Consider the following 70,487-nt stretch of genomic DNA (forward strand, 5'->3'; position numbering starts at 1 on the left):
TCCCAGAGGGGTGTCATAGTGTGGGCACAGTGGAGCTTGTGGTGACCCCTTGTCCCAGCAGCTCTCCTGGGAGGAGAAACGAGGGTGGGGGGGGAAAGACTTCCCCAGGAGACACAAAAGCTGGAGGAGCCAGGGTTAAGTCGGGATGTGCAAGGACATGGGGAGAAGATGCTCAGCATCCAACCCAAGTGTCTCTGGCCCAGTGGGCTGCGCTGGGGGCTGGCAGTGCTGGGATGCAGGCAGAGGGTACCGCTGCAGAGATGTTACACCCTGAAGCTGGCGTGGCATGAAAGGGGAATGAAAACTGGGGGGGGGGGGGGAGAGGGCTGGCTTTGTTCTTCTCACCTCTCCCAGCTCTGGGTAGGATGTTTCGGGTGTGCGGCAGCTTTGCCCGCAGTGATGTTCAGGGAGCCCGTGATCTCAGGCACGCGGGTGGATGTGTTGCCTTTTAAGGCTCAGTGAGGCCTGACGCTGCTCACACCCTCACATCTTGACAGCACAGCAGATTTCAGGCCCTGATTTAATTTTAGGCGATAAACGGACTGATTTAGAGCAGAAGGAGAGATGCTGGGGGGGCAAGGGGGTGGGCAGCTGGAGGAAAGCAGAGCGTGCCAGGCTTTAAAAGGCACTGAGCCCTTAGGGGTGAGCATGGAGAGCCAGGGGGAAGCTTCCCATGTTGGAGGGCAGCTTGTGTGGCCCTGCTGCAGCCTCAGCAGGAATCCCAGTGATGGGAATGACAGGCAAGGCAGACACAGAGCGGGGGTTTGCAGTAATGAGGATGCATTTCCACGGGGTCCTACCTTGAACTGGGGAGGAGACCTTTGTTGGGGCACCACGCCGTGCTTGCCACTGCCACTGGACACCTGGGGCACAGACAACCTGCAAGTCCTTGGGTACCTTGCTATGGGCAATTCAGTCTGGCAACCATTGGCTCACTTGGAAGCCATAGCTCATCTACAAACTTCCTTGGCAGATCAACCTTGAAATGCCAGAGCACCTAGCAGCAGCTCCCTGCAGCAGCCTGCAGATCCACCTTGGGAAAGTCCAACATGACACAGAGGCCAGTGTGGGTGGGTTTTGTCCATAGCTTGTGCACATGCTGGAGACCCCCCAAAAACTCCTCCTTGCTGGTAGAGGCTGTAAGACTTGCTTAGGCTAGAACAGACCATGTGAATTTGGCCTGGGCAATGCTTGTAGAGGTTCTCTGTAAGACCTGGCTACAGTCTTTATAGACATGACCCCAGCTGAGAGCATCCCATTGTGCTGGTGGGACCCCATGTCACCAGCCATGCCTACAGCACTGCTCAGTGGCTGCAGCTGGGCTGACAGGGCTTCCCATGAGCACATCTAGAAGCCATTGGAGAGGAGGGTTGTGGAGAGCATCGTCTTCTGGCTGCCCTTCAAAAGCTGCACAGAGTGAGCTGTGCATATCCTTGGTCTGCAGGAGCGTTGGGCGTGAAGATATTTTCGATTATATTGGTTCATTAAAAATCCTTGGCTTCAGCCTGGTTGGAGTCAGGATGCCTGCCTGATCCTCCTGAAGGAAAACTGGGACCCTGGCCAGCTCAGCAAAGAGGCTGAGCCTCTCCTTTGAGAGCCTTCTGGGAGCAGCACATCACTCTAGGTCTTGCTCACTGCCACCCAGATGTGGGGTGCAAAGAGGAGGCTCTGCCTAAAGGCTGCTCCTCTGCAGACCCCAGGTAGCTCGAGGCACAGGGACACCTTGAGATGTGCATTTTGGAGGCCCTGAGCTGCCTTTGCACACCCCACTGCGTGGGCAAAGGGAGTATCCTGCAGAGTAAAATGCAGACTCCACCCGCAGCTCTGCCGGTTCCTCATCTCTTGCAGCTTTGGCATCACTTTCCCAGGTCTCCACAACAAGCCTGTGCTGAGTCTGAGCGGCTTTGGCTCTGTTTCACCTCCCTTCTCTCTGGGCATTGAAGCCAGTGGCGCTGCCCCAGGACCTGCACTTCACCTCCTGTGATGCAGCAGCTGCCATTTGGCCAACCTCAAGGCATTTGGCAGTTCTGGGTATTATGGGAAGGTATTTCTAGCAGGGATGCTCAAGGACAGGGAGAAGGAATAAGCTTAGGGCAGGAATTAATTTCTCACGGCACTGAGCATCAGCTGGGAGTGCTGGAGAAAGTCCTGATGCCACAGCAGTGCCCTTACCCTGGCAAAGTCCCACCTATGGCTAAGGCTCTGAGATTCCACCTTAAATGCCCTTTAGTCCTCCTGTAAAAGAGGATTTAGTGGAGGTGACAAGCAGCCAGGATATTGCCAGGGACCGGGATGCTTGTCATTTGTCACAGGACAAATGAAATCCTGGTGGTGCTGCTGGCTGGAAGGAGGTGGAGATAAGACAGAAAGCCAGCAGCAGAGCTCGAATGCTTGGTGCTGGGAATAACTGGCTCCTCAGGGGATCAGTACAGCCATTAGCAAGCTGGCCAGGGCATGAGAGATGCATGGTGCTAGGTGCTTCCCAGCTGGGAAAAAAAAAGGGGTGACACCATGAATGTATTACTTATGGGTGTGTATAATGTGGAGGCTGGCTATGAGCTGTGGGACATAGGACCCACTGGGTGCTGTTTGGATCACCAGTCATCAGGGCATATTACTGCTGGAGTGGTGTGAGCAAAGGACCCTGCCTGGTGATGCACATCTTGAATCAGGCTGGGAAGAAGACATGGGGTCCTGCTTGGTGAGGGGGCAGAATTAGGGCCACAAAGATGATTAAAGGCCTGGAGCATCTCCCCTATGAGGAAAGACTGAGTGAGCTGGGGCTGCTCAGCCTGGAGAAAAGAAGCCTGAGAGGGGATCTGATTGATGTTTATAAATATCTCAAGTGTGGGACGCAGGGGGAAATGGGCAGCCTCTTCTCAGTGGTCTGTGGGGACAGGACAAGGGGCAATGGCTGCAAGTTGGAGCACAGAAAGTTCAGTATGATGCAGAAGAACTTTTTCCCAGTGAGGGTGACAGAGCCCTGGGACAGGCTGCCCACGGGGGTGTGGAGTCTTCTTCTCTGGAGTTATTCCAGACCCATTTGGACGCCTCCCTGTGTGACCTGTCCTAGGGAGCTGCTTTGGCAGGAGGGTTGGACCTGATGATCTCTGGAGGTCCCTCCCAACCCCTACAATTCTGTGATTCTGGAGTGGGTGGTCATGATTGTGTCTCTTGATGATCTTCTGTGGGACCTTCAAGGAGGATCATGCTGGTGGCAGAGATGGGCCTGCATGGACGTGGGCTGTTTGGAGAGGTGATGGTGGATGCTGTGTCCCTGCAAAGGGGCTCTGCTGACATGGATGTCATCCGCGATTGTGCAACACTGGGGCAACCCTAAGCAGAGGCAAGAGCTTGGGCAGCTGCAGCCAACTGTGCTGAGCATGCTGTCTTTGCAGGAGAAATAAGAAGGGCTCATAGATTAGAAGGGCCACAGGCATGATCCTGGGCAGCAGCTGGAGGAGACAAGAGGAGGGAGGGACACTGGAAAGGACTGAAGGAGTTGTGGTTGTTCAGCCTGGAGAAGAGAAGGCTCTGGGGTGACCTTAGAAAACCTTCCAGTACCTAAAGGGGCTACAGGAAAGGTGGAGAGGGGCTGGTTGCAAGGGCATGGAGGGACAGGAAGTGGACTTAAACTGAAGAAGGGGAAATTTAGATTGGAGATTAGGAGGGTGAGGGTGGAGAGGCCCTGGCACAGGGTGCTCATAGAAGCTGTGGCTGCCCCTGGATCCCTGGCAGGGTTCAAGGTCTGGATGGATAGGGCTTTGGGCACTCTGGGATAGTGGAGGATGCCCCTGTCCATGTCAGGGTGTTGGAACTAGATGGGCTTTGAGGTCCCTTCCAACCCAAACTGGTCTGGGATTCTGTGATTCTATAAAACATACAAGCACGAGTTAAGAAGGTCCAGAAGGTTCTGTGGCTGAAACCTGAGCTCTGTCTTTTATCTGCTGGGCTGACAGCAGGACAGCAAGCAGAGCCTCATGGCCACTCCATATATGAGTTAGATTAAAAATCAGTTCCCAGGCTCCCTGGCATATGTCACCTGGGGTGAGATGGCTCTCACCTTCCTTAGGCCTCTGGAGTGAGGTGTACAGCTAAACCAGACCTCCAGGTCCCAGCCCAGAGGCAGCCTCTCCATCACCATTGGCCACAAGGAGAGACAGACACTTGGCTCCAAGCTGGCACCACAAATCTGAGATGAATCCAATCTCAGGGCTAGCAAGGAGCTGGAGGAGCTGAGACCTAACACGCAAGGTGGGAGTAGCATGTTTGAAAACAATGCCTTAATCTACCCAAGGTCCTTTGTCCTTGCATCACACCTACCTCCACAAGGAGCTGTTCACTCACCTTCACCCCAACTGTTTGGACATCTTGGAGACTCTCTAACAACAACCCCCAAATCCAGCCCTCAGGATTGCTTGCAGGGCACCGAGCTGCTTAGCAGAGACCTCACTGTCGGTCGCTTCTACCGACCCCACTGCAGATCGTTGTGTTGGAAGTCCCTCAAGCATCATGTCCCAGCCACCGTGGGGTGTTTGTCTGCATGGAGGTATGCAGCATCCCACTATGCTGGCTGGAGAAGACTACCTGGCATCCCAGCACAAAGCCCTTCTGCTGTTCACCCTCACAGAATCACAGAATCACACAGTTGGAAAAGACCTTTAAGATCATTGAGTCCAACCATTCCTGTCCTATGCTAAACCATATCCCTGAGCACCTCATCTACCAGTCTGTTAAACACATGCAGGGATGGTGACTCAACCCCCTCCCTGGGCAGCCTGTTCCACATCCCCACATCTCTTTCATTGAAGAACTTTTTCCTGACATCTAATCTGACCCTGCCCTGGTGCAGCTTGAGGCCATTTCCCCTTGTCCCATCTCCTGTCACTTGGAATCCTATTGTCCTATCACCCCTCCCTTGGCTCCTCTCTGCTGGTGGCCATCAGAGTAATGTCCTGCAAGCAGCTCCCACCAAAGGTGGCAGAAGTCATTATACAGCAGGGACTGTGACTATAGGATTCATTTTGGCAGGAGGAATGCCAGGGTAGGGCTGAGTGGAGGTGATCATTGCTGGTCATGCAGCGGGGGAAGCAGCCCTGCCGCTGTAACAATGCTGCTCTTTATAAAGCCTTTTCCCTCTCTAGGAGAAGAAGTTGTGCCATCTTCTGGCCTCTCCTCAGCTTGCTGAGACCAAGGAGTCTCTCCTTAGCAGGAACAGAGGTGCCTTTTGCACATGAGCATGGAGGGAAAGGGCAGGACAGCGTCACATCCCTGCATGACTGTTCCTGCAGCATGTCACCTTCTCCATCGCACACTTCCTTGATACCACTGCAGCTGCAGGCAGTCAGGTGGGAAGCTATCTGCTTGTGCAGAGTGACTACAGTCAGGAAGGGGGGTGGATTTGCTTTTCTGCAGGTTTTTTGGTGTTAAAAGGGGTATTTTTGGTCCTGGCGGTCTGCGCGCTGGCTCGCTGGTGACACTCTGCTCTGAATTCTCCGCGCTGCTGGGTATTCTGGGTTGTGTCACCGTCGCTCCTCGATGCCGTGATTTCCTGGCAGCCCTGGAAAACTTTGTACCCAGCGAGCTTCCCGTCATGATGCTGAGCTGGGGGGGGGGGGATTGATGAGCACCCGATGAGCAACACATCCCATGGAGAGAGGCTGAGCGGGAGTCGGGAGATGCTTAGGGGTGGGGGTGGGGGTGATCCTGCTGGCTGCAGCTCCCTGTGGGGGCTGTCCCAGTGACGCAGCCATCAGCTCAAAGGGCATGGAGGAAACATGCAGCAGAGCTGGCCCCGGCTCTCCTGACTCACCTGCTCGTGCTCCAGTCAAACTATCGCCCTGTTTGCAGTGAGCAACTTTCCTGGAAGGCTGGAAACCCCCTCGTGTCCTGCTTTGCCTTCCTGGGACATTGTTTCTTGCCAGGAGATTTTCCTTCTGGCTCTTGTCTCGTTTTATCCCCTTTTCACTTTGCTGGCCTCTTGAGGAAAACATGAGTAAATGGCCCAAAAGTGTAGGTGTCTGTCCCCTCATCACACCCATCCCTGCAGCTCCAAGGAGGCATTTGGAGAGCACTATCTGTCCACTGCCTCTTGGACATCATGCTTTCCTTAGTGCCAGCAAACACTCATGGGGAGTTTTGAATGAGTTTAAGGAGATGCTGTGCCCAGGGGTCCTGTTCCTGCTGGTGCTTGTAGGGTTGTGCACAACCAAGAAGCAAAGCCCACCACATCTTGTGGCGTTGGTGCAGGGGGGGGCGGACATGCCAGGCTGTGGTGGGGAGGTGGGGGCATCCTTTGCTGCCATAGCCAGAGGTGGGACCACCACCCAAACTGAAATGGGGGTAGGAGGCTTGTAAAGGGATATATGCTGCTATAGGTGGGGGGCTGTAAGGTCCAGTGGGGGTTTTGGGAACCCACTCTGCACCCCAATCCATCCACAGAAACAAGCCAGTGGGAAGAGTGGGGTGTTACAGCCTCTCAGACTTCCTGAGTCTGGGAGTTGAAACCACCACATGCAGATGCAATCACTCATAGCATCTCATCTCCTAACCAGGGAGTGGGCAGATAGGGCTATAACTGCCTTCTGGGACCAGCAACCCACCCAGCAACCCAGCATGGTGCAAAAACCTGCTTTTTACTGTCCTGCCTCCCTCCTGCATGGATGGAGGACTCTCTCTTGCACTGGCATCACCCTGGTGCTTTCTATGCCTGCCACCAGCTGAAGAACATCTTGGTGACCATGTTATACAGGAAAATCCCATCTGGCTGGGCTTTGCTGAGCCTGGCCAAAGAAGAAGGGTCCAACCCCTCTATATGAAACTCAGTGTGGGCTTGGGCTTCACCTCAGTGCTCAGATCACACCACCCACATACCTCCCAGGCCACTTCTCCACCTGGCATCCCACCACCTCTGCCATTCCCTTTGCCCCCAGGAGCCCGTGCCGGCAGGGTGGCTGGCATGCTGCAAAACCCTTCCCTAACACACCCTCAGCGATGGAGAAATTCATCTCAGCAGAAAACGACTCTGAAGGCTTTAAATCAGATGACCACAGGGTTTTTTTTTTTTTCATGGAGGGATGTGGGAGGATTTCAAAACCAGCAGTCGCGAGGCGTGATCCCGGTTTGCCTGCTGCGTGTGTGCACACGCGCACGTCTCTGCAGGGCATCCTCCTTCCCCCCCCTGTATAACCATACTTCAAGGGTGGAAAAAAAAAGGGGGGAGGATGTGGAACAGTCCCCAGTTGGGAGTCAAGATCAAACCTAGACAAGCAGTTTTAAATTTCCCTCCTTTTTTTCATGGTCCTCTGATCCCTGTCCCCTAATACCTGGGCAACTTTTGCTGTATCTACCTTAAACCTTCCTTCCTTACTATCATTTTCTTTATGACATCCTTTTTTTTTCCAGGCTGAAAGCTCTTCCCATGTCTTTTCCCACCATGTTTCTCCTTCCTGGAACACAAAACCACTCTCACTTTAATGCTCTTCCATATAGCCTGGTCTGGAAATATCTGCTTGGTGGTTTTTCATCCCCAAGTAAACCTTCTCCAAAATGTTTGTGGCCTGGAGTGAGACATGTCCTTCCTGAGCCAGAAAACCCAACCTCCTGCATTTTCTATATCACCCACCATGGGGCTGGGCTTTCCCTTTCGTTTTTGGTTTCGTTTTGGGGTTGTTTTAATCTCCAGAGGCATCACGCTTTTGGTTCATAGTTGGCTGCCGAGATTTTTTTATCCCACTCTCTCCAGTCCTTAATTACTCAGATGATTTGCAGCTTTACTGCTTGAGGCAGGGGAAACTGAGGCACGTGAAGGTACAGAGCTAGGCTGGAGGCTGCTGTGATTGTGGCTTTAGCTGCTCTTATCTGCAGAGCCAGCGCTGTCTGCATCAAACCTGGATGTGTCTGAGCATCCTGCAGCCTGTGCCCTACGTTTTTGTGTGCACCTCTGGTCCCAACCTTCAAAATCAACCCATGTGTTTGGCACAGGGTGCTAAAACCTCACCTGGAGAGATCTGGGTTAGAAACTAGGGAAAACCTAGCTCAGCCCTGGAACAGGTTATTTGAGGACAGGTCAGGGAGGCTGAGATGGAAATGTATCTCCCCATGAAACAGCTTGGGGAGAAACAGTGCTGCTTTGGGGCTGGGGAAGGGATGATAAATGATGATAAATCCTACATGGAGAAGGAGGTGCTGCCACATTCCTGCACAGCCCCAGCCCTGCTCTGGGCTCTCTTGGTGCAGCAGCCAGTGTTTTGGGCAGGGGACACGGTGTTAAACAGCCACAACCCTTCAGCCAACCTGATTTATTCCCCTTCCTGACGCCTTGGCAGTCAGCTCTGGCGCTTGTTTGCTCCGGCCTGACGCGGGGAGAACCTTTCTCAGGGCAGAAAGAACTTGTTTACAGTTTTACATACTATTTCCTGGCTGTACACAGCCTGCTGGCATGCAGCTGCTGAGAGGAACCCAACGCTTGGCCATCTGAAAGGATCGTGGGGTTGCTGGAGCACGTGCTGGCCCCGGGAAGCCACACAGGCTGTGCATGCTCCCTTCACATGCACACAGGGAGGAAACACTGCCCCAGCTCTCCTTTCCTGACCTCACCCAATGCTGCCATCCTCCCTCCCAACAGCTGCAGCCTCCTCCAGAGACATGCGAAAGGAGCATGAGCAGCTACCGGACGGGTGCTGAGGGGCTGTTGGGCTTTCCTGCTATTTCTAGGAAAGCTGGGGAACAGCTGAGAGTGGTAAACAGCAGGGGTAGCACGCTGGGACAGGAGGTGTTTCCCTGGGCATCGTGCCTCCTGCATGCAGCCCCAAGGAGGGATGTGTCTTCCCAGTCTCTCCAGAGCCAGGATGGTCCCTTCTACTGGAGAGGTTGAGGATGGGTTGCACTGTGTGTGTCTTGCTGATGGGTTTGAAGGCAGGGGCTCAGCTCCCAGCACTGAGCCACTGTGCTGATTTCTGTGCCTGGGAGACCGAATTCTGCTGCCCCTAAAATTCTGCAAGTGGATAACCCTCCACTAGTAGACAATAGAGGTTCCTTAGTCACTGAGATAAATTTATTTGGAGGAAATTTGTCCCTTCAGCCCTGGTATAACCCAGGCAAGCGTCCCACCTTGACGCCACCAAAGAGACTCTAAGCCATGTCTGTGGTGGGAATTTGAAGGTTTGACTTTTTTCTTTTCCTCCTGCTCACTGATTTTCTTAGTAATCCTCCTAATTAGCCAGGGATTCCTAACAGGAACAGCAGGACATGGCTGAAGCTGTGAGTTGGGCTTGGGCAGCTCAATGAAGCCCCTCCAACCCCTGGCACCACTTTGTGCCAACACCCCAGCACTTTGGGGATGGATCCATGCTGTGAAACAACACAAAGAAAAAAAAGCCCAAATAAAGCCTTTTTTTTTTTCCCCAGCCTGGGTCCATTTCCCAGCTAAAGCACCAGATCCCTGTCACGGCTGAGGGTGAGGTTGTGGGGTGAGAAAAGGGACTCAGAAGTGACACCACCACCAAAATCTCTGTGTTGTTGAACCAACCTGAGAAGGAAGAGCTGAGACAGAGGGGGCACCTGCCAGCAGTGATTTCTGTGTGTGTTTCTCCAGTGTTGATTTATGAGAGGCAGGGAATGAATTTTCCACCTGGCAGCAGTTGTGAAGAACATGTATGTGGTGGGGAAATATGAAAGGGGGGAACCCATCAGCAAAGCCTTTGGTCCTCTTAAACATGAAGTCACTTCTGCTTGCTGCCATGCTTCTACTCTTTTTTTTTTCTTTCCATAATTTCTGGGTGCAGCTGAGCTGCTCAGAAACTCACCCAAGTCAAGCCCGTTGGCACTGTGTGTAGGAGAGCAATTAAATAGACCATTAAATGGCTTGTGGCTGCTGCAATGGCAGCAGTTTGGGCAAGCTCTTGGTGGAGGATGTGTAGGTGGGAAGAGGTGCTTGGGTTTTTTTTTGGGTATGGCTTTACCAGTCTAAATTTTGGAAACCTTATGTTTGGCTTTTCTGGCTTGGCTCTGGATGTCTCCCTGCACCGTGCTTGCAGTGGTGGGGTTGGGCGGTGTTGGCAGTTGGTTGCCTGGCTGCAAACAAGACAAGGCACCGTGGGATGAGGCTGGCACGTGCCAGCGCTGAGTCTTAGTCACCCCATCTCACTGATGACTGACTCTGAATGCAAAAGGACCAGATTTTTGAGTAGCATCCAATGGCAGCAGCAGTTCGAGGTGGTTGCGTGTGCTCCTGCTTGTGTCTGAGGGAGCTGTGCTTGTCCTGGTGTGGAGGGTTGGATTGGGCCTGGCATGGGGTGGGTTTTCAGGGTTATTTAGCAGGACAGCTCTGGAGTGAGCATCTGTGTTTAAGGCAGAACAGGGAGGGAACACATAATCATAAAATGTTCTGGGTTGGAAGGGACCCCAAGGATCACAGAGCTCCAACCCCTCTGACACAGGCAGGGCCACCAACCTCCAGGCCTGGAGCTACACAAGGTTGCCCAGGGCCCCATCCAACCTGGCCTTGAACACCTCCAGGGACGGGGCATCTACCACCTCTCTGGGCAGCCTGTTTCAGCACCTCACCACTCTCTCTGTAAAGAACTTCCCCCAAATATCTCATTTCACCCTTCCCTCCTTCAGCTTTAATCCATTCCCCCTTGTCCTGCCATTATCATCTACCCTTTTTGATTCCCCTCCTGTTTCTCTGCTCCCTTCAGGGACTGGAAGGCTGCAGTGAGGTCCCCCCGCAGCGTTCTCTTCTCCAGGCTGAACAAGTCCAGCTCCCTCAGCCTCTCAATAATGCACCCACACTCAGAGCATCCCCTGCAGATGCAGGGCACTGCTGGTATGTGACTCTCTGATCACTTGGCCTTCACCCCAAACCCATGCTGGTGGGATCCCTATTAACAACATCTGCAAAGACGTTGTTTTTGCCTAGCTGGCACATTTGGGAAATGCTCTGAGTTCTGCCCACACAAACCTCTGGCTCTTGGCACACGGATGGATGCAGACTGCAGCTCCCATTGGCTTAAGGCACGAGCTGGGAGACCCAAGCATCCATCTGCCCCATGAGGCATCGCAAGCAGCTTCACCCAGCAATGGCAATGAGATGCCCATCATGTAGGTGCCTGGGATGATCCAAGCCTGGGTGATAAATGCACAACATGAAGCAAAGGAAGGTCGTGCCCTGAGCCTGAGCCCAGCTCCCTTTCTTTATTGGGAACTTGGCAGGACAGCCGGCCTGGGAGTCGGGTGGCCGTCAGATCTCTTGTTGACTCAGGCCTCTCTCTAGCAGTTGTTTTAATTCAGCCTGAGTGCCGGGTAAACAGCCGGGCTGGGAAATGTGAAACCCTGGCTCTGACTTTTCCAGCTCTTGCTGGCATCAGCCTGGGGAGGTGCAAGCGGAGGACGCACCGGCGTGCCGGGGGGAACACGTGGGCACAGTGGGGGGAACACGTGCGGTGAGCCCATGTCTCCTGGAGGCATTTCTTTGGGTTTTCAAGGAGCTAGAAGGAAAAACTGAACCCTACCTGGGGAAGAGAGTTTGTGCTGTGATGAGCAGTGTCACCAGAAATACTGAAGCAGATGAAATAAAAGTGGTTTTCACAGAATCACAAGGTTGGAAAAGACCTTTAAGATCATCCAGTCCAACCATTCCTGTCCTGTGCTAAACCATATCCCTCAGTACCTCATCTACCCATCTATTAAACACATCCAGGGATGGTGACTCAACCCCCTCCCTGGGCAGCCTGTTCCACATCCCGACAACTCTTTAGGGAAGAACTTTTTCCTAACATCTAATCTGACCCTGCCCTGGTGCAGCTTGAGGCCATTCTCCCTTGTCTTATCTCCTGTCCCCTGGCTGAAGAGACCATCTCCCACCTCTCTACATCCTCCTCTCAGGTCATTGTAGGTTTTAAGGTCTCCCCTCAGCCTCCTCTTCTTCTCCATCCCCAGCTCCCTCAGCCACTCCTCATATGACATGGTTTTCCCCCTTCTCCATCATACTCACTGGGGATGACTTGTGGTCAGCAGCCATCGTGTGCTTCCATCTGTGCCATCCCCTCATGCCTCTGGCTCTCAGCTCAAGTGACAGCAGTTGTTTTGGGAGGAAACTGGGGCACTCCCCAGTGCTATGAAGCACCACAGCATCTTCCATTGTTATCCCTTCCAAACTGCCAGGTACCCAAATCCGGTTTGTAACAGTTTGTTGAACTCCAGGGTAGAAATCAAAACATTCAGCTCAATTTTATTTCTTTCTTCCCCCCCCCTTTTTTTTTTTCCCTGCAAGGAGTTGTTAACAACCTGTCACTGCAGGTTGGAAAATGTAAATGCATTTGAGAAAATATGTTGGCAGCAAGCTCTCATATTGTTTCATCTTGTCCCAAAATTCCAGAGAAATTTCCCCATTAATAATTTTCAAGTCTGATTGGAAAATATCAGGGAAATAAGAGAAACAAATTCTGCAGATATTTTTTGGACAACTTTCAGCATTTATCTTCTTCTCATCCAGGCCTCCATGGCAAGGAAAAGATTAAATTAAATGAAATGCACAAATTAAAAACATCTGCTAGGAATTAAATAAATGGAAATATTTACCTTATAAGCAGAAAATTTTTAAGAAAACCCTGATAAGGAAAACTTCTGCATTCCAGCAATCTGTGTGATCTGATTTCAGTGATTTGGCTCCAAAAAATTGGCTAAGAGGGTTCTTATGAAATTGCAGATCTGAAAGTTTACCTGCTAGAGGCTTTGACTGTAGAGAGCTCCAGGAAGAGATATGGAAACTCAGACTGACTCCTGCAACTGGGAAAAGACTCATGAGATGCCTGCTGTGTGAGGGACAGAGCCTCAACCAGTCTTTCATCTCTTGATCATTTTTTTCCAGGTATAGAGAATCTGGGAACCTTTGACATCTTGTGATGGCTTGGTTGGTCCCTGGGCACTTTTTTGTGTAGTCATGGACTTTTCTGTTCTAAATTTCAGCCTTTCAACCATACTCTTTACCTTTTAGTTGTCCTTCACAGACCTCCTAAAAGCAGTTCCTGAAGGTCTCAGGTTTAAAAGCACACGGCAACAGTCTGGAGGCGTGGGACACTTAGACCTCACCTCTTGATGCCTTGTGGTTTTCATCAGTTGAGTGGAGCGATGAACCCTTGTGGGGGGCTGATCCAGGGAACAGCTCAACCCAGGGAGTGGTGTTGGTCCCAAAAGTAGTTCCTCTTGGATGGGATAGAGGTGTGTAGGACACCATTGGGCAACCATTGCTTGCCATTGTCTGTATCACCCCAGCCCTGCGAAGAAGCAGAGACAAGCTGGTTGTCCACACGGTAGACGTGCTCACAAGGTGTGGGTGGAAAGATCCTCAGCACGTACGCGGTTTCGAAATGCACCTCCTCATCAAAGCTGTATTCTCCCTCCCTACGTGGGACTCTGGATTGAACAAGGAATTGTGTTTTGGGTCACCTCATGCCGGAGCGCAACGAGTTCTGCGTCAGACGGCTTTGGACACAGCCAGCACTTAGGTCTCCCTCCGTGCTCACAGGCTGCAAACCCCTCCATGACACATCCCGGCCTGGTTTGCAATCAACATCCACAGCAGGGCAAAGTGACTTGCTCTGGGAGGGTCCATTTCTCTCCATGGATGGTAGAAGCGGTCAAAGGTGACCAACCCTTTGTAGATACCCAAAATGTAGATACCCAGAATGACATAAATCCTTCCCAAGGCCTCCCCACAGCTTTGCTATGGATGGAGGCAGGGCCGTGACGCCTCCTCCCTCCTCAGCATCCCCAGGGCAATGTTTCCATCTGGGCCTCCCATATAGGCAGATCCTCCTGGGATGCTGCTTCACATTTATCACCCCTTAATCAAAAGCCCTTTATCAGGAGGCTAGCTTGATATTAGCAGGGGTTGACAGCAGGGATAAAAATATATCCTTTTTCCCAGGCTATGATTAATCCAGCATATGCTGCTGCCTACAAGCACCTCCTCCTCCATCAGCAGGAATGCAAACCACTATGCTTTCTCCTGGAGAGCTTTTTGTTGTAGCTTTTTTGCATTACTTTGAAGAGATTCCTCTGGTATCTGGCTTGGTGACATCATTGCCTACAACTCTTAGAAGCTTCTTGGTCACCATGGCAATGTTGAGGTAGTCACGGGCCTGGGCTTGTTACATCATAAGGTGAGTCAGCCTCAGAATGAAAGGCCACAGCCTCTGCCATTGTTTGATTTAATAACCTGCCATGATGAGATAACGATCCGGGCCCTTAATGAAAGGTGGGTGTTAATAAGGCATTAGGAAATAGTTCAATAGCAAAGTCCATGGGATAATGACAGGCTGTGATTTCCGGAGGGTGACCATCTTCCTCCTTAAATGGGGTTGAGCAGACTTATCTATAGGGGGTTTCAGATCCACGAACACAACCAACCTCAGTTATCGGGGAACCTCCATGGAAATGGCTCCTGTAACAACTTCTGCTCAGAGGAGGGTTGGGATTTTAGCTTCTTCTGACCCACTCTCCACCTTGCTGCGTCGCCTTCCAGCACAGATTAGGCCTGAGCTGTATTTCTGCTGATTTACCCAGAGAAGGCACTGTGCTAACAATATCTGATCTGGCACCTGGGACAGAGTAACCCTGTAAACACAGTTTTCCTTCAAACCAGCAGGACTTTGGTGCTAGACCGGTGCTTTTTTGTGGGCAGTTGTGGCACTTGGGCACAAGGTAACCTAAAGTCAAGTTTAATATCTCATGGATTTACACCCGAAATGGATCCCAGGATTTAAGAGCGGGGGAATTTCACACCCTACTATCGCAGGGCAGATGAGGAGGTGTTGCTTTGATGTAACTAAACTTACCTGGGAGTAGGAGGCACAACCCACAGTCAGGCTAATAGGAATATTGCCTTCTTGGAGTCACTGGCAGTGCCAAACCCTGGATTCTGGCTCTCTGACTGATCCGCACCCTTCAATCCTTTCTGTTGGGACTGAGCCTGAAAATTTGTAGGTAGCTTTCACTTCAAGGAGAACCAGTATCAGATTCCCAAGGCTGGAATATCCCCAACCTTCCACCATCTAATTACCCTCTAACTGCTTTTATAAAAAAATCCTATTTTCTCTCTGCAACCTATGGAGTCCATTATCTTTATGATTTGACCCATTTATGAGATGAGTTTTGCTTTGGACAAGCCTTGTAAGATCAGGAAATTTCACAGGACGTTGCTCAATGCTCCTGGACCCGTTTCTGGGCAGGCCCACCAGCATTGAGAAATGTCCCTGCTCCAGTGGTTACTGCAGGTTCAGAATGTTACTTGCAACTTCTTTATTTTTTTGAGAGTTACAGATGAAAACTGTTCCCTGGGATTTTAAATAAGAACACTGGTCTGGGAGGCTCTTTGGAGTCATCAGTCCTGGATACTGAACACCCAGTCTGCCCCTCCTTCTCTCTGTTCTTGAGTTTTACTGGGTCTTCCCAAGGACTCTTCAAGACCTGAGCCCAGTTGGGGGCACCCCCCTCTCTCTGGAGATGATGGAGAGATCCTTGGATGATTTTGTGTCTGACTTGGGGAATCGAGGTTAAACCCAGACTCTTATAGCATCATAGAATCTCAGAATGTTCTGGGTTGGAAAGGACCCCAAAGATCACAGAGTTCCAACCCCCCTGACACAGGCAGGGCCACCAACCTCCAGTCCTGGATCTACACAAGGGTGCCTAGGGCCCCAGCCAACCTGGCCTTGAACACCTCTAGGGATGAGGCATCCACCACCTCTTTGGGCAGCCTGTTTCAGCCCCTCACCACTCTGTAAAGAACTTCCCCCTAATATCTAATCTAATCCTTCCCTCCTTCAGCTTCAATCCATTCCCCCTTGTCCTGCCAGTGTCTGCCCTTTTAAAAAGCTGATACCTGTTCCTCTGCTCCCTTCAGGGACTGGAAGGCTGCAATGAGGTCCCCCCACAGCCTTCACTTCTCCAGGCTGAACAAGCCCAGCACCCTCAGCCTCTCTTTATAGTGGAGGTGCTCCAGCCCTCTAATCATCTTTGTGTCTCCCCTGAACCCTCTCTAAGAGTCCCACATCTTTCTTGTATTTGGGGCTTCAGCTCTGGACACAGGACTCCAGCTGGGGCCTCACAAGGGCAAAGTAGAGAGGGACAATCCCCTCCCTGTCCCTGCTGCCACCCCATTTCTGATGGAGCCCAGGATTCCATTGCCCTTCCAAGCTGCAAGATCACACTGTCAGCTCATGGGAAGTTTCTCATCCACCAAAATCCCCAGGTCCTTCTCAGCAGGGCTGCTCTCCAGGAGCTCTTCTCCCAGTCTGTATATATAGCAGTGATTCCTCTGGCCCAAGTGCATCCTCCCTTCTTCCCCTTATTCCCCACAGCCAGTTCAATGCACTTGCAGTCCTTCCCATCCCTTTCCTCTTAACCTTTGACTCACCTGATCATCACCAACCTCCTCTACCCAGGGCACCAACCTGCCAGTGCGAAATAAACTGGGTCTGAACCCTCTTCCTCCTGCTTGAAGGAGGAAAGAAACAGAAATTTAACAAACTAAATAAATAATTTGCTTTCAGAAAAGCTTAATGGCACAGTGTGACAGAGGGTTGGACTTTCAGGGAGGATTTAGTGCCCCTTGAAATAGTTTCCACGCTGCACCGAGCGCGACGGTGACAGCGCGTGGAGGGGCTCACGGCTGAGTGGAAGCAGCCAGGGCTCTGCACAGGCTGAGTGTGTCTGGAAAAGCATTTAAAGAAGTATCTGAGGAGCTGGGAGCCTCCTTTTTTCCCAGTGGATGGTGACATTATTTTATTTTTCACCCCCTGGGCAGTAAGTAACCCCTGTTGCAGGAGAAGTCACCTGTGCAACTGCTGGTTTGTTGCTTGAGTTGTTGAGAGCTGTGTCCCCATGAATTTCTGCCAAAACACCCCACCACCCCCCTCCTCCCTTCTGTAACTTTTCCTGCCTCTTGGCTGCCGGGAAAAAGCAAGATCAGCTCCGGGTGCAGTGTTTGACCGGAGCTGATACGGAGGTGCTGAGCAATGCCCTGTGCCTCTGTGGGGATTTCCCCTGCTCTGGCTCAGCACTTGTTTCTCCAAGACTGAACCCCCTTTGAATTTTCCCTTTGGCTGGCAGCTTTCTGCAGGAAAAGCTGCACCTCAAGGCACGCCTGAGTGCCTGCCCTGCTGCCGTGCCAGCACCCGGCTGTTGGTAGCTGTGGAGATTAATTGCAGGGACTCCTCTGGCAGGGTATAAACCAGAGACCTCTACGAACACACGCCCAGGCGTTGATACTCTTGGGAGCTGTGCATGCGCTATCAGCGCTTCGCTGATAGGGGATCGCCTGGTGTTCACGCGCCTTCAGCTTTCAGCTGATAAGTTCTCTCTTCTGTTCACGCGCCTCGACCAGCATCCTGTTGTTTTTCTCTCTCAGCGTCCTTGAAGTTGTTACTTCTTCCCATCGAGAGCAACTCCACCAAATCACAGATGCACAAGGTTGGAAAAGACCTTTAAGATCATCAAGTCCAACCGTTCCTCTCCTGTGCTAAACCAGATCCCTGAGCACCTCATCTGCCCGTCTGCTAGACACATCCAGGGATGGTGACTCAACCCCCTCCCTGGGCAGCCTGTTCCACATCCCAACAACTCTTTCAGTGTTTCGTCACAGATAATACTATCAATATCAGTACTGTCCATTCCCACAGTAGCAGCCAGCTGAATTTCTTACAGTGGGAGAAGGATGATGCTTCATGAGCACATCAGGTCCGGTTACAGCATGCAATAGCCTCATCAACTGGACGGCTTGTGCCCAGCTGGGAGGGGGAATGGGTGTGTTTCTCCGGTGTTTGAGGGATGGCTGCTCAGGAACAGCCCCAAGCAGCACTCTGTGTTCCCTGCCTTGCCCGGATCCTGCACCCTGATCAAGGTTCAACCCTCCCATTTGCAAACCAGAGAGGTGTCCATCAGGGGCAGTCCCCTGATTTCAGGGCAGGGGGTTGCAAGTCCTGTGCTGAGAAGTATCCTGTAATCACTGCAGGAAACCCTGACTTGAAATTATATTGTGAGAAGCAATTTTGCCTGATTCCTGTTCCTCTTTGAGCAGCAGCAGGGTTGATGCTGCAGGTTTGATGCTGTTGAGGAGGAAAGGGAGTGTATGATTACAAGAGCAGGAGGGGCTAGAAATGAGGAAGGAGAAACCTCAGGGTAACCATCTGGTTTAAAGGAGAGAGAAAGAAAAGTTCCTTTTCAAGGCAGAAACCTTGAAGGGGCTAATGTTGGAACTCAACTTGCTGCCCCCAGGATCAGGGCTGGACAGCAGGATGAGGGACAGGGGGAGATGGGAGAGGGAGTGGTGACACCCTGATGATACAGGTACAGTTCACACTCCATTCTTCTAACCCAAATAGCTGTGAGGGGCAGGGAGGGGATCGAATTGTGCAGACACAATGGACTGTGAACTCCAGCTGCCTCTCCAAACTCAAAGATGTTTTATCACCTTTTGCAAAACCCTCTTCTCCATCAGCCTGACCCTCAGCAGCTTTTTGCAAACCTCAGCCTCCTGCAGAGAAAGCCCCTTTTCAGCAGAGAAAACAGCTCAGCATCCCCCAGGCCAGAGGAGGGGGGCAACCCCTTGGCTTCCTCCCTGACCTTTTTGCAAGCCCCTGATCCCTCTAATACATGGCAGACAATTTTCTTCCCTTCTCCAGGATCCCACTGATTTCTTTTCCAAAGTGTAAAGTTTAGCATTCTGGGTTTTTTGGGGTTTTTTGGGGGGTTTATTTCCAAATAACTCTATAAATGCCCCTCCGTCGGCCCAGAGGAATAATTTCCGCTGTTGCAAGAGGGTGTCGTTAATGCACAAACAAGCATTTGGGCAGCTGCTGCCTGACTTTTGCAACCTCCCTCCCAGGGTAGAAAGAACTATTTGTGCCCATGTCCCAGGCTGGTAAACTGAGGCTGTGCCGGAAATCGCTGTGGGTCAAGATGCCCTGCTGTTAACTGAGCACATGTATGGCTGCATCTGTAGGAGGATGGATGCACAACTCCCAGACACCATCTCCCAAATTTTAACCATACAAAGGGTTGCTGGGGTGCAAGGCTGGACCACACAACTCAGATCCTAACGTACATCACACACGCTGCACCCTGTGCCCTCCAAGCCACATCCTTGGGAGATGGTCCGTGTTGCACAGAACGTAGGCATGAACGTGACTTGTCCTTTTCTTCTTCCAAGTTTCCTTTAGAGAAGGGGAAAAAAAAAGAAAGGAAGAAAGAAAGAAAAAAAAAAAAAAGGAGGATGAATCATGCCTTAGTCAGCCCTGGGGCTCGCAGGAGCGATCGCTGCCTGCATTTTGATGCTGGGGGAAGGGTTCCAGGGGAGGCTGGTTGGTGGCATCTTAGTACCAGTAGGTACTTCCAAGGAGGGGATGAGGAATTTAGGTCAGGATTGTGATCTTGTACTTAATCCAGAGCCTAATTCCACCATTTGGGGAGGGCTGCTAGGCCAGCTCTGTGTTTGAGCAGCAGGGAAAGTGGGTCCCACAAAAGTGGGAATCGAGGGGGTTTGGCTCTGGTGTTTTGGAGAAGTCTGCAGCCAGTAAACCCTGTAAGAGATGCGTGTCCTGTTCTTGCAGAAACAGGGGTTTTCACCCTTTTCCATCAGTCTGCTGTCCCCTGAGCCCTCCTCTCTTCCACCCCTCTGGACCTTCCACCTCCATCCCTCAGATGCTCGAGGTCTTACCACCAGGACCTTGAGGTTTTGAGCCCTGGCATTACATTTATCCTCCTATCCCTTTGCACTTATTAAATGTCCACAGGTCACTGCGATGGGGTAGGTTAAGGCAGCACCTCCAGTGAAAGCTGGGTCACTTATTCCTCACACCCTCACCTTATATCGCCCAGCGCAGCAGAGGATGCAGGACAGCATCACTGTCCATCCTGTGGCACCACAAGCCCGTGGTGGGTCTCAGCAAGCCAACACACCTCTTACTAACAGCATTTAGCTGCATCGGTGGTGTGATCTCCTGAAAAATCGCTGAGCTAAGCACTGTGGCAGCTCCTTTCACAGCAGTTGGGAGCAAACAGCTTATTTACCGGCCCAGGTTCTATTTTTAGGGAGCTGTCCTTTTACACAGCACAACTCAAGAAGGGATTAAAGAGAAAAAACACACCCCCACTCCCCTCACGTAAATCCTCTTGGTGTACCTAGTGCTGTCCTGCACGCCACCCCTCTCTCCCTGCTATGAAAAGTGCCTTATAAATAGTAATGATGCTTCTTCCAGCTGACCTCGCTTGGAGCAGCTGGGTGCTCGTGCCTTTGAAAACCAGGCCAGTTATTTAGGAGTTGAAGCTTTCCGCTCCAGTTATTCAGGAGTTTTTAAGCCAAGAATTACTAGGTGGATCTAATTTGAAGTGACTGTGATTTCAATTCAGGCAGGGTTTTGCTTTCGGGTTCATTTTTGGTGTTGTGAGGGGGTGTGTGTGTATGTGTGTGTGGGGGGGGTTTTCAAAGTGAAGAGCTGCAGAGAGGAGGGCTGAGCTGCTGCAGGAAGGGGGATGCCCAAACTCCTTGTCCTGCAACATCACATGAATTTTCTTCCTTCTTCTGACCCATGCTACAGCTGGGAACTGAATTTTTGGTGCCCTCCATAGGAATAAAGGGCTTTAGGAAAAAAAACCCAAACAAGCCTTTTCCTGAGCATGGATTTTGTGCACGGTGGTCCAAGGAGCACCACTGTGCCTGGCCACCATCCCCGCACTCACCATCCTCATCGCTTCCTGCTCTCACCCCATCTTCCTTCCCACCTCCCAAATCCTTGTCTCTCTTCCAACTCCCTCGCAGCTAATTTTGAATTTTTTATTATTTTCTTTTTCCGTGAATATCTTTTTCCTGCGTAGGAGAGGGTGGGATTGTGCATTCTATTTTACTCCATCCATCTTGGCTCCATGTAAGGAGACAGCCAAAAATGTGCTCTTTCTAGATCCATGCTCTTTCTAGAGGAGGAGAATGCCCTATAAAAAGGCTATCGAACATTTTAAGTATCCAAGATGATACTTACTGAGCCTTACCTTTCCAAGCACAATTTGCTTTATTGTTAGATGCTCCCACTGCTGTGGCCAATGGTTTTATTTCCACATTTCCCCACCCAGCACCCTGCCGAAACAGGATGCACCCCACCGCTGGGGGCTGCGGTTGGTGGGGTGCAAGTGAGCTTGGAGCTTCGGCATCTCCAGAGGAGTTTTCTGGGTGGCCCTGTGGATGATGCCCCTGGGTGATGCCACTTCAGGTGCTTGGCTGGTGGAGAGGTCACATGTGGGAGCCCAGATTATTATTTATTAGTTTATTAGCATTATTATAACAATAATTTATTAGGATCATTATTATAATATTTATGAATAAACATATAGTAAATATATAAATATTTGTAGAAAAATATATAGAGTAATAATTTAGCGCTAATAATAATAAACTAGTAAATAATGTCATTAATAAAAATCATAAATACTAAAGGAAGACAAGTAATTAAATAATGGGATCATGCCCATCTGAGAGCCAAGCTCCCTGAGGAGCATCCCCAACGCTGCTGCCTCTTCATCCACCCCCCCCCCAACCCCCCAAGCCGCTTTTCACGGGGGAGGGCGCGGGGGGTGGGGTGCTGAGCCGCCGCCGAGGCGCCCGCCCGGGCGTTTTGCGCGTCCGCGGAGCGGGGCGGAGCGGTGGCGGTCGCCGGAGGGGGAGGCGGAGCCGCCGCCGCCGCCCGTCAGGGCATCCCCGCCGGGGGAGGCGGCCGGGCCGGCCCGGCACAGCCATGTGGGACGTGAGCGACGTGCCGGAGCGCAGACCCCGGCCCTCCACCGCCCCCCCGGTCCCCCCAGTCCCGGGATCAGCCTCCGCGAGTGCTCCTGGCGCAGCATCCCCGGCAGCGGGGCGCAGGGGGGATGCCCGCACATCCCCCCTCCCCATGTATCACAGCATGGTTAATCGTGGGGGGGTTATTTTAGTTCAGGTTTTATTTTCTAATTGATATTCTATTTGTGTCGCGTTTTAGTCTCATTTTAAGCCATTTTGTATTTTTGGTTTTTGAAGTTTGGCGCTTTTTAAAACGAGTTTAATTTTTATACTCTTATTTTACCGGTTTACATTCTTCTTTGCCATTATGTTAATTATTTCATTGGGTGACTAATTTTAATTACTTCATTGGACGAGTTTATCATTGTTTTCATCATTTCATCACGCGATTGTATCATTTTTCTCACTATTTTGTTTTTCTTTTCTCTACCTTTTCACATACGCATTTTATTGAACTTCAGTTTTAACCGCGGGGACCTCCTCCAATGCACATTTCCCCCACCTCCCCTCCGGCGCAGCCCTGAAGGCACGGTGAGGGCCGGTTTCCCCCCTCCATCCCTCCCTTCCCCCCCCCCCCCCCCCCCCACAGGAGAACAAAGGCTCCCCGGGCGCAGCGGCGCCTCCTTTGTCCCCGCTGCAGTGCGGGGGGCCGGCGGCAGGCGGCAGCGCGGGCCGAGCCAGGCCGAGCCGCGCCGCGCCGCACCCCCCGCCCCCTTCCTCCTCCTCCTCCTCCTCCGCGACCGCGCAGCGGCCGCCCCCCCCACGCCCCGGAGGGCGGGAGCCGCAGGGCGCCGGCCGGCCTGTCGGTCTAGAAATAGGCTGCAGCCGGCACGGCCGCCCCATCGTGAGCGGAGCGAGGGAGGGAGCAGCACCGGCAGCAGCAGCAGCCCCGCTTCCCGGCAGCAGCAGGCAGGGCCAGCCCTTTCTCGGTGGCCTCTCGGTTTTTTTCTCCTTTATATTTAATTTTTGTTTCGCAGAAAAGGATTTTTTTAAAAAACTTTTTTTTTTAAACTCTTTTTTGTTTTAAAACTTCGGGGTTTTTATTTTCTTTGCATCCAGATTCATAGCAAAAACAGCGGCGGGACTCGCTCCCTGCGAGCACGCAGCGGCCGTGTCTGTGCCGTTCCTGCCGGCTTTGTGCCCTGAAACCCCGTCCCTCTTCTTCCTCCTCCCCCCTACTCCGCCGTAAAGCCTTAACGAGACTCCCAGAAGCATCCGAAAGCGCCGCAGCCGCTTGTTCAAGCCGCCCCTTAAAGCGACGACTTTAAAAACCGTTTTTTATATATATATTTTTTGGTTTTCCTTTTTTCCCCCCCCCGTTTTCTCCTCCCTCATCACCCTCCCTCCCCCCGCAAACGCATCAAGGTGGACGCGGAGCGCAAAAAGACCTTTGTTTTAAAAATGCCCATGGAGCTGACGCAAAGCCGCATCCAGAAGATTTGGCTTCCCAATGACAACCGCCCGGCTCTGCCCCGCCGCTGTGAGTACGGGCACCGCCGCATCCCCGCGGGATGGGATGGGGTTGGGTGGGAAGCAGCCTCCTCTGCTCCTGCGCACCCCGCGGGGGCTCCTTGCAGCGCCTTCTTCTCCCCTCCGCTACCCTCCCCATTCCCATGCAGCACTCCACCCCCCCATTTCCCTCCTCTAGCATCATCCCGGTGTCTGCATCCCACCCGCTGCTATCCCGTGACTCACTTCCCAGCCCCGGGAGCTGGAGGAAGGTGCAGCCATCACATGGCAGCTCCCGGGCCCTGCGGAGCGGAGGATGCCGAGAGGCGCCGTGACACGCGTGTCCCAATTTCCACCCACCCCCATCTCGCCTCCAGCCTTGGCATTAAAAGGGAAAGGGCCAGGTTGCTAAACTCCGCTCCCGGGGATTTTTAGCTGGGATTTCCATCCAGGTCGTCCGGCACCTTGCTCGTTATTTGAGGGGTGGGGAGGCAGGGTTAGGGCGATGGATGTGGAAGATGCTCATCAGCCGTTTGCAATTTACCCCTTTACCTTGTGCTGTGCTTGGGATGAGATAGGCAGGTGGAGGTGATGGGGGGGGGGGGATACGACAAAATTTAATGCAGAAACTTAGGCAGAGGCTTTCCTTTCTTTGCAAAGCTCAGAAAGCACCTTGAGAGTTTAAAACCAAACCCTGCGAGTAAAAAAAAATGAATTAAAAAAAAAAAAAAACAAGCACTTGGGTGATCCCGGTGTTACTATAAACCAAATCATGAATCACAAAACAATACTAAACTCCAAGAGACAGCTCCTTCAACTCGCCCGACAGCTGAACTGACAGCCTGCCAGTTGTGCAACTCCGCGGAACTCGCAATACGCGTCGCAGGAATCCGCAGGTTCGCGGCCGCGGAGCGCAGGGGCGGAGGAGGTGTCACTCTGCAGCCGGGTGAAGGACGGAAGGTGGCATTGGGCAGTTGGGGTTGAATCAGCCTTTCCGATGGCTTTTCGTGAGGAAAGGGCCTTGGGAATTTATTTCCCTTGGCCGGGAAGTTTCCCTTTTTAAATAAAAAGGGTAGTTTATTTATAATAAAAATTGAAAACACGGTGAATTTGCCCCGTGGCTGCACAAGGCAGCTCTGCAGCAGAAGCTGCTGAGGAAGTGGCTTTCAGCAACAGGCTCAAACATCTGGGTTGCCACGGAGCTTTGTTTTTAGCCGGGTAAAAATGTCTCCTGGGTTTAATGCTTTGCAGATGTGGCTGTTTAATTTGATTTTTTTTTAATTTAATTTTTTTTCCCTCGAGAAATGACACTTTGGAAAGAGATCCCTTGTGTATGTGGAGCCACCCTGTGGGTTTTTGTTTGGTTTGGGGTTTTTAGGGTTTGTTTTTTTTTTTTTTACCCTCTCTGCTTTATTCACCTGGTTTTTCAGGAGAGAATTCCCCTTTGGCAGAGGAGAAACCTACCGTACTTTAATATATTACAGCACCAAGGGGCTCATTAATACCATAATGTGGCTTCTAATAATTTTCTCTCAGGGTGGGAACAAGCCACGCTGGGCACTGTTCACCATGCTCTACGCAAAGAGCTTTTTTTAGGTGGAATTTAGGGGGTTTTTTTAACCCAAAGTGGCTATTTTGAACTCGAGGGGCTATTAACAAAGAGCAGAGCCACAAAGCCGGGTGGGAATGGAGGTACGAGGACGACACGAGGCCGACGTGGTCCTCGGGGAGGGGAGGGGGGGAAGGAGGGAGCATGTCTGGGAGCATCCCTGGGAGCATCCTCGGAAAGCTCCCGCCTGGCGTGTGAAATAATTAGCCCGATTGTCCCGCTTCCTCACCAGAGGGGAGGTTGGGATGGATGCAAGCGATGCCTTCATCTTGGCCTTTTGACGGCGATCCATTAAATCGCTGTCAAGCTGCACGTCTCTCACGTAGGGGCTGGGAAAGTCAAGTCCTTGCAGGAGGCTGGGTGGGCAGAGCCAGGCGAGGGGAGGGTCTCGGGTGTGGGGGATGCTGGAGGAGGGAAGGGGCTGCCGTTGCCGCCGCCTTCCTCCCTTCCCTTCTCTCCAGCTTAGGGAAGAGGAGGGGGGGATGAGGAATGCGAGCCGGCGATCAGCTTGCAGGACCGCCCGGCGTGGCACTGTTTGCACACGCGTGTGTGCGCGATAGGCGCATCCCTGGAGGCACCGGGGAATTGCGGTGGGAAGGAGCTGGAAAAAGGGGGGGTGTAAGGCTGCTGTGGGACGTGGGCTTGCAGGAGCAGGAGGCGTGTGGGGTTGGTTGTTACCGGGAGACTGTAAAAAGCCCTGAAGTGGGGAGGTGGCTGTTTTATCTGACCTTTTATAGAAGCAAACTTTCTTCCCCTTTTTCCCCCCCTTCTTTTGTCTTTCCACCCTCTCCGGGGAAGCATGAGAGAGTTACCATTTCTTCTAGCAGAGAGAAGGCAAAATTGGAGGAGCTACTTCTAAATATCCCAATAGAGCCTTTCAAAAGCCATCCCCGACCTTGACTCACCTGGATAGATGTTGATAGGGAGTAATGAATATGCGCTGAAATCCCTGATAGCTTTCCCTGCAGCGGGGTGTGGGGGGGGAAAGAAGTGATGAATTGGGTCTTTGTGAAGGGAAACACTGGTTTCTCTTTCGTCCCCGATGCAAAGTTTCCCCGGAGGCTTTTTGTGATTTATCTGCTTCCTGATAAAAGTTGCACGCCTGATGCCCTGGTGTTCTGGGAAGCACTTCCCAGTCGTGCAGACAGATGCTTTTCCAGGCTCCGAGGGAAACCTAGATCTTGCCTTTGGCTGCAAACTGACTTTGGGGGTGAGATTCCTCAAATACAGGTGTTTAATTCTGCAGCACCCTTTGGAGCTGTGTTTGCCACAGATGGCACTGTCTGGGCTGTCTAGAGCCGAAGGGATATGAACAGTACCTGGCATTGTCCCTGTCCTCTGGGAATGCCATTATTTTAATGGCTCCAAATTCTTCAGGCTCTGCTCTTTGAGATATTTTGCTGGCAGGTAGGGAAAGGAAGAGATTCTCTACTGGGGTATTATTCCTTCCCCCTTCCCTTTATTTAGTACATAATAGTGTTTTCTGAAGAAAAAACCAAATAACAAGGCTTGCACCCATAGATGAGACTGCTAGATAGAAGAAATATTTTTTGTGGATATATTGCACAGCTTTGGTACCTCAGGATGCAAAAGCAGCACTTGGTACTGGAATTAGTGGATACTGCACAAGGCTTTTGGAATGTGGTAAAGGGGGAAGCTGAGGGCAGCTCCAGCCTGAGGAATGTGGGGTTTAGATTGTTTTTTTAAAGTATCTTTTAGATAGTGAGGCAGTCAGGTGATAGGTGGCTATTCCCTGTCCTTTTGGGCACCAGTGCTGTAACTCTTTCAGAATCACAGAACATTAGGGGTTGGAAGGGACCTCGAAAGCTCATCTTGTCCAACACCCCTGCCAGAGAAGGGTCACCTAGACTAAATTGCACAGGAGCACATCCAGGCGGGTTTGAATGTCTCCAGAGGAGACTCCACAACCTCTCTGGGCAGCCTGTCCCAGGGCTTCATCACCTTCACAGTGACAAAGTTTCTCCTTATGTCCACATTGAACTTCCTTTGCTCCAGCTTGCACCTGAGACGATTGTGGCTCCATCCTCCTGACTCTCACCCTTTACATATTTCTCGTGGCTTTAATTCAGTTTCTTTAGCTGTTAGTTTTGGGGTTTTTAGTAGGGGAAGGAGATCTCCTGTTCTTTGCCCTCTGGATATCTTTCCATTCATTTGCACATCCCAAATCTCTGCTGAGAAAAATCTACCCTAACCCACCACCCAGCCTCCAAACCCGGGGAGCCCCTTGCATCCCCAAACCTTCCCCTGGTCCCACCTGCGGGCAGCTGGGATGGGCAGGCAGAGCTCTCCACCCAGACCATAATTAAGATGCGTTTTTATGGCTCTACCACCAGCCACTCACTCCCTGCATTCCTTTCCTGTGAGGTCTCTGGCCTCACTGGGCGGATGGAAGGGTGGGTCGGAGGGTCTCGCCTATCGAGCTTGGTCTCTGCCTTTGCCAGGGGGGCTTTTGGCTTGTCATGCTGTGGGCTGGCTAATCCAAATTCCATTAGGCATCGTTAAGATCTCCCTTTCCCATAGTTAAAGCGCTTGGCTCCGTGCCTCAGCCTTTGGTGTGTGCAAAGCCATGTGAGAAGCAAGTTCGCAGGGCAAAGCCTGGAGAGGAGCAGGGTGAGACACGGGAGGAGGATGCTGCCATGTTACGTGGTCCGTGGGGTGTGTGGTCCTGATGTATCCCATGGTGGGGGGCTTAAAAAAAAAAAAAACCCTCCCAAACTACATTCCCAGTCTTTGTAACCTCAGCAACTTCCTCCAAACTGAATCAGGAATTTGCTTCCTAAAGGATTTATGAGGAGAAAAAGTGATTCACCTGGACAAGCTGACAGCTGATTTGTTGGCATCTTAGCTGTGACATTTGGGTGAACTGGAGAAGAATTTCTCTTCACTTGCCAAGTCATCACTAAGTGATGCCTCTGGATTTATTTCCAGCTGTTTGATGCTGACCCTCTTTACAACAAAAACCCAGCTTAAAACAGATTTGTGAGGAAAAAGGGATAAGCCACTTGTGTCTGCTTTTAAATGCTGGTGGTTCTGCTGTCACAGAATCATAGAATGATCTGGGTTGGAAAGGACCCCAAGGATCACAGAGTTCCAACCCCCCTGCCACAGACAGGGCTACCAACCTCCAGGCCTGGATTTACACAAGGTTGCCTAGGGCCCTATCCAACCTGTCCTTATCCTCAGGCCTTGCCTGTCTTCAGACAAGTAATTTGGCTGCATTTCCATGTGCATTGGCTAAAAAGGTGGAAGTTTTTGGAAGGTGCTCTTGGGATGAAGATCTCTTATTTTGGCACAGCTGTCACATCTGAAGCCCTGGACCAAAGCCCCTGGTCATCCTTTGGGTTTTCATAGAGCTGGCCAAACTGTGGAGCCATGCACCATGCTCTGACACTTGCAGATCCCATTGTAAGAATAAGTTGGTGCATCTCAGGTTTTGTTTCTCTGTGGTGGTGCACAAGGAGCAGAGGCTTCGGTTTCCTCTAGCTGCCAAAGGAGAAGGTTGGGTCAAGAGAAAGCACCTTGTAGGGTTGATGCAAGCTGAGCTGGATGATTAAAGGCTGCTTATGCTGTGCTTTCTTCTTTTCCCAGCCTGTGGGCCGCAGCTTGCCAATTCTCCCACTGTGATAGTGATGGTTGGCCTCCCAGCCCGTGGGAAAACTTACATCTCCAAGAAGCTAACTCGCTACCTCAACTGGATTGGTGTCCCAACAAAAGGTGAGGCTTTCACTGGCTGCCTGGGGAAAGCAGGGGTCTGGGGTCCTCAGGGTGTTTGCTCATGGAGCCCAGTGTCTCAAGCAGGTGGGAGGTAGTGGGAGATCTTTCCAAGATCCCAAAGGCCAGCTGTCCACTTCCCTTGCAGTCTAGGTTCTCCTTCACTTTTGAAGACCAAGGAATATCCCTGAGCCTTTTGCTCTAAGAAAGCCACTTCTTGGCCCATTGCTAGAAAGCGTTGTCTGTAGGAGCTGCACAGCTGAGTCAGGCTGTGATGAGGCTTGCTCTTGTTTTTGATGGTCTTTGCCTTTCCCACACAGTTTTCAACGTGGGGGAGTATCGCCGTGAGGCAGTGAAGCATTACAGCTCCTATGACTTCTTCCGCCCCGACAATGAGGAAGCCATGAAAGTCAGGAGGTAAGTGTGGGGACTCTGTGCTTATACCCAGGGTGCAGCCCATGGCTGATGGTGGGCTTGCCCAGCTTGTTTTGGAGAGGGGTTATAGACAGAAAAGTGGCCTCTAGCTTGTGGTTTCTGTGCCTGGCTAAGGAGAACCTGACTTGGGTGCGAAGAGCTCAAAACTGAACTTGGTAGCTTCAGGGTCACCAATGCATCACCTTGAGGCTCAGTGATGTAGGGTATGAGGTCTGCTATGAGGTTTGGCCTTTGCTTCTTCACCTACCGTTGCCTCTGCTGTGCTGCTCAGCACGCGTGGCTCTTGTGGTGTTGGCAGACTGAAAGTGTCTTTCCTAAATGTCCCTGGGAGAACAGGGGGTTGGCCAGGAGGAGCTGCAAAGCCCACCCTCTTTGGCAGGGCTCTGCGTGCTGGCTGCTCTGATGTCTTGAGGCCATCAGCACCACGTGTCTCACCTCTTTTTGCAGGCAATGTGCCCTGGCTGCCTTGAGGGATGTCAAGCTGTACCTGACAGAGGAGGCTGGCCAGATTGCGGTAAGCTCAGAGATGTGCTCCACAGGGTCTGGTCCTGAAGGCACTGTGTGCCCTGTGCAGTTTGCTGCTGGAAAAGGGGGACCACTTGCTCAGCAAGTCCCTGCACAGCATTGCTGGGCAGCTCTTGGTGCTAATCAAACCAAATCTTTGCTTTTAAAGGTTTTTGATGCCACCAACACCACGCGAGAGAGGAGGGGGATGATCTTAAACTTTGCCAAAGAGAATGGGTTCAAGGTTGGTACCATCAGGCTGCTGCCTATGTTGCATAGTCCACAGCAGTGTATTGTTGGTGTATCTTCTTTCACTAACATGTTATCCTCACGATGCTCCTGTGTAGGGGAGACTCAATGTGGGGTTGGATTAAAAATGTGAATCTCTTTCCTCATTCCCAATCCCTGGAGAAGGACAAGATGGGAGTGGGGCTGAGGAAGACCTCTAAGGTCAAGGAGGGAGGAGGTTGAGTTGAGCAAGGAGCTGGCTGAATGATACAAACTTCCTTGCTGGCCTTCAGCTGAGCTTTGTTTTGCTTTCCAGGTGTTCTTCATTGAATCTGTCTGCAATGATCCCACAGTAGTTGCCACCAATGTTATGGTAAGTGTGGAAATCTCTTGCTTTTGTCTTCCCTTGTGTAAGATTTTCCACCTGCAACCAGCTGTTGGGTTTTTATCAGAATGTCTTGCGAAGTTGGTTGAGGCTTAGGAGGTTTTTTACCTTTTTATGATGTATTTATGCTGGGATGAGAAAGGAGCTTTTATCTCCCAGGGCCACCTGGAAGTAATGAAAATAAAAGTTGTTGTAGCCTTTCCCCAGCTCCCTTCTGTGCTCTCTGCATCTCTAATGTGATGTTAAGGACAGAAAGCGTTCAGGATGCTTTGGTGACCCTCCAAGTCCCACTTTTTGGAAGCAACAGATGCAATTAGGGGCTTAAATCCCATCGGAGAGCAGTCAGATTTGGTGTCTTTAGCCACATGCAGCTTATTTGGGGTCTGCTTTGAGGAGCTCAATTTAGAGGCTTCTTGCCACCAGCTGAAGTCTTGGCTGGGATAACAGCATTAAGTGTTAACTTCTCAGGTTCTCTGGGAGCTGCAGCATCTTTGACTTCCCACCAGCAGAAGAGCTCCTTTGTCCCTTAGGCTTGGCTAGTGCTGGTAGGCGTTAATTGGTCTACCTGGGCATGACTAACGTGAATGAAAGTGTCCTTTCCTCTGCTGGGCCCTGCTTCAGCCTTGTCTCCAGTTGTACATCTGAACTTTGCCATTTTATGGTGCCTGGGAATTCATCCCAGGATACCCAAAGTCCTTGTGCACAGTTTTGGGGTCTAGTTTACTGCTTTTATTTTATTTCTTTCCCCTGTGATAATTGATGCCTATAAAGTGGCTCAGCTGATAGCTGGATCTTGGCAGGACTTTGAAATTTGAGATTAGCATGGTGTCTGGCTTGGAAAGCTTCCTAACCTCTCCTTGCAACCTGTTCCCTGTTGCAGGAAGTAAAACTGTCCAGCCCTGATTACAGGGACTGTAATTCGACCGATGCCATGGAGGACTTCATGAAGAGGATCAATTGTTACCAGGCCAGCTACCAGCCGCTCGACCCTGATGACTATGACCGGTAAGAAGCTCTTGCTGCCTTCTGGACTGGCTTGAATGCTTTTCCTTTCCCAGGAGAGGAGTGATGGGAGTATGGAGCTGTGTTTCACTTTGTGTTCAAACACGTGACTCTGCTGGAATAATCTGTGGCCAAGCTTCACTGTGAATTCAGGCTTCTTCCTTGAAAAGGCTGGTTTTCCCTAGCCCTGTGCCAGGCACTGAAACCTTCCTGAGATCTTCTGGGTTCAGACATGCTGTTTTCAACCTTGTCCTGTGGGTCTGAGTACAAAGGACTTGGAAGAGGAATTGGGATTGAGTGCTTCTGAGCTGCTCGTGTCATGGTCTGATTTAAAGGGAAGGGACTACTTGGACAGGCTCAAACCACAGGGTTGAGCAAGCCCTGTGGCTTCCTCCTGGTTGTGTGCCCTGGGAAGACCTTTGCAATCCTGCATGACCATGCAGGCACCTCACAGCCTTTCCATTGCTCACAAATACATCCGTGTGCCCTGTGTGGATTATCCTGGTTCTGCTGAGCCGTCCTGGAGAGGAACGTGCTCCCTGCTAGTCTTCTTTAATCCTCTTTACTCCTTCAAGGAGGAACAGTGATTACACCAGCATTAAGCTCTCCGTGAATTGCTGTTACCTGTTGGCTTCCTGTGGAAAATAGCCTTCAGGAAATCCTTTTAGCTTGGTGATTATGTTGACTGAGATACCTCACAAGGCTGTTTTTTTCAAGGCTGGCAGTTCTTTATTTCTGCTTTCCCCACTGGCAACCCCCTCATCCTTGCTGTGCTTTCCCTTAGGGAGCTTTCTCTCATCAAAGTCATCGATGTTGGCCGGCGGTTCCTGGTCAACAGGGTTCAGGATCACATCCAGAGCAGGATTGTGTACTACCTGATGAACATCCATGTCCAGCCCCGCACCATTTATCTTTGTCGGCATGGTGAGAGCGAGTTCAACCTCAAGGGGAAGATTGGAGGTGACTCAGGCCTTTCCAACAGGGGCAAGAAGGTAAAGGGGGAAAGGGATGTTCTCTTGTGGCTTCTAGGAATGATTTGGCTGCAATATGTGTTGTGTATGTTGAATGACAGCTGGAATGCTCAGAGTATCCATCAATAGGGATGGTTTAAATATGGGCTTGGGTATGGCCTCTAAACAAGACTTCCCAGCCATCGATGTTGCATGTAGGCTTGTGTGTAGTTAGGAGTTAACAGAGGTTGGACTGCAGAAATCTCTGGGAGTGAAAGGTCAGTATCTTTTGAATCAGTTCAGACCTTGCCTAGGAAATACAGAAAGACTGCTGCCACCCCCCAGTAGGGATAGCCAACTCCAAGCGTGCTTTCAGATTGCTATTTGAGTCTTTAAAGACATGGACAAACATGCTGCTTCAGGGAAGGTTAATAGCTATTTTACCTTGCCAGACCACTTTGAAGTCCAAATGGAGTCATCTGAGGCATGGCTGCCATCAAGGACTACAGAATACATTGATCTAGCTCTGTGACAAATAAGTGGAGCCATGGTTAAGGATGGTCAAGGATCTCTCACAGCATTGTAGCAGAGCCCACGCTGTAATGCTGTTTCTTGGATGCTGATGTTATTCTTTGACATTAGGTTCTCAATTTTCCCTCTGCTTTCTGTCCCTGTGCTCCTCATAGCTTTGGGGATCAATGCATGTGTGGCTGCTCTTCATCTCAAGAGCAGAAATTTTAACACAACTGCTTATGGCAGGCAAAAGAGGTTTGAGAGAAGGTGACATCTATCGGGAAGCAGGGAATGAGTTCCATTGGGAAGCTGTGGATCAGGAATCAACCTCATTTTTATGTCCCTCAGTTTGCCCTGGCACTGAACAAGTTTGTTGAGGAGCAGAACCTGAAGGACCTCAAAGTCTGGACCAGCCAACTAAAGAGGACTATCCAAACAGCAGAAGCTCTCCACCTGCCCTACGAGCAGTGGAAGGCACTCAATGAAATAGATGCTGTAAGTACCTGTGGTTGCAGTAGGAATGGTTGGATCGTGCTGGTTGCTGCTTGGCAGAGAGGGTGATGGCACTGACCCTTTCACTTCTGCCTAAAGCTCACCTTTGGTGGGGAGATGCCCCTTCTGTGGGAAGGGGTGGTACTTCTGCAGTACTTAAAATTTGGCTTCTGATCTTAGCTCTAGACCTTGTGCTGAGGCTTCAGTGAGGCTATTAAAATAACACTTGTGTGGAGCTGCTCTGCAGCTGACCACTAAGAGGGTCATAGTAGGTTTTCTATGCTGATGCTCTTTGATTTGAGCATGTTCAGTAACCTCGTGGATGTCCTGTTCTGGCAGGGTGTATGTGAAGAAATGACATATGAAGAAATCAGGGACCAGCATCCAGAGGAGTTTGCTTTACGTGATCAGGATAAATATTACTACCGCTATCCTTCTGGGGAGGTAGGCTGCAAAGAGACCTGCAGAGATGTGACTGTTACTTTAAACACGGCCTTCTTGTCTTCATGCTGTCCTCTATGCTTGGAGCAGAGGAGCAGCTAGTGCCCTAATAAGTAGAGCCAAGAAGGGTTGGCAGCCCCATTGACCTTTTTGCATTGAGCTCTTGTGAAACTGTGGTGCATGAGCATCTCATAAACCTTATTACTTACAGTCCCACTGACTTGATGGCAAACTAGTAGGATGGCTTTCTACCTTTAGGAGAAGTAGCTATGTTCTCAAGTAGCCTGAAGATGAGGCTTTGTTGAGCTTCACTGTTTTTTTAGCAGTAATTTTGTTGGCTTGGCTTAGTCAAGGGCATGAAATCAATAGATGGAACAAGACAAGGACCATTCTTTTTCTTGTGAGGTGCTCTCTTTTTTTCTTGATTCTATGCCATATCTCCTTTCCTTTCTTCTGTCCCAGTCCTACCAAGATCTGGTGCAGCGCCTAGAGCCAGTCATCATGGAGCTGGAGAGACAAGAGAACGTCCTTGTGATCTGTCACCAGGCTGTCATGCGCTGTCTCCTGGCATACTTTCTGGACAAGAGTGCAGGTGAGCTCTCTGTCCCTGGAAGGGATTGATCCTGCTTAAGGAGGGATGATAGAGCTCTGAAGAGATGAGAGATGTCTCCAGGTCCATGCCTTTTTGGTCTGGCATGGCCTTAGCTGCTGAGGAAGATGTCTAAGCCTGTTTTTGGAGAGGGAGTGGGATAACCCTCCTGCTCTGCTTTCTCTACAGATGAAATGCCCTACCTGAAATGTCCCCTTCACACAGTGTTGAAGCTGACCCCGGTGGCCTATGGTGAGTGTGGTCTTTCTACTAAATATGCCAAGGGGTTCAACTTGGACCTCCTCCAAGCTGCCTCTGGGAGAAGAGAGGGGGTCTGGAGTGGATCACTTTGGTGTTCTGTGCCTGTGGGGTTTGCTGATGGCCTCTCTGTCTTCTGCTCTCTTCTGTAGGCTGCCGGGTGGAGTCCATCTCACTGAACATCGAAGCTGTCAACACTCACAGGGAAAGGCCAGAGGTGAGTGTTGCTTTTCCTCAGAGCCATCCCTTGGTGTCCCTCTCCTTTCCCCTACAGTCAGCTGGCAGTGAGGGCCCTGGGGGTAGGTGTGGGGGGATTGCTCTGCTGGATGCTCGGAAGTGCTGCTGGAGGACTGGAGCATCAGATGGGTTCTTGCTCTGCAAAGATGTGGCTGGTTGAGGTTTTTTTTTCAAGGGAAGAGGACTGCTGCATGTGCCTGCTTCCTAGTGTGTTTGCCCAGGTTAAAGCTGGTCCAGGGAAAGCTCCTCCCTGGTCTTTGACTTTGGTCTGTGCAGTCATCCACTCACCCAAAAGGAGAGTGGAGTAGTGGATGGAGAAGGCAACTTCTCCCAGGTCTCCCAACTGTTTGGCAGAGCCTGGGCTCAACACCTTGCCCAACATCTGTGTTGCCTTTGTGTTTTTTATCTGGCGTGCCCACAGCTCCATGGGGCTTCAAGGGCTGTTCTGTAGGGTGGGAGGTAGTGGTGCTGGGCTGGGAAAGCTGTGGGGAGGAGACCCCTCACATGGAGAAAAACCCCTGTCTATCTGCCTCGTGCTCCACCAGTAGCTCGAAGGCCAGAGCTGGGAGATGCCAGCTCGGTGTTGGGGCTGGGCAGCCACCTAAGGGGGACCCCAGGGACCCCAGCAGTACCTGTGTCCCAGCTGCTGGGACCTTTGCAACTTGTACTTTGCAGTGAGGAGCCTGGCTGGATGCTGGATGGTCAGAGCTGTCCTCTTTAGGCCCACCTCTCCCTTCCTTTGCTTCCCAACCTCCGTGTGTGGCAGCATCTGAGCCCCCTTTTCCCTCCCTATGGCCACAGGTGGGGAAGCCAGTCCTTCCCCTTGCTGTGGGGGCCATCCCCATGCTGAGCATGGCAGGAGAGCCATGGGCTGTGGGGTAGGATAGAGCAAGAGACGTGTGAAGCGCTTGTGTCCCTCTGCTCAGCTGCGCAGGCGCTGCCCCTCCATCCCACCTTGCTTGAGTTGGAGCTTGGTGCCGTGCTGACCCTTGCTGGCTGCTCTGCCCCTCTGCCAAATCTTTTCTTATCAGCCCATGCTGGCTTGTCTCTTCCCTCTTCTTGCTTTCACACCCCTCCCTGAGTCGGAGGGGCCAGCTGTGAGGAGGAGACCGATGGGCACCTCTCTCCCTCATGAGGAGTCATGTCTTTTGGTTATTACCAGGGTTGTGTTTTTTAGCAGTTGCTCATTACTTTTTTTGTGTGAGCAGAGGCTCAGGTGAAAAGTGTCTCGTGTCTGAGTGCAGGGTCCTTTTTGGGGTTTTTTTCCATCCCTTTTTTTCAGGCAATCATGCTGTGTTCTTGAACTCATTAGGGCTTTTTGGTGTCCAGGGCTTATCAATTTATCCTTTGCACGTCAACAACGATTGTGGGGACAAGCAGAGGCTGCTTTAAGAAGGAAAAGAAACCCCAAAACCCAAACCAACCTGCTTCTTTTTTTCCCCTTTATAACTGTCGCCTTCTTCCCTTTTATTTTATTTTATTTTTTCCTATTTATTTACTTTATTTTTTTTTTTTCTTTGTCTCACTCTTAATTTAGGAAGCAAAGAAGGGACCTAACCCGCTCATGAGACGTAATAGCGTTACCCCTCTAGCAAGCCCAGAGCCCACCAAAAAACCTCGCATCAACAGCTTTGAGGAGCATGTGGCTGTTTCTTCCGCCCTGCCAGGCTGTGTTCCTCAGGAAGTGCCCACGCAGCTGCCGGGACAAGTTAGTTGAACTCTCTCTTTTTGGTTTTGGTTTTGGTTTTGTTGTTGTTTGTTTTATTGTTTGTGGTTTGTTTTTTGTCCTCCTGTCGCTCCTGAAGCTGGGGAATGGCTTGCACTTGTCGCAACTTGTGCTGTTGTCTCTGGGCTGCATCTTTCTCCCACGGCTGCTGTCCCCTCCCTGCCTTGGGTTGGTTTCAGGAGGACTCGGCAAAAGGTTGCTGTTGGATCCTCTCTTGGGTTTTGAGAGTGTCGTAAACTCTTCCCCAAAGCTGTAGGTTGCATTAATTTTACTGCCTTCGCTGTGTGGCATCGTGGTGTCAACCTCCTGAGGAGCCACATCTCTAGAGCGGGCAGGACCAAAGTGTTTGTGCCTTCTCCCTGGATGTCCTCCGCTCTGGCACAGACCTGGGCACCGTAATAAAGCAAATGTTCTTGTGCTTCCCTCAAGAAGGAGCTGCCAGGAACCGTCTTTGACTTGAGGGGTCTCCTCCTTCCCAGAGCAATAGGCAAAACGAACTGAGAATGAGTAGAAGCCTCTTGGCATGGTGAACCTGGTTGCCTTCTGCAGCTCTGGGTGAAACCTGTGGGTAGCTGCTGTGATGTTCATGTGTCCTCTCCTCTTTCACCCACTCATGAAGGGATGGAGAAAGGGAGACCTTGCTGCACACTTCTCCAGGAACAAAGCTCCCCTCCCTGTGCTTGTTTGGGTGCTGGGGTGGTACTGAAGAAGCGGCATAGACATACAGGAGCCCCTTTGCCATGCTGCCCTTTCAACCAGCTGCCTGTTGGATCTTGCTGTCTTGCCCAGGCCCTCTTGTTTGTGTTGTCTGGTGTCCTCTTGTACTTCCCCAGCCAGATCCTGGGCAGGTTAGGAAGGGTGCCATGCTCCTCCCAACTGCTCTGCTTGGTGGCTGCTTCGCATGAGCCTTCCCACCCCAACAAGCACCAAGCGTGGCAGCTTGGTCTCTGTCTCAGCTTTTGGGGCTCTGCTTGGGCTGGTTAAGTCTTGCAACAAACCAACTTCAGCTTTGGAAGCTCCCTTTGCTTGGGTGTCCTCTGCCTGGTCTCGCGCGGTGTTACTGACACCTCTCTCTCCGTTCTCTCTGTCTCTGCAGCCTTTACTAGGGAAGGCATGCCTGTAAGTACCTTCTTGCGTCTTATTCCCCCCCTCTCTTGCCCTCTTTTGATGTCTCTTGCCCCATCCCACTCGTTGCTGTGGAACCCTGCTGGGATGTGGACTTACTGGAATTAATATTTCTCGGGGGGAGGGTTGGTGGTGGGGTTGCCTATGCCTTAGGAAAGGGAAAAAGGTGACTATGGGTGCTGCTTTGTCCAACCCCTGAGTGTCCTAGCTTGACTAAAAGTCCCACTTTTGGTGAGAAATGAAGCAAATTATCCTTTGTGATATCTAGTGATGATGTCTAAATTCCCTGCCTTCTCCTTAGACAGCCATGGGATGGGAGATGTTTTTGGCTTTTCCTGGGGTTATCTCCTGTGTGGTAGCATGTTGTACTGTGGTGGCCTGTTCTTCCCAGGGAGCCTGAGTTGTGTCTGTGAGCACCAGGCTGATCTTGGAGAAGGTTCTGACCTCAGCCCCAAGCAGGGTTTTATGGCCTGTATGGTGGGAGCAGGTGTTTGGTGGAGCTGGACTGTTCCTGGGTCCTGGCATCTGCAGTTCTGTAAACCTGGATTTTGGGAACTGCCTGCCTAGATGTCTTGGGCAGAGTAGATGCAAGGGTATTGTCCTCTGGCACCAGTAAGAAATCAAGGTGCCTTGAGCATTTAATGCACTGAGGGTAAATCAAGTCTGCCAGTTTCCCTCAGTGCTTCTGGATACATTTGAGCTTCCATCACGCTACATCATTGAGTTGAAAGCAGCAGATGTGCTCAAATGCCTTCCTCAATGTCCAGGGAGACATTGAGGCTGAGCTGAGGCTGGGGTAGTGCCCAGGGGTCTCTTTGTCCCCTGTGGACTGTTTGAATTGGCCTATGTGCAGCTCTGTCTCAGTTTTTGTGGGCTGAATATTGAGGAACTTGCTGTAACATGGCCAGGCCTCAGCCCTGCCTGCACTTAACAGCTTGTGAAACTCACTTCTTTCCTTTTTAGAGTAAATACTTTTGGGAAAAAAGGGAAATTATGAAGGTCATGCTTAGCTTTGGTAGATGGGTTGGGGAAGATCATTGTGCTCGTGGGTGAATATAGAGGTTGAGTTACTCAGCAGGGCCTACATGTCTGTGCTCCTTCCCTTGCTGCTCATGGGCACAAAAGCCCCTGATGAACTGTCTGGTCATCTTGGGTTATTTTGAAAGCATTTCTGTTTGTTTGCCCATCCCTGCATTCACCTTTCCCCATCCATGTTGTAGTAAAAGTCCCTGCATGCCTCACTGCTGGCTGCAACGCTGGCAAGATGCTCCAATATTGAGTTTGGGAGATGGCTGCATGAGGTTCTGCTAGAGCAGGAGCTCTGCTGGAGCAGGCAGTGATGGTACCCATCCCAGCTGTAGGCTGGCAGCCACAAATTTTAAATCTCTAGCTGCTGGGAGCCTGCTTCCTCCATCTTCTCATGCAGGACTTAAAGCCTGCTTTTGAGGGAGCAAAGACAACACCCCCAACCAAAGACCTGGTGTCAGTACCTCTCTTGGAGGCTGTTGCCTCATGTGCATGCATCTGGTCCTCACTGTGTCCCACCACCACAACCTGTGTGGAGTCTAGGGAGGTGGAAGGTACCCCCTTCCTAATTTGTACCATGGGACTTGGTTGACAGTGGGTGCTTTGTTGCATCAGCCCTCACTGTTGGGGTGTTGACTCCCATCCAGGGGGACCAGGGGACACCTGAAGAAGTGATTGTGTACCTCAGTCCTCCTGACTGTGGGATTGAGTCAGTTTGGGGTCATGGGGCTACATGGTGCTATGATTTCATTTACTTCTGCTTGGTTTATGATCCAGAGTGCACTTTTTAACAACGACCTGATCCCCTCCCTTCTTCTCCCCTTCACTTTTCATGCTCAAAGACGGCCTGTTTGTCACTTTCTCAAAGTTTTCTCTTTACTAATATTTCCAAGGTAAATGGCTGTGGTGCATGTGGCCTTTCCTAACCCTCCTCCTGTCTCTTTAGATAACAGAACAGCTCAGCCTGCTCTGCCTTGTAGCTGGTCATGATTCCTGGTGTTTGTAAGAGGCAGTTTAGGTAGTAAAAGCAAAACAAAGAAAAAAATAATGTTGAGAAACCTTCCTAGCTGTTTCCTAGTCCTTTTTTGGTGTAGTCCTGTGAATTGGGAAGTGTCCTTGTTGTTATTTCCCCTTGGGTTTCTCCTCTGGTAGACTGCTCTCCTCCAGCTACCGCCCTTGGTGCTGGTCCTGTCCTGCTTGTGTTTAGCTGGTTGTCTCTGGTTTAGTGGTCCTTGTCATGTAGTGGTGGGTCCTTGTTCCCACCCTGCACCGGGGCTGTGTCCAAAGCTGCTCCAGGGCCCATGAAACCTCATGGGGCATCAGCAGGGAGTGGGTGTTCCCACCATATATCTGGTGGTGGCTGGTCCCTGTGCTGGCTTCTCAGCATACCTGGTGGGAGCTACTGCTCCTTGTCAGTGCCAAGGATGGTCAGACAGTGACATCTTCCCTGGTAGGTGGGAGATGCTACCCACCCTCAAGGGAAGCAAGAGATGTTTAATTGGGCTCCTCAAATGAGCACTGGTCCTGAGGGCTGCCTTGGGTTTAGTTCAGTTTTCAGGGATATCTCTGCCAAATTCCCACCCTGCCAGGTGATGCTTTAGGGGAGGGGTGTCAAGTCAGCATGCCTCCCCACCTCTCTCCTTGGGTGGACAGTGTCCTCCGTGGTGGATGCTTTTGTAGTGACCTGTGCGTGGCTTCCTGTTACTCCCCTGTCCCCTTCTCGATGTGTACCTAGAAGATGCTGCTGGGATGGGGTCCAGCTTGAGCACAAGCCCCTAACCCTGGTCCTTCCTCTCGTTGCAGAACATGAACAACTCGCAGAAGCCGTTGTGACTCTGTGGGCGCTGTCGCGAGGCCACCAGCGACGCCAGCTTCCCATCCCATCGCCATTTCTGAAGCTTGCTTATAAACCGGCCTCCTCCACCTGCAGCAAGGTCGACCCTCGGCTCTTTCTACCCACGCCCGTTCATCTGCCAACTGCTCTGCTGAAGAGGAGGGGAGGGGGAGGGAAAGAGAGAGGTGCAGGAGAGCGGAGGGAGAGGAGCTGAGCTCCCCTGGGGTCACCGCCTGATCTTTAGGCTGCAGCACTTGCTCTCCTCTCAGCGCCCTGTTAGGTCGTAGCAAGCTGTAAAGTGCTTCTAGTGCACAGGAGTCTTAATTTTTCCTCTCTTAAGTGGTTTTTTTGATCTGCTTTTTGTATAGAAGATGGATACCCATCCATCTCTGGGTGGGGTGTATATATGCGGATGGTGCGGGGTTAGCAAAGGAGTAGTGGGAAGGGAGGGTGCCAAGGGGTTTTGCATTCATTTTTTTATTAATTAATTATTATTATTAATACCAACTTACCGGTTACTCTTCAAAGAAATCCCCTGAGTGCTGTGCTGCAGCCCTGTGGAAGGCACAAGCCTGGCTTACCCAGGCCTGCGAGCACTGGGGACAGCAGTTCATGTGAAGTCCTTCACAGTGAGAGCTGCCAGGGTTTGATGAAACAAAACCAAGGCAAAACCCACCGAACAAAGCCCAAAGCTTTTGCTTTTAAATCAGTCCACCTCAAAGGGGTCTGCAGATAGCATAGATCTGCTGCTAAAACTGGTTCTGATGGCCTGAGTTCAGGCGTGTGTTGATTTATTTTGGGGGGTGGGGGGGGAGGCTGAGCACCATTTGAGGTGCTGTGTTGGTACTTAATCTCCCTTGGAGGAAAGCTGATAGTGTTGGGGTTTTTTGGGGGGGGTGTGTTGAAACCCTGCATCTTTGTGGGGCTTAGCAGGTGGACAGGCTGATCTAGATGCGTTTTGTAGGCACACAGGTCTCAGAGGTGGCTGGAGATCTGGCCAGGAGGTAGGAGGCCCTGTGTGGCTGCAAAAAAGCCACAAGGAAGGGACAGTTTTGTCTCTTCTTTCTATTGTTTTATTTTTTTATTTAATATATACAAGCACACACACATGTGTGTGTCTGTGTATACTTAGAAACCGCTTGGGTTTTGCACTTTATTTGTTGCAGAAGTGTAAACTTGTTTCTTTTTTTTTATTATTATTATTTTTTTTCAAATCATGCCCCTTAACAGGGGAAGCCTGAATACAGGCAGTGCTTTTATTTTATTTTATTATTTTATTTTATTTTTTCTTAATTTTATTTTGCATGCTGGAAAGCTGGGACTACAAAAATAAAAACCAAACAAACAGTTTCAGCATTCAAGGGGGGGTGGGTGTGTGTATGGGCAAGATGGGAGAGGCTGTGACTTCAACTCCATCAGCTACCTTCCAGTGCTTTGATAGGCAAGATCCCTTCTTGGCAGCCTGCCCCAGGGCTGTGAGACAGCGGTTTAAAATGGCAATTAACCACTATTGCTTTGTGTTAACAGTCTGTTGATTTTTAATTGGCTTTATTTTAAACGGTTTTTGGGTTGGTTTGGGGGTTGTTTGTGGTTTTGGCTTTTTTTTCTTTCCCAACTCTTGATGTGCAGCATCCTCTCCATCCCCATCTTGTGCTTTTTGCCCCACGCTGAGCAGGAGGTGAAGGTTGCTGAGCCTTCAGTGCTGGGCTGGGGGATTGGTGATGGGGGCAGCTCTTTGGTTTCATCCTTCCCATGGATTTCTCCAACCCCCCTGGGTAGGAAACCTCATCCCTACGGATGGGAGCAGAGAGAGTTTGGGGGAGAACTTAAGGATTATTTTGTGTTTGTTTTGGGGTTTTTTTTCCATGTGTATATGTGTGTTTTGGGGGGGGTTGGTCTGTTTTTCCTTTGGGGAAAAGGCGAACCACAGTGCCTAACGCTTCAGCATCACGTGCTCGGAGCGGCACCGAAGGTGGGAGGGGGCTGGGACCACGCTCAGTCCGTATCAGACTGGGATGAAGATGGTCTCAGCAATGCCCTGCCTGTGTGAGCTTGTGCATATGTGTATTATATTCCTGTACAGATGAAACAAAGAACAGTTTTCCCCCCCCTTTTAATAACTGCATTAAAAGCAGACATCTCCCCATACGTGCAGTTGGCATTTGCCCTTTTGGTTTCTCTGATTTATCTTTTTTTATTCTTTTTCTTGAGAAAAAACTTTAAAATGTCTTGGGAAGGCAAGTCACTTGTCTTTTCAGCCTCCTTCCTCGGGAGTTTTTATCTTTCTCCTCCTCCTGCTAGGAAAAGATAAGCCGGCAAATGCAAACATGACGTCTGGCTGCCCCATGATCAATCCTGTGCACATGTAATTCTGCAGATGTTTTGGCATGTATTTTGTGTGTGTATATACATATATATATATTTAAATATATATATAAAAAAAATCCAACAGCAAAAACCTTAATTATCCTAAACCTTTTTCTTCCCTTGGAAATAATAGAAGTCTCAGTAGGTCCTACAAAAACAGTTGGAATTTGAACCAGGTATTTTTATCAGCGAGTGGAAAATGGGTCTCTGAGCAGCAGAGAGGTCCTCTCTGGGCTGGGAGTGTTGGCAGTAGGTGGGATGGTGTCAGCCTCATGCCATCATCCTGCCCCAAAAACTCACTACCCATTTTCCATTAGCTGTGCCAAGGACAAAGCAGTGATGCTGTGGCCAAGGCAGGTGGGGGAGAGGAGACTTGTCAAACCACACCAATGATTCCTTTTCCCCCCCTCTTTATTTTTTTCCCGCCTGGTTTTATTTTCCTTTGTGATACTTGAATTTATTTTTTTATTATTTTTTTTGATAGCAAAGCGCTCTTTATTTATTTAATGTATACTGCAAAGCTTGGAGAGAGGGGTAGTTACTTGGTTTGGGTTGTTTTTTATTTGTGATATGTTAACTGTTCTGTATATACATCTGGAATAATTGCCTGACAAAAGCTGTGCCAGCTTAAAAACAGGGTATGCCTTTCAGAAATTTGTATATTTTGCAGTTGCTGGACCAATAAAATACCTTGTTGAAATACAGATGTGACCTGGTTCTTCCTTGTATTAGGAATTTGGTGCTTGGGTGGTACGGTGTGGCCCCAAGGGTGACCATCTGCTATGTACTCCTGCCTTGCACATACTTACCTGTGCCTTAAAAATCCCTCCTGACCCAGCAGTGGGCTTTCAGGGAATCATCCCCAAAGAAAACCATTTGGATTCCTTTCTTTCTGATCATGTTACTGTGAGACAAGCTCATCAGTGGAGTTGAGGATGCAATTCCTCACACCAGCTGTTGACACCTACTTATGGAAAGAAAATTCCCTCAATCTCTTACCTGCTACATCACTGTTGAGTATGAAGGTAATATGCTGGAGTCTGTCCTGTCATCTAAGGTGCAAGTTAGACAGGGCTATCCATTTCTTCAAGCTTAGTGCAGTTCTTGAAACCATAATAATGGTATAAAATTAGTTGGTGCTAAATGGAGCCAAAGAGCTGGAGGAGAGGTATCCTATGGGCTGTCTGCCCTGAAGGCAGAAAAAGAGATGCCAGCTGCAAGGGGTGGTGTAAAATTCCCTGAAAAGTTGGGGGTTTCTTCTGTTCCTGACCTTGAAGAACAATTTGTGTCAAGGAGGAAGGGAAAGATGTGATTCGGATGCACCTTGTTTGGATGATCCCCATGGATTTGGAGGCTTGTTTTCCCCCTTTAGCACTTGCACCTATAAAGGTTTGTTAGGAGCAGAAGGTGAGAAAAGGTTGGACCCCTGTGTGCAGGTTCAGCCCTGGGGTTTGCTACTGCTGGCTGATGTGTTAACCCCTTGCTCCAATCTTCCCTGGGTTTCAGAGCAGGATGAGCCTTGCTTTGGACTGGGGTTTGCTGGGATGTGCAGGGGCCGTCTGCCTTCTCCCTTCTGATTGCTCTGTGTGACAGGACCCTGCACTGGGGAGGGTGGTCTGTGCTTTTCAACTTGATGGGGGCACCTGCACTAAGTTTTCCTTTCTAGGCATGCACACAGACATGTGAGGCTTCAGGGTGATGCTTGTCACTCAGCTGGGCGAGCATCCTGGGGGCAGGGATGATCCATGCTGTCCAGAAAAGCCAGAAACCACAATAACCTATTGTTATTTTTTTTTTTTAAATCTACAGCAACCTGGCCATCACCTTCACCCAAACACAGACAAAATGCTCCTGCCTTATTTTAGGGGAGGGAGCACAGCCTTGCAGAAGGTCCTGCAAGGATGCGAGGGGGCTTTGATAACACCACTGCCTGTGATGGGCTGAGATTACATGTAGCCACAACAGCATCCCTGCCTCCTCCTCTGCCTTCCCTGGGTGGGTAGGGGCTGTTTGGAAGCTGTGATAACCTTGTCCTTGCAGGGGAAGAATGGAGAGGGGGGAGGTTTTGCCTCCTCGAGAGGGTGGCTGTGGGTAACACTTTCAAGGCTGCTCTGCAGGAAAACACCCTCTGAAAAGTCTTTTCTCCTCTTTCCACACACAGGGGACATGATGGGGTTTGCATCCATGCAGGAAAACCATGCAAGGGAAGGGGGGAATTCATAGATCAACTCCATCCCAGGCAGCATCCTTTATTTTTCCTCCCTGTGCTGCGTTTTAGAGCATCGCTGAGAAGAGACGTTCCTCCAGGCAGGGCGGCTTTAAAGGTTACACTTGACAGCAGGAACATTTCCCTGCTCTTAGTCAAGTCCCATTTTCATTTTAAAAAAAGAAAACCAACCCAAAACCAAGCCCAACAACCCCCCTCACTGCCAGCAAATGAGGCTAGAGAGCTTGTGATTGCTAAAAACAAAAAGGAAAATAGGAAAGGGACAGAGCAGTCACGCTGGCTGACTCAGCTCTGATTGATGGCACAGGAATGTGTCTGATACGTGCAAGGGATTAAATAAACCATGGGCCAACTGTCAGTCTGTTGGATGAAGCACAGCGGGCACCCGCTCACCTGCCTGGGGCTGGGGAGCGACAGCCATCACATCATGGGATTTGAGGGGTTTTTCTCTTTGTTTTTTCTTTTTTTTTCTTTCCTTTTTTTCTTCCCTTTTTCTCTTTTTTTTTCCACCTGATAGAGAGAGGGGGGAAAAAAACCCCATAACTATTTTGGGGGGGTTTGCTTTGCAAGGGGGAACAACTCGCTCCTCATGGCTCTAAAGGGAATTATTTGCAACAGCTCCAGGTATCCAAATGCATTTGTGCACTGTTGCTGCAGCAGAGACATCCTGGGAAGGCACAGCTTTCTGCTGCAATGTGGAAGATCCTATTCACAGCTGTATAAATCACAAGGCCTGTATCAATCCCAGTCTTGCTGCTCTGTGCCTAAGTGGTGCTCAGTGCTGGGGTCCCTTCCCCATCCCCAGGTAGGCTCAGAGCCCAGGGTCCCCTCAGAGCTGAGAGAAGGCTGAGTGGACATGGGTATTTGACTCTGGCATCTGTCGGTGTCCTTGCTTCTCTCTGAGACTGAGGGGTGTGATGAGGCAGCACCAGGTTCCTCTCACCGAGCTGACCCCTCCCTGGGTGTGGAACAGCCCATTCACCTGAGTGGTCAGGTGGGGTGAAAACTCACTCCTGGATATGTCATGCCCCTGCCCCTGATAAAACCCACCTATTGTGGCTCCTGCTGTGGAGCCCAAATGTTTCTCCCACTTCACCCTGGCCATTCAGGGGTTCCCTGGCTCTGGCACCACACATCTCTGATGGGCTCCCCAGTCAAGTGGGCAAGGGTCCCACAGTGGACCCATCCTTCAGCTCATCTGCTTTGAAGGGGGTCACCTCCAGCTGCTGGTTTCTCCTCTTCCCACCTGCCCATCATGGTACCGAGAGCCTCCTTCCTCCCCAGCCATGTGGCCATGGCCCACAAGCAGTGGGTGGGAAGACCTACCACAATGAAGTCCTGATCTTTCCAAAAAACACACGGACTTAGAGTGGTTTTTGAAAACCTCTCTGAATTTAAAAGGTGAAGTCAAAGAGTGCTCATAGAATCATAGCACGGCCTGGGTTGGGAGGGACCCCAAGGATCACAGAGTTGCAACCACCCTGACACAGGCAGGGCCACCAACCTCCAGGCCTGGAGCTACACAAGGTTGCCCAGGGCCCCATCCAACCTGGCCTTGAACAGCTCCAGGGATGGGGCACCCATCACTTCTCTGGGCAGCCTGTTCCAGCCCTTCACCACTCTCTCTGGAAAGAACTTCCCCCTAATATATCATCTAAACCTTCCCTCCTTCAGCTTCAATCCATCCCCCTTGTCCTGTCACTGTCTGCCCTTTTAAAAAGCTGAGTCCCCTCCTGTTTCTCTGCTCCCTTCAGGGACTGGAAGGCTGCAATGAGGTCCCCCTGCAGCCTCCTCTTCTCCAGGCTGAACAAGCCCAGCTCCCTCAGCCTTTAAAAGGTGTGTCAGAAGTGGGATTTGAACCCACGCCTCCATTTGGAGACCAGAAAACCCCAGGGAAAGGCAGAGCCTTGAGTCTGGCGCCTTAGACCACTCGGCCATTCTGACATGGGGAGAAGGGCGATAGCAGTAGGTGTGGCATCCAGTCCACTGCTGGACCTTCTCAGATGCCCCCAAGCCCCATCTGCCTCTGCATCCCCTCTGTTACCCTCCTGACTGCTATGGAGCATCCTCCCAGCCTCGCTTCCCACCCTGCATGGAAATGGAGGGCAGCCATCAGAGCTGCTGGGAAACACTCCTGCCTCCGAGCTGCTGCTTAGACATAACCATAGACCTAGTGACTTTGTGACACACTGTGACAGCCCCTTGCAACTTCCTGGGTAATTACACTGAGGATTTTTTTTTGTTGTTGTTGTTGTTGGTTGGTTTGGTTTTTCTTTTCCAGACACCAGGTCACTTGAGAAATCGGACTGTGTCACTTCCCCAGTCATGTGCTTTTCCTTCCTAATCTCTTCCCGCTTGGGCTATGACCTGTTCATGGCAGGATTGTGGGAAGACCGAAATGTTGGATCACATGGAACTGCCTCAGGAAGGAACTGGCTAGAAAAGTGAATTGAAACTGTATCTAATTGTCAACAATCCTAGAAGAGACATTGTGTTTATGGAAGGACGGTGTTAAGTGGATAGCAAAATGGTTGACATCCCCCTGAATGTTGGCTTTGTGTGTCTCCTGTTCCCCTTGAAGCTGCCCCACTGCATCCTGCTGATCCTCTGTCCTGCCCCACGGTCCTCCCCAAGACTTATGATGACCCTCCTTGTCTGGGGACGCCACGGCATGGGCCAGTCCTCGCTGCTGCTGGAGCCAGACTGGGATCTGTGCCCTGGGAAGCCTTCACTGCGAGGTTTGCTCTGTGCTTTCCTCACGGTCCCATGCACCAATCAACATGTATCAACATGAGACACAAGCAATAGAATACAAAGGAATCCATCACTGGTGTGCTGAGTGTTGCCAGGCCTCAGATCTCTTGATAATCTCTTCTCTGATAAGCCACCACCACCCCTTGTGGACCCAGCAGCTCCAACCCAACAGATGATGGGCTAAATGTCTGAGATGTCTTCTTGAATGTTATCTCCCACGATCCTAAGGGGAATCTAATTTGCAGCATGATAAGTGCATGACAAGGTTACTGACTCTGCTAAGCTTCATGACCAGCCTGATAACACCCAACTGTTGCATCTCTTCACCCGACTTGTTAGCAGAGCAAGAAGGTAATTTCTCAAGAAGACTCAGAGTTAGCATGTTCTGAAGGGGTGGTGATGAGATGACTTCAGGGTCACACAGGCTTTGTAAATTGCTTCTCCCTCCAGTACAGGGCACAGACTCTTATATCACATCCACTCCTAGTTAGACACCCAGCAAAAACTAATTGGTCTTTGTTGCCATAGGAGGTATCTGAGCATGCTTTTGTACTGAAAGTAAGGATGGCAAACATTTGTGCCAACTGATGGAGTTAGAAAAGTGGGTGGCAGCAGAGGTTGTGACCGAAAAGCGTTGCTGAATTGGAGCTACAAAGAGAAACAATAATTAAGACCCAACGAATAATTACGATGGTGGAGGGCAGCTCGAGAATGAGCACAGCCCCAAATCCAGATATTTCTAGCTGCAGCTCAAACCCCACAATTAAGCTGTGATTTTGGTCGTTATGAGGAGGTATTTCCAGAGCTGGGTCTTGCTTTTCGCTGCCTTTATCCACCAAAATAACTGACTCAGCATCGGCAGGAAGAGAACCCAGCATTTTGATAAATGTCATCCAAACCAGACTGGGGAGCCTGTGCTAGCCTGTGTTGGATGCCTCCACCAAAGCTGGATGCCAACCTGTGGGCAGAGCTGCGTTTTCCTGAGGAAGAGAGGAAGAAGCTTTCTGGCTTTTGGGGGGGAATGTGTTGGTTTATGGGACGTGGAGGAGTACCTAAAAATACTGATGTCCTCCCTTGGGAGCAGGAGTTCCACCGTACAGCAGCAGAAGTGAATGTCACCATGCATTGCTCTGGGTCTTGGTCCATCACTACCCACCTGTTACTCCAGGGCACTGATGTACTGGTAAGACAGGAGGGGAAGGAAGCCGTAGCTCTCGTACAGGTACCTGGTTGCCCCATCCACTTTGTGCCTCAAGCACGCGGTTCTCAGGGGTGTCTCTGCAGGCAAATCATACCACCGACCTAGATTTCAGGGTGATGGTACAAGTCTTAATGGCTGACTTCCTTCCTGGTTCTCCCACTGGTGTTGCTGCAAGGACTGTGACTTACTTTGGGTGTTCCAGGGCTGCTCTTTACCTCCCAGACAGCATTAATGTCACTCGCTCCGATGGGTGACAACACCCTACCAACCAGGAGCCCTGACTCACTTATCCTTCTGCCTAGCCTTGATTCATCTGTGGCAAGTGGCAGACGTGCTCTCCTGCCATGCATCCACCTTACTCTTTCTAATTGCTCCATCCTTTCGCATTCACTAGGCACTTGCAAAGCCACGTGTTCGCTTCCTGCTCTGTATTCTCTGTGCCATGTGTAGGCATCTCCCAAGCCTGTTCTCCTTGTACCATACCCAAAGGCCACCTTTTATATTTTGACAGACTACAGACATGCTGGTCATTAACCCACTTGGTACTTGCTTAGCCTCCACCAGCAGCTCCCCATGCCCTGTTTCTGCTGCATGAGTAGAAAAGGGGTTTTTTTGATCTTCACTGGTGGCTTTAACCTACTAGAGAAAGGTGAGAGACAAAAAGGATCAGAGGGCTGGACCACTTCTCCTAGGAACACAGGCTGAGAATATTTGGAGTGTTCAGCTTGGAGAAGAGGAGACTCCAGGGTGACCTTAAAGCCCACTCCAGTACCTGATGGAACCAACAGGAAAGCTGGGGAAGGACTGTTTGTAAGGGCATGGAGCAATAGGATGAGGAGAAATGGTTTTAAACTAGAGCAGAACAGGTTTAGATTAGACATTAGGAAGAAGTTCTTCAATATGAGGGTGGTGAGACACTGGCACAGGTTGCCTAGAGAGGTGGTGGAGGTCCCATCCCTCGAGCCATTCAAGCTCAGGCTTGATGGGGCTCTGAGCAACCTGATTTAGTTAAAGGTGTCCCTGATCACTGCAGGGGATTGGGCTAGATGGTCTTTGGAGTTCCCTTTCAACATAAGGCAGCATTTGATGATGCCATGAAAAGCCATGGGAGTCATCCCCAGGGCAGGTTCTTGGAGGAGGAAGAGGTTGCCCTTTCTCCCTGAGCTGTACCTATCTGCAGTGTCGGTGTCACTGCCACAAAGTCCCAATGCCTTTCCAGCCACCATCTATTTAATATGCTCTCTGGGTTTTTACTAAGAGGTTGTGAACTATTTGGGCACCTTCTCAGTGACATTTTTGTGCTATTACAGGTCCCATTGGTGTGGATGAGGCCACTTTTGGGGCAGGGAAGTTCTTTTCTTATTTGGCTATAAATTACCCAGCTGGGACTGGGTGCTGTATGAACAGGGTATAATAAAATAATAAAGCACCAGTATTCCCCATAATTCATTAATTAATGACTGGGGTCCTTTTCAGACCATAATATTTCTGAGTGTGATGTTGTGCAGAAACTAGTTTCAAGCCTCTTCTTCTGGCAACACTTTGCCTACGATGGGGTCTGCTGAAGAGGTGAGAGAAGTCCAGCTGCATCCCTTACATAAAATCACTTGCAGGAATCAGCACACCCTGGAAAGAGATGGAACTGGGAGGAAAATGAATTAAGTCAGAAGAGTTGTAATAAAAGGGTTTGCAGGACTTCTGGTTAAAGCTGGCTGAAAACCAAGGCCTTTGGTTCACCAGAGACCTTCTCTTTGAAATGTAAATACAAATATTTTCCTGTCCAAATGGGATGGAAACTGATATTACTTAAAATTTCCAAATCTCCTTTTGACCCCATGAACTGACTTATCATTTTCCCTGGTTTGCTGAAGATACCTTAAGCAAAACATTAGGTTTTTTGGTTTATTTTGTTTTGGTTTGTTTTGTTTGTCAAAACCTTCCTTTGTGGGAAAACACCATACTTAACTTGCAACTGGGGAAAGGAGCACCACTGATGAAAGAGTGGGGCATAGCCCTTCATCACTTATGGAGAGTGAAATTGGGCTTTTAGTGGCCTTATCTCATGTGGGGTTGGATGCCCACCTTGCCCATGCCACAGATCACCCCCAGGCACCTCCTGAGAGACCCAGCAGAGAGGAGCTACAGGCTCTGGAATGCAGGTATGGCTCAGTGTGGTGTCTCTGGCATATCACCATCATCCCTTGAAATGCTCTTGGAAGCTGTGAGCTGGATGGGCAGCGATGCCCCAGACAAGGAGAACAATGAGAAGACCCACCTTCTTGTCCTCAGCAGTATTAACTGAGGTATTTATTACCTTCCTATTTGCTAAGCTGATCTGGGCATGTCTGCGTCTGGCTGCTTCCATCTGAAGCTGCTCCTAGCAAAGCTCCTGCTGTCTGAGGGCTGGGAAGGATGGGCTCCATGCTGATTAAGGGCTGCAAGGACACCAGCCAGCTAGGGAAGACTCTGCCATAGCTGTGAAGCCAATTTGCCAGCAGAGAGGATGACTCAGGGGTAATGTGAGGGTAAAGCTAAGCCAGGCAATCACATGCCTGCCACAGGGTGAGACCAAGCATGAACTGGGGACTCATGTTTGTGTTTGGGGACCATCCATATGCTGGGGACCATGCTTGCATTGGGGGACCATGCTTGTGTTGGGGGACCATGCTTGTGTTGGGGGACTATGCTTGTGTTGGGGGACTATGCTTGTGTTGGGCAGCTGGGATTTGACTGTCAGGCTACCATAGCTTGGTCGTGCATTTGAGCCTGTAACATGAGTTTTGAAGCTTCTTTGGAAAGCTTTGCTATGCTTTTTTTTTTTCTCCACACAGGTAATCTGGGAATCTGAAACCCTCTGGTTTTTCCCAAATGGAAGTGCAGTGCATTGCACACTATTTCCCTTTCTGGTTGTGCTGCTGGGTTTTTGTACTGGTCTGGGTGGGAGGATTGGGCTTCATGGCTCCTCTTTGGTGGCACTGCCAGGGCATTTGCAAAGCCTGATGTTAGACAAAAGCAGGCAGGACACCACACAATCGTGATGTCCAGCCTATCCACTGGCTGTGGGCTAACAGGACTTCTCATGCCTGCACATCTCTTGCTGTTCATGGAGCAAAATCAGTGCAAAAAGACATACAAGCAATAACCAATAAATACTGTCCAGGAATGTGGTATTTCAACTGCTAATGAGCACACACCAATTAGCCATCTACTTCCAAAGGAGCTGTGTTTGGCGCCTGCAAAGGTCAGATGAAACATTGAGCAGCTGTTACATCCCTCTATAAAAAGGTGTCTGGAGATAAACATCTGCTGGACCCATTGCTGGGCAGTTTTGTCTGGGTCTGCTGCTGCAGGAGGCCCTTCAGAGACAGGCTCTGTGGGAGACCCACGCCAACACAGTTAAACTGCACGCTTCAGTACATAAACACCAGAGGTCAAGGTACCTCCAGAGGACTAAACATTTGCTGCAAGGGCTTAGGAATAAATCCACTGCAGGGACTGGACCTAATAGCTATTGCAGAATGAGGCCTCGTCTCCTCTGTTGAACCGGATATCTTGTAGATAGATCCCATTAGCTGCAACCAAGCTGCTTGGGGTTATCACCACCTCTCCCCGTGGCAGATGAGACAAAGCACAACACTGAAGCATTCAGTTGCAAAACAGATGTATTCCAGGGTGGAAATCTGAAATCCAGTAGCATCTTCTCTCAAGTAATTAACCAAGGGACCAAAGGAAATACGCACAAAAAGCCAATTAAGCCATCGTGGATTGGTCACTCCTGCAGGAAATAAAACTGTCAGGGAGGTTGTTTCTTCTGCTGGCTGGGATTATTTATAGCCAGGCTGTCTGTTGGAGTCCATCTGAGCAGGCAGGGAGCACAGCAAGGGCTGTGGCTGCTGGGAGAAGTCTGCTGTGTTTAAGAAAGGCTGGGGGTGAGGGCAAAGTCAGGCAGGATTCTTCTGGGTGAGCTTTTGTCATGATGAAAATGTTGGTTTGTTGAAAATTGAGGCTTTCTGCAGCAACATGGAATCATAAATTCATAGAATTGTAAAATCACAGAGTCCCAGACTGGTTTGGGTTGGAAGGGACCTCAGAGCCCATCTAGTTCCAAACCCCCTGCTACGAGCAGGGACACATTCCACTACTCTAGGGTGCCCACAGACACATCTAACCTGGCCTTGAACCCTGCCATGGATCCAGGGGCAGCCACAGCTTCTCTAGGCAGCCTGTGCCAGGGCCTCCCCACCCTCACAGGAAAGAATTTCTTCCTAATCTCTAATCTAAATCTCCCTCTTTCAGTTTAAACCCATCATCTCTTGTCCTATCAGTCCCTGCCCTTGCAACCAGTCCCTCTCCATCTTTCCTGTAGCCTCTTCAGGTACTGGAAGGGGCTCTAAGGTCTTCCTGGAGCCTTCTTTTCTCCAGGCTGAACAAGCCCAACTCTCTCAGCCTGTCCCCACAGGAGAGCTGCTTCAGCCCTCTGATCACCTTTGCAGCCTCCTCTGGATCCGCTCCAACAGCTCCATGTCTTTCTTGTCCTGAGGGCTCCGGAGCTGGTTGCAGCACTGCAGGGGTTCTCACAAGAGCAGAGCAGAGGGGCAGAATCCCCTCCCTCAACCTGCTGGTCACGCTGGTTTTGATGCAGCCCAGGACAGGGTTGGCTTTCCGGGCTGCAGGTGCACGTTGCTGGGTCATGTTGAACTTCTCATCCACCAACACCCCCAAGTCCTTCTCCTCAGGGCTGCTCCGATGGCAAACCAACAGACAGGATAAGGTCTGCTGCCATGGCTCTGGCTGTTCTTGGTGTTCTGGTGTGTTTCCTGGTGTGGTGTTCATCTGGGCTGACTGGGACTCACAGTTGATGGGTGCAAGGAATGTCACAGCTCAGGGATGGCTCCTAGATGCAGCCACTCTATACCTACCACCAAGCCTGGGTATGTGCATCAGCTAGGGGGTTTCTCCTGTTCAAAGGAACTCTCTTAAAATAAATCAGAGTGATTAAATTAGCTCTTTATTTGAGGCTCATTGAGCAAGACCTTGTTTATCGATGCAGCCTGTGGACCACAGGATTATGTGGATTATGCCCATGGGGTCTGTGAACACAGCTGAAGGCAGCAGCATGCTGTCAGGAGTCTGATGTCCCTCTATGATGGATGAACTGGAAAAGACTGGGAGCAGTCAGGCAAGGAGCAGAGAGGGGGCCACATGAATGCGATGCACCCTATGACCATGCCCCAGGAAAGTCCCAACACTCAGAGTGAAACTCTATCCCAACGGCCACATCCCCACCACCTGCATGTGGAAGAGGAGAGCTGTGGGAAACCACCTGTTTCACAGGGCTTTGGGGCAGAGGCAGAGAAAGGTTTTAGCTCTCAGCTTTGGTTAGCTGGGAGGGCAGCTGCACAGCACTGTGTCCTGGCTGGCATCTTGCACAGCTCCATGAGGAACTTTCCATTGGAAGGCATCACCCTCTGGAGCAAAGCTGGCAAGTCTCAGTGCTGTTCCTGCCTCTGAAGCAACCTCCATGCTTGAACAGCTAAAAGGCACAGCTGGAGTCACTGGACCTGAACGTTGCCTGTCATGATGGTCTCTGAGCCCATATGTGTGTTATTATTTTTACTACTCCTATTCTTGTCGTTGTTATTATTCCTATTGCTATTACCATTACTATTATTCTTATTATTACTATTACTACTACTATTCTTACCATTGCTACTATTACTATTAATATAGTCCAGGAGTGGTATATGGTCGTCCAAGCATCTTGGGATCTGGAAGGTTGGAGAGGGACCCAGGCTGCACAGTGGATTCTGCTCTGCTGGAGCCTGGTTTCTTTGTCTGGGAAAGGTTTGGGAAAGGAAGTGGTGAATTGTCTCTTTTTGCATCCTCTGTGATCCCCAGACACACTTTGCTGATCCCTGGAGAGATAAATTCCTGTGGTAGCCTCCAGCAAGAGTCACATACCTGCCTGGATCTCCAGTAGTTTCAGTGATGGGGGAAGCATCAAAACTGCAGGGTTTAGATGTGAAGTCCTTCCCCAGGGCATGACCTGAAAGACAGACAAGGTGGAAACACAACTTCTCTTCCTTCCACAGCCAACATTCCCCTTTCCCCTACCCCGCAAAGGTCCCAGTTATGGATTTTCTGCAATCCTGAATCCTGGCATTAAGCAACCCTGAGCAAAAAGTGCTCCCACAGGGCTCATCAGTCTCATGCTCCCACCTCACCCCAGACACTACCTTCTAGTTTAGGATTTGCTGGGGGTGAGGGATTACAGAAACCGCGTCATCTAATGGAGCAGATGATGGACCAGCGGAGACACAGAACACCGGTGAAGCTGTAACTGATGTCCAAACTGGATATTTACCCTGCCTTTAACTTCTTGACACTGTGTTTATTAGTGCTAATGCATCTATGTACAACCTGTGCCTTGACTGGCAGGTGCTGCAGCTGGCAAAGGTTTGTAGCTTCTTTTGCAGCTGGTGGTGAAGGTTTAACTGTTGCACTGCTGAACTCTCCATCAGATTGGGAAAAGTTAGCAGGAGGCAGTGAAAGCAATGTGGCTCTTTGACCTCAGGTGCATTTTGTCCATCTGTTTGCCAGAAAGCCCATAGAAAGCATGCAGGGTTGGGTCCTGCCTTGAAGGAGAAGCTGGGAAGGCAGACAGAGGCTTTGAATACGGTGGTATTTAAAGCTGTGGGTAGTAAGCTTCCGCCCTGTAAATGCAGTCCTCTCACATGCGGTGAGTGGAAGAAGTGACTGAGATTTGCATCTTTGCCTGGCACTGGCTGGGGAGGAGAAGAGCTGCAGCTGCTCAAAGTGAAAGAGCAAGAGGAGGGGAGGTGATGGGGACGATGTCAGAGTGCTTTGCTAACAGTCATTTCCAGTAATCGCTGTGAGCTGCACAGCTCGTGTTTAATTTACTGCCAGGCAGATGTTGGGTGCATCTCCCACTGCTTGGTCACAGGGCTTGAAGTCCCCCCCTTTTTTTTTTCTCTGTTGTTGAGCCAACAGAGGCAATGAGTGACACTGATCTTGTGAGCTATCTCTATGTATGATCTCCTGGTGGGAAGGTTTCTTCCAGTTAATTCAACTGCTGGCCTGGCAGAACTGCTTTCTTAGCCCTGGATTCCTGAGGACAGGCATTGCTGGGCCTGGATTTGACCTCACCAGTGCCCCACATCTAAATTGTGTGAGATGGGGGTCAGGTGCTTTGATTTACATGCAGTGCTGCTCCTGGCACAGCTCCATCTGGCTCTACCCAGCAGGTGGGTCTCAGTGCCTGAAGGATGATCAAGGTACAACCAATATTGCATTGGATCTTTCGTGGATAGGGAGCCATGGATAGTTCCTTGCCATGCTGAATTAATCCAGGAGGTTTTATGCAGAGCCCAGAGGCTGTGCACTGGGGAGACAGTATAGATGGGAGTGGAGGATATGAAGAACCAAACCATGCCTGTTGTTGAGGTGTATGAATCGAGCAAATACCTTGTCAGCTAGTGCTTACTTTACAGAGCCTGCTGGGAACAGCATTCATTAGGTATGCAAAGCTGCATGATTATGAAAATAAAGTCTCAGATAAGCCAAGCTAGCCTGTCATGAAGTCCAAACAAACCAAAAACTGTTTAGAGAGATGCAAAACCTGCCCTCTGCTTGGAGCACCGTAGCTGGGAAGTTGCTAGTCCACAACTGCACATCCAGTTCTATCTGATCTCCCAGACAATGCACCGGCTCCTTGTCTCCTCCTTCTCTTGCCCAAGGGATGTTTTGACTCTGGCACTGAGCAAAGAGAAAGACATATGTGACCTAAATCAGGTTTTACTTCTGCTCACATCCCTCCAGCTTGAGTAAACAACGGAGGATGTGACTGAGAGCACACACGGCGCCTCGTCAACGCCTCTTCTCCGCTTCAGGTTTTCTTCTTCCTTCCCCAGAGGTGAGTTTGACTCATTCTGTATTTAGGGAGATGCTTCCCCTTTCCCCACGCTCATTAAACCTCCCTGATCAGCCGGTCCTCAGACCACCTCTGTAGCTTTTCTTGTTGCACCGAGTTGCTTTGTCCAACCGGCCAAACTCCACCAGAAGGCTGGGAAAGGATGGGAAAAACCCTGGAGATGGACAAAACAAACACACACACACACACACAAAGAAAAAGCTCACTTGATCAGTCTGAGTGCCAGCCCCACCCTGGGGTGTGGAATAAACACCGGCAAGCAGGCAAGTATTTATTCATCCCCACTCAGCATCCAAATATTTGTTTCTCTTTTTCACAGGGGTGCACACTCACATTCATGCTGCCTGCCAGATGCCTTCGCCCACAGTGAACCTGGGCACACTTCTGTCTGCTAAGAAGGCAGAAAAGAAGCCTTGAGAAAAGAAGACTGAGAGGAGATCTGATTAATGTTTGTAAATATCTGAAGTGTGGGACTCAGGGGGAAGTAGCCAGCCTCTTTTCAGTGATCTGTGGGGACAGGACAAAGGACAGTGACCTCAAGTTGAAGTTTCACACCAATATGTGGAAGAACTTCTTAACAGAGAGGGTGACAGAGCCCTGGAACAGGCTGCCAAGGGGGATGTGGAGTCTCCTTCTCTGGAGATATTCAAGACCTGTCTGGATGCTGACCTGTGTGACCTGTCCTAGGGACCCTGCTTTGGCAGGGAGGTTGGGCCTGATGATCTCTGGAGGTCCTTTCCAACCCCTATGATTCTGTGATTCTGTAATTCTAGAAGGCAAGGGAGGAAAGAGATGCTGCCTGCAAGATTTGTTATAAACACACAAGGATTTTTAGCAATTTGATGTCTAGGTGTGCAAGGATGTTTTTCTTTAGATATCTGAACTGCCACCTAAACACTCTTCTGCACCACACATTTGTCTATGCATTTATACTCATGCACTCACAGGTTTTTTACATACATATATGTGTGTGGACACTTAAGTAGTTAGCATATATGTATATCCATCCACCCACCCACATTGACTGACATATGAACACAAAGTGCTGGAAATGATGATCTGGATGCCTTGGCACCAACAGTGCCTAAGTCTGATGTTTGCAGAAGTGAATACGTGGCACATGATGCCATTTTAACCTTTGCATATGCTCACATACATCTTTTCTCCATCTGTCTAGCAGCAGACATGCTGGTACATAGGTGTGCCTAACACCAGCATGTTCTTATAAGGTAATGTGGATGAACGTGGATGAACGTGGATTAAGTTAGCACACAGAGCTGGTTATCTCAGCCAGAGTAAACGTCAGCAGAACCAGTTAATTAAAAAAAAATCATATGCCTGTTGTATTTGACTGAATCAATATGAACCCATTGCATGCAACCCATGTCCCGATCATCTTGATGTAACTACCCAGAGGAGAATGAAATGTCCTTGTGTGACTAAAGAGGAAAAGTTCCTGGTTGACCCCGTGACTACTGAAGCATTTCATCCATCCATCCACTGCTAGACTGAATCAGGCTGCAGGTAAAATGCAGAGGTGTGGCACCTGGGAGAAAAGCTTTCCGTAATGGTAAGCACACACAACACGTGATAACTACCCTTTGATCTGTCCCAGCTTTATGGATATTAGGGGAAAATTCTTTCGGGCAAGTGAGCTTGAAATGTTGACCATGGTGATTAGATAAGGGTGTTTAGTGAGAAGCTTAATTTCCTGCCTAAAATGGTCATGATGACCTGCGATGTGATTAATAACAATGAGCCCCAGGGGAAGGGTTTTTTTTTTTTTCCCCCTCAGTGTCTTCAAAGATGTAAAAGGGAGGAGATTTCTCAGCTACTTCATGGAGCTGGGATTTTATCCAGAAGCAATCCTTGGGGTGATTCTTCATTGCTCTAGTGAGACTCATGAATTTGAACTGGTAGCTCAGAGGGGTGTTGAAGGTGACATGGAGGTTCTTATTCTGACCCAAGTCTGGCTCCCTCTGTACCCAGAGGCAATGAAGGGCATGTTTTATCCTTATCAGGAACGATCTGTTTTTATAGTCCCTATGACAGCAGTTTACTAAGAAGACACAAGAGCTTGCTGAAGTGTCCCGCTGCAGCACCTGCAATATGCTTCAGTGCTTTTTACTGTCAAGAGAGAGGTGGGTGCTGCCCGACTCCCAGTGAAAGCAGTGGGTGTGATGCCCAGTTTAGACACGGGTGACATAAATGCCCATGTGCTGTTGAATCCGTTGACTGGATAGGGAGCTGCAGTCAGGCAGCTCTGGAGATCTGCTCTGGCCTCTGTGTTTTTAAGACGGAAAGAAGATACAACTCTTCTCAGTCAGAGTAGAAAGCACTACAGTAGGACACATGCTACACCTAAAGTCATCCTTCCACTGCTCACTGCCATGGGTGCCTGTAAACGTGCTTTTCACAGAATCATAGAATTGTAGGGGTTGGAAGGGACCTCCAGAGATCATTGAGTCCAAACCCCCCTGCCAAAGCAGGGTCCTTAGGACAGGTCACACAGGTCGGTGTCCAGATGGGTCTTGAATATCTCCAGAGGAGGAGACTACACAACCCCCCTGGGCAGCCTGTCCCAGGGCTCTGTCACCCTCACAGTGAAAAAGTTCTTCCCCATATTGGTGCAGAACTTCCTGTGCTCCAATTTGAGGCCATCGCCCCTCATCCTGTCTCCACAGACAACTGAGAAGAGCCCCAGTTCACTCAGCCTTTCCTCATAGGGAAGATGCTCCAGACCTTTAATAATCTAATCATTTTCTTCCACAGGCATGCCTACCCACCAGTAGAATGGACACAAATTTACATTTTCCAGCTAAGAAACCTTTGTGGCCCCAAAGTCAGGCCCCCACAGGGTATGGGACTCCTCCAGCAATACCAAGAGAACATCACCTATTACCTAACAAGCCAAAGGAGTACCTTACTTGGCCTTTCTTTTTTCCCACTGAAACCATGAGATGAACTTGCAGGGAAACCTGGGAGGTCAAGGTAATTTTTTTTAGTCAGATGTGTCAAGTTCCTCTTAAGATAGGACATGTTCTATGAGATAGGAGGAGATATGATGGCTCATGACCTGAAATCCCAAGGCACAGGTTGTCACAAGTTCCCAGCGGTCTCATGGTAACAGTGACAGACAGTGGCTTGGAGCTGACTTGCAGCACTTCTATAATTGGAGACACACCTCTGAAGCTATAAATGTAATTGCATCTCAAGAGATTACTGAGATCAGAGAAAGAAGGTCATCAGCTGCTTCGTGACCACGCTGAACCCTCCAAATAGACTGGTAGTGAAGTCTACTGAGAAAGCATTATATATGGCTGCTGTCCAGAAGCAGGGCTCTTCTGCAGTCCATGGCTTGCTGCCACTTTTATACTCTCAGTTAGACCCTCTAACCATCAGTTAGACCCTCTACCACCACCCAGTGAGATCCCACTTCTGGTAAAAGTATCTCCGAATTCAGCGTAAAGTCAACTCTTGTTCTGCATTGAACCCAAAGTGGCCCAGGTCCCAGGGACAAGGTCTCCCTGTGTTCCTCTGCAGTGGTTTCACTGCAGGAAGGGAACAGAGGGTGAGCAGGCTTTTTGGGAAGCCCTACAAGATGGGTGTGTGGGTTGACCAAGGCTCCTTGATAGGCTCCAAGGTCTTCAGCGCCATCTACTGTCACGTTAGGTCTTGACTCCCTTGTCATCCCTCCAGGAATGGGATTAGGGGGTACTTTGAAGCTCAGGGCATGGGGATAATTAGTACCTGTATCTATTGTCCCGCTGTTCCTATGGGCTAAGAGCAAATTAAAAAAAAAATATGCTCGTGTCTGGCAAACAGAAACAAAATCCCGGTGCTATTTCCCTTATAAATTCATAAAATGGGCAGGAAAAAGCCCATTCTCTGGCAACAAGCAAAACCCAGGTGAAGGACAATAACTGGGAGCAACGGTGCTGTTCTTTCTGCTCTACTTCTGCCTATAGGATGTTCTCTGCTGTCAGCATAAAGTTATGAGCTGAAGTTTGAGTAGGACTGTGCAGTGAAGGTCAGAGGGAAACAGAGATAGGGTGGTTATCACTCTGGGTGCATTGACTCACCTGTGATCAGATACAAAGCATCCCTCACATTAAGCAGCCAAGAAATGTTCATGTGATAGGGTAGGTGTGGCTGAAGCAAGGTATCTGTCTCTAGGTCATGTTCTAGCCTCAACCAGCTTGAAGCAAGTCAGCTGGAAAGCTGTCTTAAGTGCAGAACTTTGTCCTCTGTGCTCTTCCCAGGTAGAAGAACATAGAGGTTCAACAGCAATGCCAGGCCTAGGACAGATCTAGCTTAAGGAGTGGGACAGCAAGACATCTCTAATGTGTCCCAAGTTTTCATCCATGTCAGAAAAGCCTTGATTATCATGCACAAACCCCACCCCTTCAGCCATTTAGGAGCTGGTGTCATTCTAAGGCATTTTGTGGGGTATGTTCCTCCCCTACACTCTCAGGTGGTAGCAGTGGTTTGAAATACACACAGCAATGGTTTGAAATACACAGGCTCCTCTTTACCTGCCCAAGAACCTGGCTATTAGTTTTATAAAATGAAGACCTGAAACTGAGTCTGTTCAACTTTGCTTCTTCTGCAGGTGAAGCCAAAGGCCATGCAGAAGCTTTAGCATCTTCCAGTTCTTAACAGCCCACACTCTAGGCAAGGGAGAACATGCACCACAAAGTTTAATTGTTTCACATCATCTGTAAAGCTAAATGAGGAGCACTTGGATATCTTCTGTATGGCATCTGGTGTGAGCAAAGGTGTCTGGAGCTCCAGAAAACCAGTCAATCATCTTTTAGTAGAACTTGCCCTTATTTAGAGAGTACAAAGCCTTCCAGATGCACAAATGACTGATCCCACTTCAGCAATTTTTTTTACTCCTGTGCTTTCCAATGGCTAGGAAGCTAACATACATTTGTATGCATTTAATTCTTCTGGTGAAAACATTACTGGGAACTGATACCAGTTTGAACTAATGAGAGGGGCTGTGGAATGGCTCTGAGTCACAATTTTGACAAAATGTGCACATCCCACTTTAAATTCCTCTCCCATGATCCTTGAATAAGGCAAGGAATCCTACAGATGGCCTGGACTTCACCTAATACCTTGATTGAGGGATTTGGGAACTGATCTCAGCATGCTCCCACAGTAAACACTTTGCCTCCCCAAGGTCTGATAGGCTATCAGATCCTCTGGGACCTGGACAATAGAAGGAAGCAGCTTTTGAGGAACTTGTAACCCCAAAGTAGGGGAGATTTTGGAGGAGAATCCGAAAAGTGGAGATTGAGCTCATAAAAAATGTTTGCTTAGTGCCAGCATCAGCCATCAGTGCTTGTGGCCTGGGAATTTTAAATTCAATCTTGTGACTTCTTGCATGCCCTTCTGGTAAGGATTTCATCAGCCTGATTCGACAGGAAAGCAGTAGATGTTAGAAACAATTGGAAGGTTCCCATTTACAAAGGTTCAGAACGTAGCCTGATGTAACTGCAACCTCAATGCTTCTGCTCAGCTCCAGCTTGTGTTGATTCATCACCAGCCTTCTGCTGCAGATGGTTGGGTAAATTAGGAGTCCTCTGTATAGCAACCTGCAGGGTTTTCCCAAGAAAAACAAACAGAAGGAAAAACCTCAGTGTGGTTTCTGCAGGAATGAAGATCCAGTTAAAACACTGGCTTTGTTGCTCTACTTGAGAGCAGTCCCACTGACCATGCCTACAAAGGGTGTGAGCAATACAGACTCCTCTCAGGTATAGATAACATCCTGAAAAACTATGATTTTCACCCATTTCTTAGCAACCTCCAGAAAAACTAGAATTTTCACCAAATTATTAGCAATATCTCTTCTAGCTAATATGCTTGTGCTGTTCCTCCTGGCATGCTGAATGGCAGAAAGGTACATTTGTGCAAACGCACCCAAATTCCTAGTGGGCATCGCTCAGATCTCCAGCTAGAGAAAATTTGACATGCAAAATGTGACCCTGATCACCTGCTGAATGCTCCAGGGATGACGTGTTGCGATCAGCCTTCCTGGGAGAGCTTGTAGGCATGTGATAGGATCAGCACGTGTTCTCACCCACCTTTGGTGCGCCAGTGCTGCCAAACACTACATCTCTCTGGCAGCCCTGCACCTTGGCGTGCAGAGGGCTGGGCTTCAGGAGTTCATGGTGCCCTTACAGAATGTCTCCAGTCCTGGACATACCTGTGACTGAAAAGGACAGGATGGGGGTGGAATGATTTGACTTTCCAGAGCTTCAATTTACCTCGATGCAAAACAGTGATAAGGAGTTCTTGGAGATCTTTTCGAACTGCCTCATGTCTTGCTTATGTAGGAGTTAATTATTCTAATTATTATGTCCTTTTTTTTACTACCAGTGATCTAGCACAAAGGAATCTACCTGAGGTGATGGGAGAAGAAACTTTTCATAGCGCTCAATCAGTAGGAATTGGGAGAGCTGACATCTGAGCTCTGTTCCTGAACTGGTGACCATGATTCCTCCAATACTTTGCCCAGGACACTTAAAACATCTCTGTAGCTCACTTTATCCTTATGCAAAACAGAGATAGATAATACTGAGCCCTCTGTAGAGAAGATTAATTCCTCACTGTCTGTAAAATGACCGCAGAAGTCTTGAGTGCCAGGGAATGCAAAAATGCATCTTCCTCCTCGTGGCTTCGATTTGTGGTCTCAGTACCCACACTGAGCTCTGGAGGGGCCTGTGATAGCAAGTTTGTATTTGGCTTACAACAAGCAACATGAGCAAAGGGATGCATGTCTCTGGTAGGAAATGCTCCAAAGTCAAGGGGGGGAAAGAAAAGAAGAAAAAGGAAAAAAGCAAAAGAAAGCTCAGACCATTCTACCATGTTTTAAACAGATGGTAATTGAGATTTTTAAATGTGCATATTAATAGGATCTAATTGCTGACAATTGACAACACCTTGACAATTCTGGGGTCCCCAATACAAGAAAGATGTGGAACTGTTGGAGAGGGTTCAGAGGAGGCCATGGAGATGATCAGAGGGCTGGAGCAGCTCCCCTACAAAGAGAGGCTGAGGGAGCTGGGCTGGTTCAGCCTGGAGAAGAGAAGGCTGTGGGGGGACCTCATTGCAGCCTTCCAGTCCCTGAAGGGAGCAGAGAAACAGGAGGCGAATCAGCTTTTTAAAAGGGTAGATAATGGCAGGACAAGTGGGAATGGATTGAAGCTGAAGGAGGGAAGGTTTAGATGAGATATTAGGGGGAAGCTCTTTACAGAGAGAGTGGTGAGGGGGTGGAACAGGCTGCCCAGAGAGGTGGTGGATGCCCCATCCCTGGAGGTGTTCAAGGCCAGGTTGTCTAGATCATGCCTGGAGGTTGGTGGCCCTGCTTGTGGCAGGGGTGTTGGAACCATATGATCCTTGGGGTCCCTTCCAACCCAGACCAGTCTATGATTCTATGAATTGTCTCTTTCTTCATGAATAGTCATGGTAATCAGGTTCAGCAGAGAAGGTTTCTAGGCCTGAGCTAAGAGTACCTGTCAGGTAAGCTCTACCCATAGGTGGTTCCAGAGGATAATTCTCCACGTAGGAGTTGCTTCTCTCTACCACAGATTGAGTTAGTCAGACTGCAGCTTCTGACCACCTTCCCAGAGACAGTGGCTATTTCCAGACTTAGGGAGATAATCATTTACAAACAAGGAGTTTAAAACAGCTAAAATCTCTCCTGGGGGAGAGAAGGGACACATTTAATCCATTCTTATCCACCACAGGATCATCTCTTAACACTTGCCCTCCATCCTTTGCTGTCAGCAAGATTTTTTTTTCTTAATTCCTTTTAATTTCTTTTTTCTTTTCTTCCCAGCTTCTTCTCAGTTCTGAGTTGATGTGTGGAAGAACTGTAGAAGTAACAAAAGAGCCTGAAGGACATGACTTAGATTCAGTTTGCTATGTGTCTTTCATCCTGGCTTCAACAACGAGGACAGGCAGACTTGCTTTTTCAGTTGCACTCACACATGAAATTATGGGGAATAAAGATGAGTCACATGCCTGTCACAAAGTCATCCAACATAGATGTTTCCATTTTTCTCACCACTCACTGATGCTTAGAGCCTGCTAATGTGGTGATGCTTGAAGCAGCAGCGAATGAAAGCAATTCAGGGAGAGGTGTGATGTATAAATTGTCCAGAGCCTCCCAGGATTTTCATGTTAAGATCCTTGGATGAAAGAGAGATAGTAAGGGCAAGAATATGATTATTATCAGTTTAAATTCTACATACACATGAAGCAGCAAAATCCCAAGGTCAGGGCAAAAGAGAGCTGCAAACCACATGCAGCAGTGGAATTCGATCCTTGCTGCAGGGTGAACTGCTAATTAGAGGGAGGACTTTGTACCACCTCTGACAACATTTCCAGGCGTAAGTTGCTTATAATAATTGAAAATGGAGTTTTAAAACAAGCAGATATTTTTTCAGCCTGGGTTGAATAACTTGAGATTTAATTTCAAGACTTTCACAGAGGCACAAGGCAGAATAACACCATTCTTCAAGAAATTAATCTCTTGGTGTGGGAGCTGACCTGGACCCAGGCAGCTGGTGGAATACTGGAAATTTTAATTCTTACCTTTATGTGTTAAGAGCAAAATTCTCCTGTGGGGTTCTTTTTCTTATTTTTATTTTTATTTTTTAACTTTCTTTTCCTTCCACAGTGGAAATTGAAAGAAACAAAGCCAGAAGTAAAACTGCATTAGACAAACGGGAAGCTAAATGTATTCGAGTCCTGAGTCATGGTCATGGAGCAAGGGTTCAATCTGGGCTGCATGTGGAAGCTCATTGCTCAGGCTTGAGGACTACAGGAGCACTGATTTAGGGAATCCCTTAGCCACAAAGTGCTCCAATCCCACACTGCTGTTTCCTTAACTCAAAAAATAGGGAATCAAGCTACCTTATTTTGGCAAGGAGCACCACAGGGTCCTTCCCAGCAGGTGTTACAAAATTCACCAGGGCAGCATTTCTCTATGTGTATTCACCTGCTAAGTGAGGCCCAGGGCCCCCAGGTACTGGTCACTGCCCCAAACCAGTTCCACACACTGAGCACTTTGGAGAGCACTGGGTAAGCTGGTGTGAATGCCTATTGCAAAATCCCATGTCTTGTGGTAAAATGGTCAATCCCCAGGAGAAACAGAAAGGGAAAGGCATCTCATGTTTACAGCAGGCCTTTCTTCATCCCTAGATCACAGGACTCATTGACTAGAAATGCTTAAATGTTCCAAGAGAATGGTGACGTGAACTCAAACAGCTGTCTGACTCTTCCCCTTGAGCATGGCCCAAGACACTACAGATGAAAATCAAGTTTTTTGGTCCCAGGCACCTCTGTGGTGAATGCACTGCCAACCTGAGCTGCAAAGTGAAAGGTTGCAAAGCCTAAAGCTCTTTTCTCCTCTGCGTTGTCCCCTGTTGTTGCTCTGGAGTTGGTCCAGCTCCACATGCTTTGTGAAATCTCTTGGGGCTAAAGTTCAAGATGACAGGCAGAGACAGCTCCTCCCCTGGAGATAACCAACATGGAGAAGGATGATACCTTTACCTGGATCTTGCACACCTTTTGTCTGCAACAAGAAGTCTCCTGTGAATCTCTGAGAGATAAAACTCTGGTGTCACTGTAGCAGGATGCTCTTCCCATGGGCGTGCTGTTCCACTGGTCCCAGCAGAGCTCAAGAAGGAGGCTTTCCCTTCCCAATAGTTCCCTTTATCTTTGTGAGAAGAGCATTCATTGGGAACAGAGAAGATCCTGACCTTGTAAAGCCATTCAGCCCCCCTTCTTTGAGATCTCCATAGGAGCCCCACTAGATGGGCACATTGCTGGATGAAACCCACATTCCTCCTCCGGAGGAGAAAACCTTCCACCTAGAGAAATTCAGATCCAGTGATAGATTTCTTGAAGAATCAATCAAGTTGGGTCATTAGGACTTCCAGTCCTGCAAAGTAGGAGTAAAACTGGAGAAGGGATGAGAGACAGACATCCAATGTGGGTCCTGCAGCCTGATGGTCTTGTTATTTCTACATGGCTGCCTTAGGCTGTTCCAGGACTGTAGGTTATTTTGTGTAAGAAAGGAGACAACAAAACCAAGAATCAGTCCATGAACCTTCCCTTTTTGGTTAGTGTCATCCAAAGAGCCAGGAAGGACACTTCTCAGGTGATATTTAGAACATTGTGTGATGTAAAATCTTTTGGAATCGTGTTGCCTCTGAGCAGCTGACAAAGACAACATGGTGCAAGACAAATGACAAGACTGTTTCCTCATGTAATTGTGTGCTGATTCCATCCAAAAGAGAGGAGATGATAAAATTACCTGCTGCACTTCTAGCCTTAATGAGGTGTGGAAGGAGGAGTTGGTGATTAGGCTCATGATTCATGTCTTGGGCATGAGTTTCTGTTCCAATGCTCTGCCAATTAGTGCACACTTCCTAATCAATAGCGGGGTAATTATGAGATTAGGGTTAATGGGTCAGACTCTTTGAAGGTTTCCTCTTCCATGTTAATGTCAGATTAGCTGAGTTCTGCTGTCAGTAGTTTTACTTTTCCAGGTCGATGCTTGCAAAGGAACAATGGGCAGAAATGGATTGAAATTACTTCCTGGTTGTGTAGAAAGACTCTTACATGGAGGGTTTTAGGTGTGAGATCACAGAATCACAGAATCACAGAATCATAGGGGTTGGAAGGGACCTCGAGAGATCATTGGGTCCAACCCTCCTGCCAAAGCAGGCTCCCTATGGATGTCTAAATTCCCATAAGCTAAGATCTAACCAATGGACCCAATGGTGTCTACAAAGAGATTCAACCTGCTCTGAAAGGGACGTCTGGGATGGGATTCCTTTGCACAAACACAAATGTCAAGTGCAAGGGTTGCTCTGGGCATTCACACAGGGTTGGCTGATATACAACAGGGAGAGCCAGTCTGTGACAGTCTGCTTCCCCACTCTGCTCCCACCTTTGCCTGACTTTTTCCTGTAAATCTGATTAATTGATAACCATTGGTGATGGTTGTGATGTCTGCATCCGTCTCACAGTGACAACAACACAGATAACAACACTATAGCCAAGGGCTATCTATGCTAATGTGCACAGAGCTCTGGTCAGTGTCCACTGGCACCTGTGGGTGGCATGTAAATACGACTATGAGCCAACCATCTTACTCCATAAATATTGAGCAGTCCAAGAGCCCTTTGAGCTCTTCTGAGATGATAGTGGGCTGCATGTCAGGATCTCCCCTTGAAAGGGATGCCTCTCAGGGTTACTCCTTGAGGTTGAGAGAGTCCTTGCCACAACAGATCCACAACAGATCATCAGTGAGTTGGGAATAAGTGCACTAAACTTTGTGCTCTTAGCTAAGAAGTATAAAGGGCTGATTGTGTGTATGTACGGACACCTGGGATGGGATTTCTTCACACAAACACAAATGTCAAGTGCAAGGGTTGCTCTGGGCATTCACATAGGGTTGGCTGATATACACAGAAAGACCCAGTCCCCTTGGATGGAGGACAGATTAGAGTCCCTGAGACATCGCACCTATGGACAACAAGGTGTGGACAACCTTAAGCACCTTGTACATCCAACCAAGTGAGCCATGAGGGCTTGAAACTAGGTCTCAGGTCAAGGCAGATAGCTCCAAGGAGAGGATTAGGGATAAAACTGAAGGTAGACACCTGCACGAAGGTTTGCAGCCCTGTGTTCAGGGTTTGTTGACCACCAGGACTCCCAGGTCCTTCTCCACAGCAGTGCTTCCCAGCACGTTGACCCATAACCTGTACTGGTGCTTGGAGTTATTTCTCCCTAGGTGCAGGATCCTACACTTGCCTTTGTTGAACTTAATTAAATTCCTCTCTCCTCAAATCTCTAACCTGTCCAGATTTCACTGAATGACAGCTCAGCCTTCTGGTGTGTTGGCCATTCCTCCAAGGTTTGTATCATCAGTACACTCTTGTCCCCTTATGCAGGTCATTGATGAGTATGTTGAGCAAGACTGGGCCCATTGAACCCCTTGCTTCTTTACTACAGGGCAGGCAGAATTGGTTACTCCACTGAGGTGGTGTGTGTGGACCTATCTTCCTACATCAAGCTCTGTTCAAGCAGCAGCTTGGCTGAGAACTTCATGTGTTTGTCGCGTTCTATTGCAATGGGACCTGAACACAACCTTGACATTGCAGACAATTCCCTGGCAGTTTCAGTCATAAAAAAGTACATTTTCCAGTATTTTTTAAGGTTTAAATTCCAAAATTATTCATCTGCCATTAGAGGCTCAGACTTTTCTTTGAGACAGCCACGTTATAGCCTCTCTTCTGGGGTATTTCCAGTCAAACGCTCAAAGAATGAAAACACCTAGGAGCAAAATCTAACACCTTCCCATGAGAACATACAACACAGATGTGACTACTTTTGGGGACACAAAGAGCTTCTTTTCCAGCACATCAAACAGCTGGGCTTGCCCTAGGCTGCTCACACTTTACTTCAACGGGACTGTCCTTAACGGAGTCACTCCAGATAGCACAGCTCAGGCAAAATCCTGTTTATTTGACAGAAAAACCCCTATTTATTTCCTATCATCCCCAAATAACACAAATCTGACCACAGAAAAGGCACAGTTTTAACATCTGAGGTTTTCTTGTGTTGTGTGCTGCTGTCCTGTTTCCCTGCGACCTTCACCCCTACCCTGGGAGAGCACTGCAGTGAGAGTTGCAGTGACTTTGACTCAGCCACTTTAAGCACAGGGGATGAAAAGCAAAACCATGTGTATCCGTGGATATTTTCCATCAGAGTCCTGCTGCTTTCAGGGCTTCAAAAGTTATTTGGACAAATTCACTGGGAGAGCATTCAGGAAAAATGTGACTGTATGTTTATCTTGTCATATTTTCCCTTAGGTCACTGCTGTCAACCATAATACTGGGCTAGATGACCATAGAGTAGCTGTTTTTATATTGTTTTGAATGAATAAAAATGACAGTTAAGTTTATACTCTCTGGTTCCTGCCCACAGTGCACAAGATGGGCGCAAGAGCAGGATGGGAGAAGGTCAGTCCAGTACCAGTCCCTGAAATTAGGGCACGTGGGTGTCTAAGAACAGGATCAGACTAACAATTGACTTGGAGTATTGCCAGAAGTGACTACCAGAATACGAGGGTCTTCTCCCAGGATACCCTTCCAGTGATCTGTGGCCCTGAGCTTGGCAATCACAGGCAAACATTGCTGATGGCATGCAGAGCCACAGCCCATCCTGCACCCTGGTGTTCACTTCATGTTGGAAGTCTGATGCTGTGCCCTTCTTGTGTTTTCACTCCAACTGATGCATCCAGAGGCTCAGATACATCAGTCACTGCTGCAGCCTCCTGCCCTCTTTGCCCTGGAGACAGAGGTGGTGAGACCAAGAAAAACACACAGAGACACATGGGAGGGACTGAGGTTGATGGGAATGTGAACTATTTCAGCCCTATGTCTTTGGCTTGGCCTGAGCTGCTTGGAAAGTGGAGTTGGATGGCTCCGGGTGTGGCTGTTGGATATTTTGAATCCTGTTTCTTCTATACAGGATCCCAGCTGTTCAGTGTCAAGCTCCATGGTTAAATACCAGCATGAAATGCCATGCAGAAAG

At 49.5% G+C, this 70,487-nt stretch overlaps 1 protein-coding gene across 3 annotated transcripts; it reads left to right on the plus strand.

Moving 5' to 3' along the window:
- The first annotated feature begins 22,703 nt into the window (after positions 1-22,703).
- On the plus strand, positions 22,704-41,117 carry PFKFB3 (6-phosphofructo-2-kinase/fructose-2,6-biphosphatase 3). 3 transcript variants are annotated; one of them, XM_084269695.1, is made up of 16 exons: positions 22,704-23,309; positions 28,497-28,622; positions 28,940-29,036; positions 29,502-29,568; positions 29,728-29,802; positions 30,103-30,159; positions 31,052-31,176; positions 31,958-32,165; positions 32,985-33,131; positions 33,468-33,572; positions 34,032-34,161; positions 34,348-34,410; positions 34,569-34,633; positions 36,191-36,361; positions 37,476-37,498; positions 40,334-41,117. In XM_084269695.1, the coding sequence occupies exons 1-16, from the start codon at positions 23,231-23,233 to the stop codon at positions 40,338-40,340; spliced, it is 1,545 nt and encodes a 514-aa protein (XP_084125821.1). In that variant the 5' UTR covers positions 22,704-23,230; the 3' UTR covers positions 40,341-41,117. The 3 variants fall into 3 exon arrangements, with proteins under 3 accessions (XP_084125821.1, XP_084125822.1, XP_084125820.1); XM_084269696.1 differs by lacking the exon at positions 40,334-41,117 and adding an exon at positions 39,373-39,954; XM_084269694.1 differs by lacking the exon at positions 37,476-37,498.
- Positions 41,118-70,487: the final 29,370 nt, after the last annotated feature.

The sequence above is a fragment of the Gallinula chloropus genome (assembly GCF_964237585.1).
Source record: "Gallinula chloropus genome assembly, chromosome: 1".
Lineage (NCBI taxonomy): Eukaryota > Metazoa > Chordata > Aves > Gruiformes > Rallidae > Gallinula > Gallinula chloropus.

Excerpts from the sequence above, each read along its gene's own strand:
- PFKFB3 (XM_084269696.1), top strand. The coding sequence starts at position 23,231 with ATGCCCATGGAGCTGACGCAAAGCCGCATCCAGAAGATTTGGCTTCCC. Across the intron at positions 29,037-29,501 it reads GAAGCCATGAAAGTCAGGAG|GCAATGTGCCCTGGCTGCCT; the intron begins GTAAGTGTGGGG and ends CTCTTTTTGCAG. Across the intron at positions 34,162-34,347 it reads CTTTCTGGACAAGAGTGCAG|ATGAAATGCCCTACCTGAAA; the intron begins GTGAGCTCTCTG and ends CTTTCTCTACAG.